The sequence below is a fragment of the Miniopterus schreibersii genome, assembly GCF_964146895.1.
Source record: "Miniopterus schreibersii genome assembly, chromosome: 7".
Classification (NCBI taxonomy): Eukaryota; Metazoa; Chordata; class Mammalia; order Chiroptera; family Miniopteridae; genus Miniopterus; species Miniopterus schreibersii.
In genome coordinates this window covers 39,164,097-39,236,185 of record NC_138108.1, presented here as the reverse complement: position 1 = coordinate 39,236,185, position 72,089 = coordinate 39,164,097, and the positions used below count along the sequence as shown (strand labels likewise).

The window sequence follows — 72,089 nt, the reverse complement described above, 5'->3', positions numbered from 1 at the left end:
AGATCTAACCCCCTTCAGGCCAGGGAATCTCCCTATTTCACTTGGTATCCTAGCACAGTGGCTCTCACAAAGCTCGTCCTCAATGAATATTTGTTGAAATTATCAGAAGATGGTTCATCAGAGACAATGACAGAAAATCACATAAGAATGAACAACACAGCATTTCTAGTAGCTGCAAGAGAAAAGGGAATTTACAGCAAGACAGCAGTGGGGAGCCTTGTGCTTTTGTAAAGAAAGTGATGAAGGAAAATATTTATTTGACAACTGCTCTTCAGTGTGAAAAACCCACAGCTGTAAACTGCAATGAAGCAAAACAAAACAGCAGCAACAACAACAAAAAACAAAACCTAATCAATAAGTCTAAGCATTTTACCATACTAGACTTCAGGACACAAGAGTATTTCTTTTGCTACTTCTGTTGGCCAGGCTGCCCATTTGGCAAAATAAAGATGTCCTTTCTCCAGCCAAGCCTCAGCTGCAGGAGTGAACTAATGACTTCAGAATGGAAGACAGATACTTCCTGCAGGAGGAGTCCCCAGGCAGACAAAGAGCATGTAACCAGCACTGGTTACAGAGTTTGTGAGGTTCAGTGCAAAATGAAAACGTGGAGCCCCTTGTTCAAAAGTCAGGGAAAAAGTGACATAAAAGATACTAAAATAGAAGCTTTTTCCTTTCCTCCAGTTTCTCTCTTGACTTGTCATGGTGTTTTTTCTTATTTAATGCTTCCTTAAGTAAAGAAAAATGAAAAATCCTAAATCACTGGCATGATTTTTATCATTCATTTTTTTATTGTAGAATGCCAATTTTAAATGCAAGTACAAGAACATTTAACTTGTATGCAGAATCACCAAAATTACACAATTTGTATTTTGTAGCTCATGCCATGCATATGTATTTTGTCCTTACCAGAACACTGGAAATGCTGCAAAATCTAACTCCTTGATACATGCACATCCTACCAACATTCATGGGAGCCAATGGCTTCCATGAAATGCTGTCCTTGTATTTGCTTTGTATCCTGCTGAACTCCCATGTTGGGGGCACTGGAATTCCGTGCTAATGCACATCAGGAGTGTTACATGCAAATGGAGTGCCAAGGACCAACGGACACGCAAATATCTGCTCATGCCATTGCCCCTTTGAGCTTCACTTACAAAACACAAGTTCAAAATAAAGATAAATTATGAACTTCCAGACAGTGACAGAAGAGCATCAAACCAAGGGTGGGGCCCTTTTGAATGTAGGGCCTTGTGTGACTACATAGGTCACATACCTTTGAAGCCAGCCCTGCATGTAAACAAAGTAAGAGTTTTCTTGTTTTTTCAGTAATTTGAAAAATCAGTAATCATTGGAAGAGCACAATCAAAATGAGCACATGCCAGTTGGGGCAATATTGAAAAGTAACATAGTAATGGGTAACACATGCTTGAGATGAATCTTGAAATAGTGTAAGCAAGTTAATAGGAAAAAAGAACTTGTGGTCAGTGCTCATTTGAGAGTCATCTTAAATGGGACAATTTCATGGGTGTGAGAAGAACTAGTAGATTAAAAAATTTTAAAGACTGAAACATTTTGGTTTATTAATGCAAACCTTACAACTTTGAAAAAAGGTTAAAAGTTATAGAGATGTAATATAAAAAAAGCTACTCTAGCAATTTGAATATATTTTGAAAAATTTGTTGTATATATATACAACATAACCATTTTTCCTCCTGATTGAGGCAGATGATCCAAGAATAAGCAAAGCTAGCAATCTAGTTCTTTTCTTTTTATGCACTAAAGTTTTGTATTGTTTTGTTGATGAGAGACAGCACCATAATAGCCCCCAAGGAAAATCCATCTAAATATTTTTAATTTGAAAGTTTTTAAAGAAACAGTGATAAATAAACCGTTAATTTGTTTTCATTTTAATGTATCTTCTTTTATATTAGGGTGAAAAATTCAGCTATATTTTTGAATGATCAATAAAAATATAAATGACTATATTAGAATGACATGGGGAATAATAGTGGCTATGATTAAATTGTATGAATAAACAACTTTGTGAATATAAAAGTGTTGCTGCAAAATAAAGATGTATTATATATTCACTAATAATTGTTCATAATAAAATTAACCAAAAGCCAGACCATTCTTGCACTTAATCAAATATTTCCTAAAAATAACTTTTCCAAACACACACTGACACAACATGATTATGTGTTATTGAACATTCTGGAAGGATACTCAAGAGCTTGTTAATTACCTGGTTCCACACCTCTGGGAGTGAGACTGGGTGTTGAGAAAAACTTTTTCACCTTTTCCCCATCTTCTGTACTATTTGGACCTTTTGCCAGGAACATGATTATATTTTAATAATTTAAAAGCTGACTAATTAAAAAGGGTAGTCCTTCAGTGAGCATACCCTACAATACATATTATAGCCTACAGGCACGCATTGTACATATGCTTTTGTACCATGTTTTCAATTTCATTCTTGAGTTGGTTAGAGCCACTCTTTAGCTCAGGGGGATTTTTGCATTAATAATGTCATTGGGGGTCCCCAGAGGAACAAGGGTGTGCAAAGGGAGAAGGGCTTTTGGCAATAGCAGGGCTTGTCAGTCAGGAGGAAGAGTTCTATTTACTAGCCTTTTCCTGTCATGTGTTGTATGTAATTGATATTCTTTCATACTTTTAAAACATTTTTTAAATGGAAAAATTCTAAAATACACAAAAGTATAGAAAATAGTATAGTAAACCCCCATGTATCCATTAACCAGCTTTGGCAAGGATCAATTCACAGCCTTGCTTTGTCTATACCTCCCCCTTCTCCCTGTTCCAATGGAATTATTTTGGAGCAAACCCAAATATCATATCTTTTTATCCATAAATATTTCAGTATGTATTTCTATAAGGACTTTTAAAAAATAACCACAATATCATCTCATCTAAAATAAATCCTTAGAAATGTCTTAATATTATTAAATATCCAAATACTGTTAAAATTCCCCTAATTGTATTATAAATGTGTCTTTTTACAGTTGACTTGTATAGAGAATATAGACTGCCTTTTTACCCCTGCTCTATTTTTTCTTACTCTTTGTTTGTTGAAGAAACCAGGTAATTTGTACCATAAGAGTTTTCCATAGCCTAGATTTTGCTGATTGCATCCCTCTGTTATTGTTTAACATGTTTTCTGTCTCCTGTATTTCTTGTAAATTGGTAGTTAGATCTGGCTGCACAGTCAGAGCAGGTTTTATTGTTTGGGAAAACACTTTATAAGTGCATCACATCAGAAGGCACAGAATGCCTTGTTGTTTCTCTTTTTGTGATGTTAGCGTTGATCAGTAGTTTGGGGGCTGTGAGCACAGCATATTGCAGTAGCCTCCTCGGACTCATCTCCCCACTTTGACCACGCTCCCACACTGTAAGTGATATTTTCCATGGAGGGGCTGAGCTGTGGGGCTATCTAAGCAATTTTGCAGATTTTGGCTGGGCTTGGCTGGGCAGTTTTTCTGGGCTCAGCTGGGACTCACTCACTAGTTGGCCGGCTGTTGTCTGATCTAGGATGGACTCCGATGGGATGGTTCATCTTCTCCTGTGTCTCATCCCGTAGCAGGCTAGCCCAGGCATGCTCTCATGGCAATTACAGGTGTCTAAGAGGCTTACATATTTGAAGTCATTTGACTTAAAAAAAAGATTATTCCCAGCAAAGCAAATTCTTCATTAGACTTCCAATTAGTTTTTAGTATGAGTATTCAATACAGATACAATATATGATAGAGCTGATCTTTCTGAAGCTTTGGCAGTTAATTTTGTCTCTTATTTAATAAGATAAGGTTTATTATTAACAACTTCTAGTCCTTGTACTTAATACAGTTTTATAGACTTTCTGAAGTGATTAAAAGTCTTTATCATTTTGTTCTTGAGCTTGCCAGTTCAATCCACACCAGAATTCTTTATTTCCTTTAATTTGTCTCATTGACTCTTCTACTTCCTGTACAATTCCTCTCTTTCTTTAGACAGCGCAAGCAGATTTACAGACAGTCCTGTTTTAGCCGTGCCAACATATCTCTTCAGTGTATCCCTTGGAGATACAGGAAAAACCTGTTGCAGTTAGTGTTTGAAAGCTTTTGTGATACTCATCTAACAAATGTGGCTTTTAGGAGATCAACGATGGCATTGTCAGAGTAGACAAATAATAGGAATAGAGGGATGACAGACTCAGGCACAGGTAGATGAGAGAGTCACTCTGGAATGATGCTTATATGAGACGGATATTTTTTCCTCGAGGTTAGAAGCAGCTCTGCCAAATCACTTCATTTCTTCATTAATTTACAGCATCTTGGGTCTCTTGAAGTATACAAACTATACTACATATTTTTTCCTTGACTTGACCAAATATGATACCATATATTTTATTTAGTGTCTCACACTCTTCAAACTATTTAAAAATAATAAGTAAATTAGTGAAAACTCAGACCTGTGGCATGCTTCAGTGTGCATTTCAACACTGGCCAACCCAAGTGAGTTCGAAGAATGTTCACTGCACACCCTGGGGGCTCTGGCAGGGCGGAGGGTGCCCACCGCTCGCTCCTGGTGGGCCTCGCTGCGGCCGGGTCAGGGAGGTGTTGCCGTCTCAGCGCAGAAGGAGGTGAACCGGCGCCGCGCGAACCCCGCCTTCCAAGCCCACAGCCCGCGCTTCCGGCACGTGGCGCAGCAGCGGGCCGCGGGCAGCCGCCGGACGCGGACGTCAGGGCCGCTGCTTTTCAGCGGAAGCCGGGCGGGGCGGCGCTGGGCTGAGCAGCGGGCGGAAACAGGAGCCAGCTCCCGAGAGCGGAGCGGGAGAAGCGCGGGCCTCGACTGAGCGCTGCGCAGGGGAGCGCCTGGGCTCGTCAGCCACCTCTCCGAGCGCACACGCACGCGCACACACGCGCACACGCACGCGCACACACACGACACTCACGCACACGCACACACGCGCACACAGGCGCGCGCACGCGCAAGCACGCACACACGCGTGCACACACACGCACACACGCGCACACACGCACGCACGCACACAGGCAATCATTGCTTTCATGGGGCATCGCCTTAACCATAATGCGCAATCAAAACACTACGTGCTCAGAAGTAACATTAGAATTTTATATCTTTCTAAATACGAGTGTTTCATAAATACAAGACGTTGAAATGATTTAGATTCCGCGAAGCAGTCCGGGAACAGGAATGGTGTTCTCAGATGGGTGTGGTACAGCTCGCCGACTGCCCAAGTGACAGTGCCAGAAAGGAATCAGGTGCAGGCCGCTCAGGGAAGCTCCGGATAAAGCCAGCCTGAGCTGCTCTTTCTTTCTGCCCCCTCCCCCAAGCATGCTTTAGAAAATCGATGTATGTATCCTATTGTCTAAAGAACTTCAAAAGACGAAAGTGGACCACTGCAGAAACCTCAGAATACTGTCCTAAGAATACTTCAGATATTTCCAAAACACATCAGTATAAAACATCTGCAGCGTAAATTAAAGATGCCAACTAGGTTGCCAGTACAGGCAAAGTTTAATATTCCCACATGTCATCATACAGTATCTATGATATGTTGGCTGAGTAGGGTATGCACATTTGTATAGCACAGTATTTTTTCAAAATGTAAATCTAGTCCCTGGAGCTATAACAATAGCAAGACTGAATAAATTGTCTGAAAAGTAAAATTCATGTTTCTTTTTTTATTGCTAGATTAAAAGATGGGGGATGGGAAAGAGCTAAAGAGCTAATTCCTCTAGCAAATGCTATTTTTTTCTTATTGAGGCAGTGCCCCCAAGTTCTTAATAAGCCTGGATATGAAATGAATGGTTTTTTATTTTGGCATTGATTACTCCCATTACAGAGCTTTAAGAGGATGCAGTGGAAGCTAAATACGCTCATTTACTTAATGAACTCTCTTTTTGACTGTGTTCTAGCTTACTCCATTTTAAAGCTTCCTATCTTTTAAGATGATTGAATTCTATCTAGAATGTTCAAAACAAAATGAAGCACAATGATTTTACATCATCAAAGAAGCCATACCTACATTATAAAAACGTTTTAGAGGATTTAGGAATTCATAGCATCCCTGCCCTTGGGGGAGTTGGTAGCAAGGACAGAATAGAGGAAGTAGCTTCATTCTGGAAGTTTTCTCCTACTTTACTCCATTTAGAGTTGAGCTTCAGTGGCAATAACTATAAAGACCATCTTTAAGTGTAAAGTTATTTTGGTTAACCCAAAGGACAATTTTTATCCAGTCACTGTCTCGTTCAATTATTCAATAGATTTGGAACTCAAATATTATTATTGAAAGCAGTAAGGGAAAATTGTCAAGTGTGTATGTCTTTTATATCAGTGCTATAACTAAGGTATCAGTCTACAAATACTATGGCATTATGCAAAAACCTTAAGGGTAGGGGTCAGTAACCTGAGTTTCCGGACTCTATCACACTTTATCAGTTGTGCCACCTTGGAAAAATAATTTTGACTCTTTGGAACTACGTTTCTTCATTTTCAAAATAAGCAAGTTGGGTTAGACTAGTTTTTCTGACCTTGATCACCACAGCACCTCATGTTCCCCACTGTCTGAGGACTCCTAGCTGGGAACCTCCAATGAGTTTATGTAGTTAATTTGAAGACAAAAGCACAATGTCTGCTAGATGTTAGGCTGGGATCACAGAATTCCCAGTTTCCTTCCAACTCTAACAGTCTATGGTCCTTTGACTAATTTGGTGCCTATCCTTCGATCATCATCAACAGCAACGAGTTACGGGGTGCCTATTATTTTAGCATTTTACCATTGAGCTAGGCAAGGAATCTCTTACCAATTTAAAGGATTCCTCTTCATTCTGGCTGGGAAGGTAGGTTAAATAGAGAAAAATTGAGGAAACAGGGTAATGTGTACTGGGTGAATATGATAACCCGGGGGTAGAGTGTTTAGGAAGCACTTCGCAAATGGAACTTGAGAGGTTAACAAAAAGGAAGAGTGTGACTTCTGGAAAGGAGTGATACGCTCTTCCAGGTGGGATAAATGGAGTTATCAGAAACATGGGAACAGAAATACTCAATGCCTGTACTGGAATAATGAGTGGGTCAATATGACTGAAAATAATTATATTATTATTTAATAAGTCTTTAATCCTAGATTTAGTATAGCAGCTTAGCTGTTATTTTAGCAAATGTGGTAGCTATTATTGCTATATTTAGCCAGCCTGTGGTACACCAGACTATTCAACTGTTTACAATTACTTTTATTAACCCTAGGGAAATTATTGATGTGTCTCAAAATCTAACATTGTCACAGTGGAACAATAGACAAATTGTTGAATATACAAATATTTATTGACTCCATATAGTGTGCAAGTCTTCACGGGGCATAAAGTTGGATTGGAAAGGATCTTGCCCTAAGGGAGCAGACTAGTTGCTGCTTTAAAATGTCCTCAAGGGAAAACACAAAAACAAAATAAAGAGCTAGATTGTATAGCCTAGCACCTAAAAAACAAACCTTCAAGTAACATATGCTTAAAAAGTGATCTTGTTCACACCCATGATGAGAATGATTCCCTTGGTACATGATGAGTCAAAACCTCTAGCTGTGGTCCAGGCCACTTCTTTAAATTTTTTTTTTATTTTTTATTGATTTAGGGTGAGGAGATTGATTCATTGTTCCACTTATTTATGCATTCATTGGTTGATTCTTGTATATGCCTTGATCGGGGCTTGAGCCCACAACCTTAGCATATTGGGACCATGCCCAGGTCACTTTTTATTCCCATAAGCACTAAGTCTATTTCCTTTATTTTTTCACTCTACAGACCTCAGTCTGGTGTCCCACGAGCATGCCAAACTTTAAGTTCCAATAGAATATAGAATATGTCCCCAGTACACCATCTCTCTCCCAAACAAAATACAAGAAAAGCAGAAACGGTGTCATGGAAAACGCTGTCCCTGGAAAGGGGGTTGGTCCTGTTACCTGGAGTCTTGGGTTTATTACCCCATGCAAGCACACGAGAGGCCTGGGCCCGTGCCGGGTTAGACACCTCTGTAATGCTGGAACCCCTGGAAGGTGTGCCCAGAAGGCAAGCTGGCAAAAATCTGCCTAACACAAGGAGGAAACCAGGATCTTGGTGTTTTTCACCTGTGCTCTGGGTGAACCAAAATAGTCTCCGCTTGAAGTTCTTAACCATAAACCCTCATATGAACTTGTCACATGAACTTATACCATCTGTAGGGGGCCAGGAACTCTCTCACACTGATAAATCAACAACAAAGTGGCCTATGCTAGGCCGGTATTACCTCTGGAGTGCTTGGTAGAAGCTAATGCAAAACTTTTCTGGGGGAATATACATTTAACTTGAGCTGCACATAATTTCCACAGGGAACGCTGCACAGATTAAAATTAGAAATTATACAAGGAAATAACCTACTATGAGTGAAGGTCAGAAAATACATCCAATACAATGATTAGACCCCAAGAACTTCAATTAATGGAAGCATTTGTTTAGATATTTCTAAATATCTGATTTATGCAACTGTAGATTTCAAAGAAGAAATTAAGAACATAAGGAAAAAACAAGTTACTGCCCTGGCCAATGTGGTTCAGCGGTTAGAGCTTCAACCTGCGCACTGAAGGGTCTTGGGTTCCATTCCCGGTCAAAGGCACGTACCTGGGTTGCAGGTTCAATCTTAGGTGCAGGAGGCAACCAACTGATGTGTCTGCTTCACACTGATGTTTTCCTCTCCCTCTCTTTCCCTCCCTCCCTCCCTCCCTCCCTCCCTCCCTTCCACTTTCTTAAAAAAGCAATGGAAAAAATATCCTCAGGTGAGAATTAACAAAAAAATTAATTAATTCATTTTTAAAAAGTGAAATTCTTCACTTCTGTGTGTGACTCTGAGGACAGAGAAGAGGCTAAAGAAAAGGGGTTTGCAGTAGGCTCTAAAATTTCCAAAGTGTCTTCCAAGATACATCTCATCCTAAGAAATCCTTCTGGAAAAAAGATGGGTTAAGAAAACTAAAGGCTAGTTGGTTAAAAGATGTGTAGAAATCTGTATACTATTCTCTTTTACAGAAATTTATAATTCATAGGAACATAGTGATAGCTCTGAGAAGTCCTGCAGTAAAGAAACCTGTTTAGTTTTGATTAATCCAGTGTTTTCCAAACTATTTGATCCCTATAACACTTTTTGAACAATACATATTGTCATCCTGAAGGAACTAGAATGCTGGGGACCAAGCTTTGGAAACCACTAGAAATACCTGCATCTAATGGCATTTGCTCAGGCTCATTGTCTCTGTGCTTGTGCCACAGAGGCCGCTTTTACCCTCTGGACCTTTCTTTCTTGGTCTCTGCGGCTTCCCTTATTTCAGGTTTCTCTTCCTCCTCTGTGTCCCAAACCTGGGGATTCTCCAAGGTTCAGGCCTCAGCTCACAGTTCCTTTTTCTTTTATAACTCTCTTCCTTTGGGATCATACTCCATCTCCTGGTTTCGATCATCACCTATATGTGGATTTAAAAAAATCAGTCCTTAATATCCCTCCTAGCTCTAGGCCTGCCTCTCAAAATACCTCCAGGCACTTTCACTTGCATTTCTGCTGCCATCTGAAACTCATCATGTCTACACTTCTCTTCCCACAACATGTGCCCCTTCCTGTGTATATATACAAACAATAGCCAGTTACAATCCATAAAGTTAGAGAAAACCCCATTCTAACAGCAATAAAGATGATTAAATACTCAGGGATAAACTTAAGAAATGTGTAAAACCTAGATGTGAAACATTTAAAACACTCTTGAAAGCCAAAACTGGAGACTTGAGCAAATGGAAAGGCATCCTCTCTTCTTAGATAGGATGAGTCAACATTATAAGATGTCAGTGCTCCTTAAATTGATTTATAGTTTTAATGCAAATCCTGTAAAAAGACCAGCAAGTCTTTTTTTATGGAGCTGTACAAGTTGATATTAAAGTTTATGTAGAAAAGTAAACATGCAAGGATGTCCAGGATAACATTCAAAATTATGAGAAAAGATTTTGAAGAAGATAAACTACTTCATGTAAAAAGGAAGGAGAGCTTAAGAAAATAAACATTTATCTGTTCATTTGTGCAAAAGAAATGCAGGAAGGATAAATCAGAAGTAGTGAGATTGGAGTGGATGGGAATGAGTAGACCGTGTAGTAGAAATACAGGAGCAGGGACGTTCTCTGTGTACGTCTTTCTACATGGCTTTGACCCTGAGAACCATGATACTGTTTTACATGCTCCCCACCCCACAAATAAATGATTAACATCAGCCAGGACTTGGAGGGAACCTCAAATGGAACATGGAGAGTAATACACAAACCTAAGTGCGTTAAATGAATAACATAATCACATGAAGTGGGTAGGGAAGAAAAGAACTAACCTAACTAACTCTAGAAAATAATTTTTTGACTATAAACTGTAAAGCTAAAGCCAAAAATCCTGCACTCAGAAATATTGTACTCAGAAAATTTGTTTCTCATGGGGATATGGGTTTGCAATTTTGAAACTACTTTAGGCATATAATATGCTATGATTGAACAAATAAGAAAATATATTGTGGATAATGAAAGCCAGGTTTCTCACTGTCAGAGAAAGAAGTTCCAAATAAGGAAACGGGGGGAGGCTAGAATGAATTCTGTAGTGTTGGGTTAAATGGAAGGCATCAGGATAAACTCATGGTTTTATATATATATTATATATGTATACACACACATATACATACACACATACACACAAATGAATCATTTTAGAAATAAATATAGATGTGTGTGCATGTGTTACTATACACACGTTTCCTTCCTTTGTCTACGGACTGGCCTGGAAGCAAGGACATCCTGTAGCATCGGGCATACTTAGCAGCCAGACTTGGTTTCTAAATACCATGCTTCACTAAAAGAAACCAGGGTTTCTTGGAAAAAGGTTGATTGCATGGCTGGAACAGGGAAAATGCAAAATGAGGCTGAAACATCTTCTAGTGCCAGAAAATTAGGAACTGCTCAAACAATAATCGCGGCATTTGAAAAGACAGAGGAACCAAGTTGGAAAATGTACCAATAGCCAAATGTGGGGACATTTGAGCAATAAAATTAACAATAATAGTTTTGGATTATAACCAATAGAATAAAATATCCATGAATTTGTACTGATACAAATAAATAATTGAACAAATAAGTAAATAAATAAATAAAAGTGAGAAGGCACAGCATAGCTCTTCCTTGCAATAGGATTCTAATTAATAAATGTAGAAGGAATGATAAAAATAGAAAATCACCATTAAGAAAAACACAAAAGTAATAATTGTTGCAAGCACGAGCCATCAATGGATACTAAAATTAGTGGACAAAAGTATGATTCGAAAGAGGATTTTGCATAGTCTCAATGTTCCTCCCACAATGTATTTATTAATTACAAAGAAAAAAATTGTAACTGTACAGTGAAGAAAAGTCAGACACTACTTTAAATAAGTGATCAAATTTAACACAACCCATTAGAAGATATATTACTCACATGCTAATGTGATGTACTAAGAGGCATAGTATCACTTCCGCGGCACTCTTGCCAAAAACATATAACCTCGATTTATCTTGGAGAAACTCAAAGTGAGAAACATTCTACAAAATAACTGACCAGTAATTTTCAAAAGTGTCAATGTAGAAATCAAAGAAAAGAAAAACTGAGAAACTGTCACATATTGGAGGAGACATAACAACTCAGTGCAACCTGGGAGCTTGGACAAGCAAAAGGAAGTGAGCAGGGAAACTGGAGAAATGAGCCTAAGGTCTGGGAATTAGTCAATTGTACCACATCAATGTTAATTTCTTTGTGCCAGTAATTTTGCTTTTACATTTACAAATATGCGAACATTTTACAGATACAAAAGCATTACATTTGCAAATACAATTTTGTATTTACATAAAATACAAAATTATATTTTACTATTAGTTATTAACATTAGATAAAACTGAGCTACAATTTTTGCCACTTTTCTATAAGTCTAAGAATCACAACAAAACAAAAGTTAAAAACAAATAAAATAGGACACATCTTTGGCTATCAAGAGTACATATTTTAATACTCAAGAACTTAAATTTAAAAAATACTGGGAAAGCTATGCTATAATTTTAATTTTAACTTTAGGCCTGCTATAGTGTCTTTTTTTTTTAAATATATCTTTATTGATTTCAGAGAGAGGAAGGGAGAGGGAGAGAGAGAGGTAGAAACATCAGTGATGAGAGTCATTGATCGGCTGCCTCCTGCACGCCCCCAACTGGGGATCGAGCCCGCAACCTGGGCATGTGCCCTGACTGGGAATCGAACCATGATCTTCTGGATCATAGATTGAAGCTCAACCACTGAGCCAGGCCTGTAGTGCCTTTTAATCCAACTTACACTTTCCTTAACATGCTTTCTTGCTAAACATGATCTGGCAGGGCTGGTAAGCTTATTTTCTAGTATGACATTCTTTCTCTAAAAGCCTATGTCTTGCTGTAAACATGCACTTCAACATGAAAATGGGCATTAAAAAAGCTGAAAGACATATATTTTTAGGTCATCATAAGAAAAATATATAGGCAACTTATACGACCTTTAAATTATTATTAGATATCAAAGTAAATTTATTGTTATTTTAAAATTTATTCTCTTAGGTATCATCTTTGTTCTTTGTCTTCATCTCATTTTAAGACACTGAGATGTGTTGTTTTTCATATTTGTGTTTATGTATATGTGCAACTACACTTACATAGGTGCATTGTGTAAGCAGGCTCTTTTTTTCTCAGGTGTGGAGGAGTTTAGCTACAAATTCTTTGGAGAAAACTGGGTGAGAGAGTCCTGCGTGGAGAAATTGAATTCCCTTATCCCTTCCTAAGCTAGTGAAAGTCCTTCATATTTGCGTTTTTAGTACTTCAGCCTTAGACTGCAGTTTAATTTTTCTTTTTAATCCTCACCAGAGGATACTTTTTCCATTGCTTTTCAGAGAGAGTGGAAGGGAGGGAGGGGGAAGGGGGAGAGAGAGAGAGAGAGAGAGAGAGAGAGAGAGAGAGAGAGAGAGAGATCAATTGGTTGCCTCTGGCATGAGCCCTGACCAGGGCTGGGGTTGGAGCCTGCAACTGAGGTACTTACGTGCCCTTGGCCAGAATCAAACCCGAGACCCTTCAGTCAGTGGGCCAACACTCTAACCACTGAGCCAAACTGGCTAGAGCTAGACTGCAGTTTAGATGGAGCTGATGTGCAGTGAGTTTTTCCCAGACAATACCTTTTCTTCTGGATTGAAGTAGTAGTAGCCTGAAGACACTGTTAGTATTATAAATACAATTTGAAACAAAGCAAAGGCAGATTTCTTTGTGTGATTTTTATACTTGGAATTAAGTTCTTTGCTGACAGTAAAATACAGACAAAACTAAATAGAAGATCTATATAACACTCACGTGGGTTCATGTGAATGAACTCAGTGAAGAGAGGAATATTTAGTCACTGATTAAAACCTTTCCGGAGGAGAATGGGAATCACTGTTATGACTGGCAAGAGGTGCTGCTCCCAATACTAGTTGTTCCTACTCCTTTTGAGTTCCTGTGTTTTATTTCTAGAGTACTGTTTAAAAAAAACAAAAAACAACAACAAAGGAAGCTGGCAAGATACCAAATATTTCACACTGAAATTTGAACTGAGCAACAACTTAAGATGGTTGCTTTCAGTTTTGACAAGTTATATAGTGAGATTTTTCATTTTATCTAGAAAGGGAAAAAAGAGAATTGTCATGAACAGAAGCATGCTGTGCCTCTAGATTGTGAGGCTCAAAGATGTGACAAAACAAGGCTATTCGTTACCCCTTTGAATGCTAACATATTTGATGAGCTGTTGGGTTACTGAAGGTGAACTTTATACCAGTTCAAGGAGTTATTTTTCATACATCTAAATTTTGGAAAGGCATTTGGTATCCTGACAAGGGCATGTTGCTTACATTGAACAGTTGTAACTATGGCAACAGCAACTTAAAACATTTCTTAGGTAAGATTGCCTATGACTTTAAGTATGTTTGGACACTCATAGCTCTTATTACCTTGTGTTGAAATGGCTTGTTTACTTGTCTAACTTCTCAACTGAATCCATCTTCTCAGATGGACTATAATTCAGAGCAGACACTGAATTTTGTTCGCAAAAGTATCTCCATGATCTAGTTGAGGGCTCGGCATTACAATTTGGGGTTCAATAATTATCTGATGACTGACTTACTGAATAAATCTCATGCTCTAACATAGATTCTAATTTGGAAAGAAGGCAAAGGAAAATAAATAGTGGTGGCCATGTCTTTGGCATACGCTTCTAGATGCGACTTTACATCAGAGGTTCCCGTTTCCCCATCATGGGGACTTTTTTCTCAAAACTGCTTCAAGTGGTCAGGAGTCCTTCCAAATTTCTGCTTAGGCTCATCTCTTTACCAGTTGCTTGTGTGGCACATGTTGTAGACACTCTTGCTTCAGGGTCCTTAATCACCATCACCAACTCTTCAGCTTTGTGTAAGGGGTTATAAGGTAAAACATGAGATACAGTTTAAAACCAATGCCAGACCATTATCAAAAGCAAGAGTGTCTACAATCGGTCTGCAAAGCTTGCCGGTTTCCCCGTTCGACACATCATTCTGTGTTAAACAGAAGTCGCCCAATGAGAGGTGTCTTGCCCATCTGGATACAGCCTTAAGTAGGACATACAATCACAAAGTAATTGTTTTGGATGTTTTTCTGTCTACATATGTTCTTCTTTCATTTTACTGTAGGAGTGAGTCTCTGCTATGGAACATGAAGCTGACTTAAGACAGATTCTCAGCAGTATAATTAAAGGTTAATGAGACCGATATTATACAAGGCCTGGATGTAGACAAGTCAGAGCACTTCCCATAATTGTCATCCTTTATTTATTTATTTATTTACTCATTCATTCATTCGTTCTTAGAGAGAAAGAGGAAGGGACACACACACACACACACACACACACAGAGACAGAGAGAATTTGTTGTTCCAGCTATTGGGGAGTTCATTGGTTGATTTTTGTTGATTTTCGTATGTGCCCTGACCACAGGATCGAACAGCAACCTTGGCCGATTGGAACGATGCTCTAACCAGCTGAGCTACCCAGCCAGGGCCAAGTCACCTATAAAGAAATTCTTCCCAGTATGATCAAAAACCTTTTTTTTCTAAATGATAGAAGTGTCATAAAAATATTACAGAAAGTTTAGAAGACAGCAAAAAGAAAAAAAAGTTCCTCTCCCTTGATAAAACACATTTGAGAAACCCACCCAGTTTTTTTCATTTACCTGTTTTTACATAGTTGTATTCAAAATAAAATACATTTTGTTTTCTACTGTTTTTATTTAACATTGTATCATTCATATTTTCCATGTTGTTATATTCACAGGTATTATTTATAGCTTCAGAGAATGTATGTACTTGTTAGTCAGCTCTGGAAGGCTAATATATACCCCAAGATACAACTGTGTGTGGGTTTTTGTTTTGTTTTGAAAACCTGTAAGTTTATTGCTATAATGATTTAGGGTTGAGTTAGCTCATTACATTTATGTGAAGTAGTTACTTTCACATAAATATAATATCATAAATATATATAAATAATAAATATAATAATTCTGTTGAAGGCATTGTCAGCTCTTCCTTTCAGTTAACACAATTGTCTGAATTTCTCTCTCCCTCCTCCATCCAGGGGCTGTTTTATTACTCTCTTTATGAAGTAAAATGAAAAATATTAAAGAGCTTAAATGACTTTTCTAGTTTTAAAACAAGTGGTAGCCACAGTATAGCACTCTGGAGGCTATGGTTTTGGCTGCCTAGCATCTTTTCTCCCATTTTTCTTCTTGTAACAGGTTTCATTCCTCCTGGTCTGGTCAATCATTGACCCCATTCACTCGGACAAAGTATTAAATCTGGAGGTGAGAATATCCAAACAATTATAATTCTTCCCTGGGATTAACATATGGAAGGGGTTGCCAAACTAAAAAGATGTAAAGGTTGGTGCTGCTGGCAGCTATTTTTCCTGCCACCTGGGAGAAGGTGTGTCTTCAATTGAAAAGAGTAAAGCTGAATGGAGAAGTGAGGTGGAGAGACAGGGAGCTGAAACAGTAAGGTCCTGCTTCCCAAAGCTCTTCATTCAGTTCTGTGAATTACCCTGGTGTCTTTTCTGCCACAGTGAGGCAATAAACTTAAATTTGCTTAAGCTAGGTTTGTTTTTATAACTTGCAACCAGAAAAGTCTTAACTGATTCAGTTCCTGTAAGACATTTATCAACCACCAGTGAAGAGCACCCTTAGTAGATACAGTTAAAAGACTCAGCTCCCAATAATAACACAAAGCTATGAAAGTGAGACAACATACATCTTCTGCCCAGTTTGGCAGAATAATTTGGAAATTTAGCATTTTCTTTTGAGAAACAGTTAATATTTGAAGAATCTTGGCCCACTATAATCAATAATGTAGATATTTCCCAAAGCGTAGTCCAATATGCCTGCAGTTCATGTGAGGGTGTGCTAAAATACAAAGAATGGGATCAGAAAGTGACAAAAAGGTAAGAACTTAGCCCTGGATTGGTCAGGATTCCTTAGGAATTAAACAAAATGGAAGAAAGAGGACTTGCGAGATAGGACAAATGGCTACCACATTCCTGTACTCTTTAAAAAATATCTTTGTAAACCCCATGTATTAGAATGCTTGTAGTTGTCTGCAGTTCCATTGTTTTTAAAGAAGTAAAAACTGTTAACAGATGAACAGAAAAGCTCTGGGGAATAACATGGTTACCTTAGTGTTTTCAAATGTATCAATATTCTTAGACTGGTTGAATTAACCATAATTAATTCTGTTGATAAGCATTGGGGGGTGGGGTGGACTAACTTCATAAAAAGGCCTGAATTTATTATATCATTGTTAAATAATTAGTATAATTTTGAAAGAATCTTGGCCCAAATTTTTCTCCTGTAGGCATTAAAAAGAAAAGAAAATATTTATGTTTAAATAAATGCAGATAAAATGCCTTAGCATTTTAATCTTTATAAAGTACATATTCATCATAGCTGAATATTTTATATTTAATATAGTAATATAAAACTCTAGATTACAGACATGAAAATATTCTTATGACACAGTTTTGCAAGAAAAGCGATTTTATTAGGGCAAACACTAAAGCTCTTAATGTCATGCATTAATATTTTATTTCAAATAATTGTGTGATTATCTTTTTAGAAACATATGGATTCCCTAACACTTCTGTTTTATAACCTCATTCTTAAAAATTCCAGTGGCTTGTTTTCTTGTATTTTCCTTAATTGTGGTGATCTTAAACAGATCTTCAGCTTTAAAGCTGCCAGTTGTTCTAATACAGATGCATAAATATATTTTCTCCAGTTGGCTGTTTATTACAAAGACAGTTTGTTTGTGGGTACCATCAGGACATCTGCATTTTATTGGATTTAATTTTTAGTAATAAAGACCTCCCACATTATAGATTCTTTCCAGCCTAAATTAGCCTGTGTGGGAAGCAAAGGAACTGTCAGTCAGGGAGAAAAAGTGAATCCATATGGCACTAATGCTTCTGTTTCTCCGGCTACAATGAAGAAAGGTTTGAGCATAGACAGTGCCCCCAGCAGATCCCTGTTTCTTTCTCAAAAGCCTGCTGGAACAGGGTTGGTGTCAGTCCCAACCCAGTATCTTTGAGCCAGCCCAGTTCATCCACGTGCAATGCATGAAGCCATAGATGGGTACTGACAGTTCAAGGGCACATTCTCCTTTGCCTCTCATCTTGTTGTTTCTCTTGCCTGAATGCCCAAGTCCTTGGCTCTTGCCATTCTCTCCCACTTGGGGCTCACCTCTGCCCTTTGGACTTGTTAGATTTGGTTCAATTCTAAGTACTCTCTAAGAACTTTGGTTCAGGTTTATGATATAGAAATATTAAAAACCCTGCATGTGTCAAAAAGAAGTCAAAATATTTTATCTTCAGCTTTTTAATGGTGACCTACCAAACCTGGTAATAGAACTTGAATAGTTGATAATCTTCACTTTTACAGGTTATAGAAAATTCTCCACTGTGCAGAGAACAGATGGGAACTGAAAGCCTTTTTTTTGCTTGACACCAAAATACTTGTAACAGTTCATTTCTCTTGGTCAGTGCCACCCATTGGATGATGATGAGGAAACTGGGCATAGCATACTCTTTACTATCAGTGTTACTTTCCTCAGCACAAACAAACAAATCTCTATTATTTCAGCCTCTTGTCAACTCTGAAGGTCAGCCACTGAGAAGACTCTGCTTCTTAACTGCGTTTGTGTTCATGTAAGTTTTTGGGTAAATTTATATTTAATTCAACCAGTTTTCTAGTTGCAGAGGGTGATATAAATCTGGATAAGATTAAAAAAATATATCTACTGTCTACTGTAGTGAGTAGAATCCATTCCATACCTGCAAATAAATAAATAAATAAATAAATAAAAAGATATGTTCAAAGAGTCTTTGCACATGAAATTAAGATGAGGTCATATTGTATTCGTGTGGGCCCTAGTTCAATGACTGGTACCCTTATGATAAAAGGGAACTTTGGATGCAGTCACACAGGGATAATACCATGTGATGATGGAGACAGAGATCTGAGTGATATACCTAAAGCCAAGGAAGGCCAAACATTTCTGGTAATCCCCAGAAGCTACAAAGAGGCAGGGAAGGATTCCTCCCTAGAGCCTTGAGAGAAAGCATGGCCCTGTGGACATCTTGACTTTGGACATCTAGCCTCCAGAACATTTGTTCTTTCAAGCCACTTAGTTTGTGGCAATCTATTATGAAACTAATACACTAGTTAAGGAGCCAGAAATATGAACAGTAAACTGTAATAGAGATTTAGAGAGTTATGGAAGCACGAAGAAAGGAGACATAGCTTTCTAGGTGTCATATGTCATCGACAGTAATTCTTAAAACACCAGGTTTCCTTTGCAAAAACTAGGAAGCTATCTGACTTTTTGATTTACTGTGTGATTTAAAATGAGTCACTTCACCTCCTTGAGCCTGTTTCTCATCAGTGAGAGAGGGCTTTGGCCTACCAGATCATCTCTGAAACCTGCTCTTCTTATAATATTTTATGCCTCTAAATCTAAACACATTCTGGTTTTTCTTTAATTATATATGTATAATTTCAGAAGTAATTAGGTTAAGGGGTTAAAAAGTCACTGAGATTTAGCGTCTTCTCTTTCTGCCCCTCACCCCAGAAGGGGGAAGGGCGTGAGATTAGAGCCTTCTTACTCCCCAAGATGAGCTTCATCCGGGCGCAGAGAGTTGAAGGGCAAACAATCTCCCAGCTTAGGTGCCGCCCAAGTCTCCTGCTCTCTGGCAAGCATCTCTAAATAAAGGACTAATTAAACACCGATATCTATCTATGGGCTAAACCACCTAGCAGTGCAGTAGAACAGGGGAGATTACCGTGGAGGTGAGCGTGGGCCTGCGCCGACGGCCCGAGCCCGCGTTTGAACTCTCTCAGCCTCTTTTCTTATCAGTAAAATGGCGCGAACAGCACCGTCTGGCCGGGGGCGGAGCGGACGGACTGAAAGGAGCGCTGGCTGTATTTTAAAAAGTGCCGGGCATCTCGTCTGCGCTTAAAAATGCGACCTGCTTTTACAAGAGTCCCGCTACAGAAAGGAACTAAACGCCTCCAAGGTCCCCCTGCCCACGCCCCAGGCTGGCGGCCAGGGTCTCCGGGAGCCCCGCGCCCCCGCCGCGCCTCCCTCCACGCGCCCGGCAGCGGCCGGGGCCCAGCACACGCGGCCCCGCGCGCCCGGCGGAGCAGGGAGGGGGCGGGGCCGGCGGAAGCGCCCGGGCGCCGCTGTCAGCTGCGCCGGAAGTTCCCGGCCGGACCCGGCGGTAACCTTGGGGACCTCGCCGCCGCGGCCGCCGTGGTGGTGGGCTTGGCGAGTCCCAGTCTCAGCCGGGCCAGGCCTCTGAGCGGCCAGCAGCCGCCGGGGTTGCGGAGGAGCGCGCTGAGGGCCGCGGGCGCAGGAACCGCGGGCGCGGGGCCGCCCAGCCGACATGTCTCTGGTGGCGGAAGCCTTCGTCTCGCAGATCGCAGGTAGCGCGCGTGGCCGCGGACCCCGGAGCCGGCGGGGGCTGGCGCGGGACAGTTGCGGGGCGCAGCGTGGGGTTTAGGGCTTCCGCTTCCCCCCGGCCTTGAGGCCTGGGATGCGGAACCCAGGCCTGAGGAAGGAGGCGGGCACGGAGCACCAGCCTCATATCACGGATGAGAAAACTGAGGGGGAGACACTCGGTCAAGGTCACCCCACAGTGGTAGCAGTCGTCTGCTTCCCCTGGGCGGTGCTTTGTCCAGCTCCCCAATGGGGCGGGAGGGGCGTGGGTGTGTGGAGGAGGCGGCGAGTTGGGATGGAGGTGGGGGGCGTGGCCACAGGGGCCTGGCATCCCAGGGCTTCAGTGTAAAGCAGTCTTGGTGGTGGGACCTGAAGTTTAAGGTGATTGTCACTATTGAGTCACCCTTGTGACCTTCTGTCATTGAGGGGCCATCGAAGGTTTGTTTCATCTCCAAGCTACACAATAGGGCCAATAGGTCTCTAGGATTCACTAAAACGTCTTTAAATCTACATGCACGTTAAAAAAATTCATGTATTTACTTTTAAATCTTTTTTTTTTTTAAATCCTCACCTAGGGATCTATGTTCTCTTTTATTGATTTTTAGAGAGAGAGGAAGGGGGAGAGAGAAAGAGAGAAACATCTATGTGAGAGAGAAACATCCATTGGTTGCCTCCCATACGCACCCCCCACTGGGGATGGAACCCAAAACCTTTTTGGTGTTGGGGAGGAGCTCTTACTAACCAAGCCACCCGGCCAGGGCTACATGTACTTTTTAGAAACACCTTTGATTTGATGGACTGAACATAAGTGACCCAGAAATTCTTCTTCAGGGATTTATCTGATAGAAATATAAGGACCAGTATTTAAAGAAATATACAGAAAAAGAAAAGAAATATACAGTGATAATAATTGTAGCATTATTTGTAATAGCAAAAACCCAGATGTGTCCTAATTATATATCAAATGGTATGCTCACATTATTGCAGATACTAAAAATGAAAAGGTACACCTGTTAAATATATTCGCTTGAGTTATGATTATCTTAAGTAAAAACAAGTTATAGAATAATATAGATTGTATCAACCCATTATTGTTAAATAAGTAAACAAACACTACATAAACATATGTTTATGTAAGCAAAAAACCCCAGAAGAATATTCAACTAATTTTAAGTAGTAATTTCAGGGTAATCAGGGTATGGCATTGGGGGAAGGTGGAGGAACTACATTTCTGAATTGTTTGAATTGTTACAGTGAGAATATTTTACTTTTGTAATTTAAGCAATTCTAAATTAAAGATTTAAAAGATTTTAGTTTGGCAAGCAGTGAAAAAAGGGCAGATGAAATAATAATTTATATGAAACCCTGCATTTGACTTGAAGTGATTTCTAAGTATGACTCAAATCCAACAACTGTTCAGAATATTCTATTTCTGGCAGTAATATGGTTTTGTTGGAAGAGCTTAAACCTCAGGAGGTTTGAGATGTATACATACATAGTTCTATTATAACTTCATAAGTAATTGTGAGTCTGTTTTTGTAGTTAAGAGCTTTAATTTTTAATGTATTTAACACTTTGCTTATTATTCTTCCTTTCAATGGGCGTGAGCCAACACACTGTTTGATATTTCTTTTGGAAACATTTAAAGACTTCTTGCCTGAAAGGCTGTCTGTGCTATCCTTGAGAGCCTTATTCGTAAGGATATCTTTTTGGAAGACTTCTCTGAACTCCATAGTTTAAGCAAACCACTTCTGTCTCTGCACTACCAGTGTATCCCCCAGGAAGTTCCCTCAGTTCTTACTCCTTACTACGACTCAAAGACTTACTTTCTCCATCTCCACTGCTTTTCTTGCCTGGGTTATTGTGGTAGTCTCTGAATTGGTTTCCCTGCTTCCAGTCTGTTCTCCTTCCAGTACAGTCTACACTGCAGGCCTGAGTGGGGTTTTGTTTGTGTTGTTTGATCTTTATTTTGCTAAAGTAGAAATGTACTCTTGTTTTAACACCTTCATTAGTTCCCCATTGTCAGTAGGTGGAGTGAGGAGGCATATAAGTTAGGTAAGACTCTCTGTAAGTTAGTTCAGGTCTGTCTGTCTACCCTCATCTCTTGTCACTCCTTTCCTTGAACATTCTCCTTTCTAAACTACATGTAGTGTCCACCTTTGGCACATGTTGCCCTCTGCCTGAAATGTCCTCTTTGCTTGGATAACTCCTGTTTGTCTTTTAAGGCTCTTGGCATATTTTAACCTGTAAGTCGGTCTGACATTTTTTCCTCTCAAATGAGAAAGGTTCCCTCTCATTTTTCTTTTCTGAAAAATAATGATACATGGCCATTGTAGAAAATAACCCCCCCAAATAAATAAATAAAGAATAAAGTAAGGATCACCTAAAATCATAACACTCAGATTAAGACTTTAAAATCCCATCCTCATCATTAAAACTTTGGTGAGCAAAGCTATTTCTTTCTCTCTCCCTAAAATTGAGAAAAATTGACATAAATATGAAATATGCATACTTTTTTTGGTAACCCGTTTTTGTAGCCTGTTGTTCCTAAGAGACTGAAGATCTGCGCTCCTTGGCCACGGCAGCACTTCAGGAGCTCCTTAGTAAAGGACTTATTAAACTAGTTTCAAAACACAGAGCTCAAGTAATTTACACCAGAAACACCAAAGGTGGGGATGCCCTCACTGTTGGAGAAGATGCATGAACAACAGGTTCCACTAGCTGTACATTTTGAAAAATAAAACTTTATTAAATAAGAAAGATATAAAATGCTTAGCATTGTGTCTGGCATATTGTAAGCATGCAATAATTGTACATTAATATTATTTTTAGCTATTTACCTATCAGTTTTTCTCTTCTACTGGGTTTTGCTTCTAAGTTTCTGTGTGAAGATATGTTTGGTCAAGCTTTTAAAAGTTATTTATAAATAGAACACAAAATTTATTTCAATAATATAAAACATCTACAGTTATTACAATTATTAAATTACTCCTACAACAAATTATTCTAAGATACTTGTTTTAAGACTATCCATTTGATAAACCCCAGCAATGTTTATCTTTATTATAAAATAGAATTTTTGGCATAGGTCATAGGTGTATATATATATATATATATATATATTTTTGAATCTTTTTCAATAGAAGCCTGTTTATTAGTGCCAAAAAGTTGTAGCCTTAAAAATCTTAGCTGATAATTATCTGATTACTGATATTAAGAGTAAGCTTCCATTTTTGAGCCACTGTACTAGATGATTTATATACATAATTGCTAATAACTATTTGATCATGTTAGATAGGTGTTGTTATTGTTTTATATATGAAGAAATTGAAGCTCCCTTAGGTAAGAAAGCATAAAGGTTAGGAACAAGGCCATTGAAGCAAGACAGAAGAACTGAGTTCTAACCTCAGCTCTGCCTCTTACTTGTGTTATGATCTTGGGCATACCCTTCTGGGCCACAGTTTCCTTATTTGTAAAAGGGGGATAATGTATTTTATAATATATATTAAACATCTAGTACAGGGTGCTACATGATGAACGTTCAATACACGATAGCTTCTATTGTTACTTTTATTACCTAAGAGCCTTTGAGGATGTTATCCCTTTACCATTTTGGACAGCAGAAAATGTCCAAAGTGTCTTTATTTTTGTTAACTCATATACCATCTTTTCTGAATGATCTTATTACTTCCCAGTGCCTTGCTATATTTTAAGCATATCAGTTAATTTTGTCATACTGTAATTATTAATCTTTTGAAATCAGGACAATATCTGTCTGTTCTTTATTTAGAAGCTCAAAACTATATAAAGGATGAAAAAAGAAGACTTGGAATATTTCATTTATCTCATTGTGGGCATGAGGGTACTTAATTATTTAAATTTATTAATAACTTCATTTTGGCAGTGGCGTTATATTGTAGAATGATCTGGGAAAGTAGTTTTACAGGTTCCATGGAACCCATATGTAAGCATCTTGAAAGTAAGTGTAATGAAAACAGGCATGTTTAAAAATTTTTGTTGCCCAGCCAGGCGTGGCTCAGCGGTTGAGCATCGACCTAGGATCCAGGCGATCGGGGTTCGATTCCCGGTCAGGGCACATGCCCGGGTTGCGGGCTCAACCAGTGACTCTCTCATCACTGATGTTTCTATCTCTATCTCCCTCTCCCTTCCTCTCTCTGAAACCAATAAAGATGTATTTAAAAAAATAAAAAAAAAAAAAATTTTTGTTTTTATATCAGTAATAAAGTTTTTCTGTTTTATCCCCTTCTACGTGAGTACTGGGAAATCTGGACTTGAAAAGCATTCAGAAGGGTTCCAGAGGTGCAAAGAAGTGGAAAACATAGCTTAAAAGTCCTTTTTAAATAGAAGTGATACTATTGTTTACAGGGTTTATTAAAAATGAAGAACATGATAGTCAAGGCTCTTACATCTGCATGTCTGAATATCTAAGGATGATAATTGCAACAGAGAATTGAAAAAGTACAATGAGTTTAATTCTTTTGTTCTTGAAAAGAAAGATATTTTGTTATTTATACTCAGTATTCTGAGGATCCTCCAGTATTGAGGAAGGCACTGAGGAATTATTGAGAAGTTATTGAACTGGCTGTCACATTTCTGAGAATCTTCTTTGATTCATATTAGTTATATGAACAGTCTCATACTGTAGTGCTTATCACCTTGGCACATGTGAAGTAGATATTGAAGGGACAGATGGAGAAGCAAAACAAAGATAAAATGGTTATACTTCAGATTAGAGGCAAAGTACAATTTATTGACAGCACTGTGGCCTATTTTAATTTATTGTACTTGTATTCATGAATAGGTTGGAAGTCAAATTCTTAGAGATGGTGTTTGTTGCCTTTTAGAAAACTTTGATACGATGTTAAGATCACTTGAAAGGCTTGTGTCTGATCTTGAAATAGTCCATAGTTAAACATAATGTGAGTTTTAATTTCCTTTTATGCTTTATTAACATTTTATACTCTGAAATTAAATGACTTCGTTTTTAACGTAAAAGATTTTGGTGATGGGTGGGTGCCCCATAAAATGTGTCACTCTTATTTCTGTGAAGACATTTGAGTTATTATTGTTAGCTCAAGCCTTCCATATTTGAGTGAAAATTGAAAGAAAACATCATCAAACTTCTTAACATTTTTCAAACATTTTAAAAATTTCTTGATAAGCAGTTATTAGATGGACCGAGATATCAAATGGAGATGAGATATTAAATTCAGGCTTCTCACTTTTTGTTCAAAGATGTTATAATATTCAGCAAATTCAGCTACAGACATTTGTGTAGAAGCATTTGCCTTGCCAGTAAGAGAAATGCATGTTTTAATTTTTTATTGCTTTGTAAATGATCCTCTAGTCTATTCTTGAACACTTTTCTTATTTTTGTACTCTCTATAAATGAATCATGGTTTTGAACTTTTCTACATCAGTAAAAAAAAAGGAATTTGGTTAGTAATACAGAAGGTTCTTTTCATAAAAACAATAATTTTGCAATTGCAATTCCCATTAACTGTAACTGTGTTGCAAAATAGAAACCATAAAAAACATTTCACTGTTCTTATACACTTAGTTATGTTTTTGTGCTGATTATATATTTTTCTATCTAAGAACTCTTATAAGCCAAAGAAGCTTCTCCATAACTTAACCTGCCTTTAGATTTTTAGAAAAGACTTTTGCTGTATATAGTTGTGTATATTTATCCCAGTGAATACAGTATCCTTAGATATTTTTCCCTTCATGTCATATTTCATTACCTGGTCAAACTAGAGCACTGACTAGAACTTCATACAAATAAATGGTGTCATTTGTTAGCCATGAAGAGGCCATCATTACTCCAGCATTTATTTCTGTAAGGTAATACTGACAGATGATGCTTTAGTGATCTGGCCTCTTACTGACCTCGTTTTCTTTTGATTAGTCTTTATGTTATAGGAAAATATTTTGGCATCATGAATTATAAATAATGTTCCTAATTTTCTTATAAATTCAAAATATACATCAATGAGAAATAGTGTAAAAATAAAAGTTACTGTATCTTTTCATTAGACATTATCTTAAGATTTTTATTATTCATCAATTTAACCTTCTGGTTTGGCTCATGGATGAGAACTAGTTATGTAAAGTTAACTAAATGGTAATTGATATTTGTTCTTTAGTTGAGGTTGTGAATTACTTTTGATGTATTTTCTCCTAAAACAGATTTCTCCTTCTTGCCATATACTTTTATTGGTTTTCCCATAGTGTAACATTTGGTGGCGGTTTGGAGAAGATAAAATAATTTTAATATTAATGTTAAAATAAATATTTAGAAAGGGAAATATGCTTTATAAATTATGAAGTATAGTTTAAAGACATATAAAGTATTATTCTTTACTGTTTTGTAGTATCTTTGTATCATAGGTAAATGACTTTATCAATCTTTTATAAAAAGATTGGGGTAAAATTTGAATTTAGCTAGTATAATTAGGTTATTTTTCTCTTGGATTCTCTTTTTTTTCTCATTTCCTGAATAATGTAGCAACTGCCATTAGACCAGAGTTTATGATGGTGGTAAGCCATGTGTCCACTGGTTCCAAATCTTGGGGACTAGAAGCCAGAGAGTTGTTTTGTGGTAAGGAAGTTGGAAAGTAAAATTTCAGAAAGATAAAGTTTCAAGGTAATGGGTTAATAAAATGGAACTGATTGGTGGGTAGGTGGAAATGTCAAAATCTATGCCTGAAGCAGTAAAGTGGAATTTATAAATGTGACATGGTCGGCAATCAGTTTGATAACTGATTTAGATGTACAGAAGGAATTCTGAGGCTTCGGATAAATCAGCACTTAATTCTGTCTTTAATGCTTTATCTGTGACTAGTAGTAATTATTAAAATATAACTGTTCAGTTATTGTAGTGTTAAACCACACCACAAATTACTGCTGTAATACATCCATTTTATTACCTTCATGGATCCTGTGGGTATGTCAGATAGGCTACAGGAGGGATGGCTTGTGTCTACGTCACAATGTCTGGATCCTCAGCTGGAAAGACTCAAAGGCTAGAGATGATCCAACAGTTGAGGGCTGGAAAAATCTTCACTTACATGTCTGATAATTGGTGCTGGCTACGAACTCAGCTGGGGTGGTGTTCTGGAATTCTTACACATGGCCCCTCCATGTGACCTGGGCTTCCTCAGAACCTGTGGCCTCAGGGTAGTGAGACTTTTTACTCAGTTCTCCAAAGGCACGTGTCCAAGCTAACAGGGGAGAAGCTGCATCACCTTTTATGGCCTTGCCTTGGAAGTCTCGAACCATCCCTTCTACCATGTTTTATTGGTCACAAGAGAGTTACAAGGAACTCAAGGGGAGGGGAATTAGACTTCACTTCTTGATGGAGGTGGGGGAGTTTGGGGGCTCTAGAAGAGCTTGTGGGACAGGAGATATTGTGTGGCCATATTTAAGAAATATAATCTGCTACAATAACCAAGGTGGTGATATACTGGTGCAGAGGGCTCAACTGAGTCTTACTTAGAGCTGGGAACTGACTAGTCCCATTCATGACCTAACAGAAGTTCTAAAATTGGATGGGGGTAGATGGGAGGTGGGGGTGGGCAGAATAGTGTGTGAGGGTGGTAGGGGGTGGTATTGCACATTGTAGTCAGTTGTCTGTGGCGCTCTCTAAAACAAGCCATGCTGGCCTTGCATTATACCTGCTACCCTTGCATTGTACTTCCTACCCTCATTCATGCACTGGCACACACATTCTTTTTCCTCACCAAAGGCCTAGTATATATGAAGGGTGAGGGTAGCTCTAAGGCAAGTATGTTTTAAAACTTTTTAAAAATTGATTTTAGAGAGAGGGGAAGGGAGAAGGATAGAGAGAAAGAAACATCGATGAGAGAGAAACATCCATCAGCTGCCCCCTGCACTCCCCCTACTGAGGATAGAGTCTGCAACCTGGGCATGTGCTCTGACCAGGAATCGAACTGGGTACCTCTTGCTTCATCGGTGGATGCTCAACCACTGAGCCACACTGGCTGGGCAAAAGCAAGTATTTTTTTTAAACATTTCATAGATGATTGGGCTGTGTACCTCTGGTTAGGAACGTTGAACAATTTGGAGAGAAAGTGAGTTCATGAGTTCATCCTGTTGAATTTAGTATGCATTATTGAAATGTTATGCCTTAATTTGGCTTGATAGTTTTATTCCCAGAGTTATGGCAATTTTTTGCTGTCAGATATCTTTCAGGCTTTAGATAGTGAAAGACTTACTTATATTTTGTATGGAATACATTTATTTGTTGAGATGAGTACTTTCTCCGGCTGGGTGGCTCAGTTGGTTGGAGCATCGTCCCATACACCAAAAAAGTTGTAGGTTTGATTACTGGTTGGGGCACATACCTAGGTTTTGAGTTGGATCCCTGTTTCAGGGTGTGTACAGGAGGCAACGGGTCAATGTTTCTCTCTCTTACTCTAAAATCAATAAACATCCTCGGGTGAGGATTAAAAAAAACAAACAAAAGTGAATTCCTAATTTATGTGCTCTGCTAGGTGCTGGGGTATAAAAATTAATAACAGTTCTTGCCTTTGATAAACTTAAATTCTTGTGTGAGACACATCCATTGAAACACATAATTTCAATATAAAGTGGTAAATCCTATAATAGAAATGCTAACTTAGGATGCCTTTACTAAGCATTTTGCCTTCCTTCTCTCAAACTGTATTAGGGGTGTTAGATTTTTAGTGAACATCTCAACTCCTCTCCCTGCCCCTCCACCTTCTGTCTGTTACACTTGTTATTTTTTGTACCCAGTTCAGATTTCATCTCCTCTTGTGAATTCTTTCCTGTTTTCCTCAGGCAGATTTAGTTATTTCTTCAAGAGGATTCCAATAGTGCTTTAAACATAATTCTGGTCTAATGCTTATATTAACAATTATTGAATACATTCTGTGAGCTAGAGACTGTATATGGCATTTACATAATTTATTTTATTTTTCCAACAACCTTATGAGGTAGGTAATAGTTCCCCTTTTTATAGATGAGACAATTGAGGCTAGAAGAGGTTAAGCAGCTTGGCCAAGGTGACTCAGACAATAAGTTGTAGACTTGGGAGGGGAGCCCAGGAATGCCTGACTTGAGACCTATGTTTTTTTCCCTATACCACCTGCATTCACTTATTGTAAATGATTATGTAACTCAGTCCTTCTCTTCACCCACCCCACCCCTGGGCCCCTGACCCACTCAACAAAATTAGATTCTAGAGAGCAATGACAATTTTATATTCATCTTTACCTTTTTATTACAGTCTCTCATACATTTTGGAAGTTTAATAACTTGTTAAATGTATGTATTTTTTCTATGTTTCTGAGGATTTTCTACCCCTGAACTCATACATAAAGGGGTTCTGTGATGATTACACTATGTTATCTTCTTGTTTTTGGGGTATCTTGCAGTTCTGCCAGGATTTCAGGAGGTGCAGATCCAACCCACTGTAGGGGATTATGTGTTTCATGGCTAGCTAGGGGGAGTGAGGAAAGAGGAATGGAGAGTTTTTGGTTACCTAGCTTGATGTGAGAGAATGAATATATGCAAAGTACTCAGAATAGTGGGTAAATAGTAGATACTTAAAAAATAAATAGGTGCTGTTATTATAATGATTGTGTTTGTCTTAGAGTAGTGGAGAGAATTGCTCCTTAGTTTGAGGGAAATCTAGTTTCCATTTCCTAGGATTAGATTTAGAGAACCATTAAACCTTGAAGGTTAACATTGTTGAGGTCTGATACCTATGCAGGGCTGTTTGTCTTCTGTTTTTTGGGCAGAAATTGCACTTTTAATCTTAACCAGTTGTTTTCGTATAGTTCTGCTGTTGATCTCAAATGCATCTGTTTCTGAGAAAAGCTCAGACATGGTATTACGGTTTCCTCTTTTGTGAATTTCAGATTACCATTTAAAAAAAAAAGAATTCAAATTTTGAGTCCTAGCTACAAGGTTCATATCTATTCATAATCACATGTAGTTGGCCTGCTTCTTATTGGAAGCTAATGAAAAATGGTTGTTCACTTTATAATGGGACAAAGTCTGAATTAAACATAACTATTTGAGATGACTCATGCATACTTATGAAGAAAGAATGGAAGGTTTTAAATTTAACTTGTATTCACTTTAGTGTGAGTTATTAGCTTGTTGATGATGTGAATTTGTTTTCTTGACCCTTGTTAACCTCCAGAGATTTGTCAGTTTTATGAAATTGATCTCTAGTTTCACATAGATAGATTTAGATGGCTCATGTTCAGGTCTCATAATTACTAACTTAATTTTACTTTCCTTATTGATTACATTTAATGGAAAAACTATCATTTAGCCACTTTGGTTCCAAAATTAGTGAGGCTTCAGTTCATTAATCTTAAAGACTTATTCTGGAACACTATAAAATTGCAACATGTTGTAAAGGCATGTTGTAAAACATGGCTTTAAGCCATATCCACAAATACTTGAGTAAAGTAAGATGGGCAAAAATATTCTTGAATAAAATTAATCTACATAGATCTTCAGTACCACCTTCTTTGAGGCAAATGAATGAAGGAGGTGAAAAGAACTCAGTCTTATTTCACACGCATTCTTTGTCCCGGGGATGGTCTTTTTTTGCGGTGCTCACATACTGTCTTCATCAGACTTACTGGGAGTCTTTGTGGCATCATCTCTACAGTATTAGAATGTCTGAGTTTTGGGTTTGGTGGAAGTACACAATTTTATGAAGTTCCTCAGGTGATTCTTATATGCTAAGGGTTGAGAACAACTGTTGTAGGCTGATTATAATTGCTTTAATTCTAATAATTAACTCTCAAGAATGGTTATTGTGGGCTCTGTAAGATGTTAGCTAATGTAGTTGTGTGTTCCCTGACTCTGGAGTCAGACTACTTGGGTTCAAACCCTGGCTCTTGTCACTTTCTAACAGTGTGACTTTGCAAGTTACTTATGCTTGTGCCTCAATTTTCTTAGTGTAAAATAGGGGTAATAATAATAATGTCAATCTCATAAAGTTGTGAGATAGTAAATACGTCAAGCATTTAAGTGCATAATAAATGCAATAAGAGTCTTTTAAAATTTTCTCTTTACCTCAGCTTTACTGTGATATAATATAAATATTCTTTTTAAGTGTACAATTTAAGGAATTTTTTAGTATATTTACAGAGTTGTGATTGTTACTACAATTTAATTGGAGAACATTTCCATCATTCCAAAAAGAAATCCCTTGCTTATTTACAGTCACTTCCCATCCCCATTCTGAGTCAATCACTAATCTACTTTCTGTCTCTGTAGATTTGCCTATTCTGAACATTTCATATAAATGGAATCACACAATATGTTTTCTTTAGTGTCTGGCTTTTTTCATTGGGTATAATGCTTTTGAAGCTCATCCATGTTGTAGCATATATCAGTACTTGGTTCCATTTTATTGCTAAACAGTATTGTATTGGTGGGAATGCAGACTGGTGCAGCCACTAAGGAAAGCAGTATAGAGTTTCTTCAAAAGATTAACAATTGACCTGCCATTTGACCCAGTGATCTCACTTCTAGGAATATATCCTAAGGAACCCCAACCACCAATCACAAAGAACTTATGCACCCCTATGTTCATAGCAGCACAATTCACAATAGCTAAGATTTGGAAACAGTGCAAGTGCCCATTAGTGGGTGAGTGGATAAAAAAGCTGTGGCGCATTTCCACCATGGAGTACTATGTGGCTGTGAAGAGGAAGGACCTTTGGCCTGGCGCACAGCATGGAGGGTACTAGAAAGTATTATGCTAAGTGAAATGAGCCAATCAGAGAAGGACAAGTACCAGATGATCTCACTTATATGTGGAATATAATAAACAAAATAAACTGATGGACAAAGTGGATCCAGAGACATTGAAGCTTGGAACAAACTGAGGGATCTCAGAGGGAAGGCGGGGAGGGTGTTGTGGGTGGGAAGAGATTAATCAGGGAACTTGTATGTTTATGGGCATGGCCCATGGACGTGGGCATTGGTGTGGGGAGGGCCTAGGGGTGGGATGGATCTGGGGTGGAGGGGATCAGTGGAGTTAAAAGGGGGACATCTGTTAAAATTTATTTATAAAAAATAAAGAAAAAAAATAGTATTGTATTGTATGGATATACCACATTTTATTTATCCATTTTCCACTTGATGGTCATTTGTTTCCACTTTTTGACTCTTGTGAATAATGCTGCTGTGAACATTCACGTACAGGTTGGTCTTTGTGTGGGCATATGTTTTTTTCATTTCTCCTGAGGGAATACCTAGGAGTAAAATTAGTGGGTCATACTGTAATCCTGTGTAACATTTTGAGAAATTGCCAACTTTTTATATTTCCATCAGCAATGTGTGTGCAAGTTACAAATTTTACACATCCTCTAAACATTTGTTATTTTCTCTGTCTTACTGATAAATAGCCATTCTAGTGAGTGTGAAATGGTATGTTGTGATTTTGATTTGTATTTCCCTAATGACTAGTGATAACTGAGTATTTTTTTATCTGCTTGTTGTCCATCATCTCCTTTAATGTCTATTCACATCCTATGCCCATAAAAAGTTTTGGGGTTATTTGTGTTTTTTATTATTGAATTGTAAAAGTTCTTTGTATATCCTGGATATAAGCTTTATGAGTCTTGGGGAATTTTAACTGCTATCACCGTCATCATCATCAACATCATCATCATCATCATCATCATCTGCCTAGATAGAAGTCTAGGTAGTGTTTGACCAGAAGAAGATAGATTCTCATTATTCTCTCGTTTCATTTGGGCCCCAGCGTTGGGTTGTGAGGGAGAAGTTCTCCCCTCTACTAGTTTTCCTGAATTTTCAATCTGTTTTGCTTTCTATTTTCTGCTTCATGAATGGCAGGGTATTAGAATCCATTTGCCTTGGATTTTAATTCTATATCATTCATTCATGTGCCCTCACTTTGGATCATTTTAATTTTTTGTTTACCACTTTGTTACAAATGAATGGGGGAGCATTGGAGGTATTGATGAGGGATTTGTGGGATATGATTTATTTGCCGTGGACTCAGTAAATGGGCATTCATTTTGCATTATGGATATTATGCACTGTTGTATGTAATTTTTTCTTAGTTTTATGAAGCATGTAGACCAAACAGAATTAAGCCTTGTTATGGGTAGATTAGAGAATCTTTAATTGTCATAGTCAGATAGACTCCAGTATTTGTCAGAGTTTTAGATTTGAAACATTATAAAGGTAACAGATATGAAGATAAGCCACATGGTACCACTGAAGTCTAAGTGCCTTAATTTTCTTTATAATTTTGTTTTTGGTGCTTAGAATGGTGCCCGGCATATCTGTGTGTGGGGGGTGGTGGTGGTAGTGGTGGTGGTGGAGGAATACATACATATTCTGTGAATATTTATTGAATGAGTGATAAAACAGATTTGTAGAATGTGGCTAAACTTACTTTCTAAAATGAGAGCTATATACAATTTATGACACACACACACATATATATACACAACAAGCAATAAAGAATATACAGTGGATTCTGATGTTAGTCAACAAATTTCTTCTTTGTAAGGACTGATGATAACTTGTAGTCAAGGGAATAATTCTGGGGTGAATCTTCTTCCAGAATCTGGGAATCCCTCTGTATATATCTTATACTTCTCCAGTCTGTCCTTGAATGTCTGCTTCTTGCTTCAGGACCCTTATTTCAATCTAAGGTAGTCTTTAATCTTTGTATCTGCACTTGCTTGCAGTATATTCTTTGTTTCTTTCTTTTTGTTGTTGTTAATAATCACCTGAGGATATTTTTTTCATTGCTTTTCCAGAGCAAGTGGAAGGGAGGGAGGGAGAAAGAGAAAAACATCAATGTGAGAGAGCAACATTGACTGGTTGCCTCCCACACCTGCCCCAACGGGTGGTGGGGGTCATGGGGTGTGAACCTGCAACCCAGGTATGTGCCCTTGACCAGGAATCAAACCCAGGACCCTTCAGTGTGTGGGCCGACACCGGCCAGGGCACTTGCAATATATTCTTTAAGTAACTGCTATGATTTGAATTTTTGTGTCCTCCCCCAAATTCACATATGAAATCCTGTTCCCCAAGGTAATGGTATTAGAAGGTAGGGCCATTGGGAAGTGATTAGGTCATAAAGGCAGAGCCCTTATGTTTGGGATTCGTGCCCTTATAAAAGAGCTCTTAGAGAGCTCCCTCACTCCTTCCACCATGTGAGGATACAGCAAGAAGTCAGCAGCAATCAGCGACCTAGAGGACCTTCATCAGTACCTGACCATGCTGATCTTGGACTTCCAGCCTCCAGAACTGTGAGAGATAAATTTCTTTTGTTTATAAGTCACCCAGTGTGTGGTATTTTGTTATAAGCAGCCCAAATGGACTAAGATAGTAGACTTACCACTAATGATACAGAATGCTACCTGCCAGTTCTTTAGGTTTATGGAAATGACAGGGTTACACTGTGTTTCTCCATTTTTCAACATGAGCCACTTTCTGGCACGAACATTGATCTCTGATTGTTAGAAGTGATGGGAGATTGGTTTTAAACTCCTTTTGTGGGAAGAGTCACTTCCTGCTTACATATCCTATGTAATATCATTAAACATCCCCTATGAAACAATAGCTCAGGGGCTTCACTATTTAATCATTTCATTATCAATGTTATATGAGATATAGTGTTATCTTTGAGTTGTACTATAGTTTTCAGGTTGAATCTGATATATAGCTCTTAAAATTCCAGTTTTGATAAAGTCACATGTCATCATATTTTAAGTCTAAACATCTTTAAAATCTACTTTAAACGAGGCCTTCATATCATAATGGCCTAAAACTTGTTAGGTTTTGAAATTAATGTCTGTGTTGATATCACTGAGATCATCAGAATAATATTTATGTCAAACTAGTAAATTTATTTCCTTTTGTGTGTGTGTCTTGCAGTAACTTGTTCATGTTTAAGAGCTGTCAAATGCTCTTTGATCATTTTGTTATATTAGTAGTGTTTGTATTTATACCTTTGGCAGAAAGCCATTCAAATTTGGAGATAGGCTGCACATGTTTCTTACTCCTTTTGTATGCCACTGCCTACGTTGTCTTTGGAAGCTGAAGAGATGACATCTATGAGCTTTTGGAATCCAATTGCCTAAGGATAAACAGGATTTTACTTCATTAGTGCACAAATGATAGGTTTGTGTAGAGTTATTATAACATTAATCAATTTGATGGATTGGAAATATGACAGCGTTGAAGCAGCATGTGATATTAGTGCCTATTATTTTACAAATTATGTTTTCACCTACATTCATGTGCCAGAGGAGTCATGTTGTACATTAAGAATGCAGAACTTAAAAACCAACAACAACACAGGGCACTTCTTTTCATGGCCTTTCTCTTGTCTTCTTAGGTTAGATCATCAAGAGATGGACTTGGGAATTAGACTTGTTTATTAGGTCATAGCACTTTCATACTGACATACCCTGAATTGAATGGAATAGATAGATCATCTGCTACTACAATGACTTATCACCCAACTTGATACTTGAGAGAATGCCTAAGGTAAAATATAGAGTCTTTAAGAGATCTAGGGATATACATATCCCTGGAATTTATTGGCCATTAGTCATTTTTCTAAAAATTATAATGGGATAGTAGTGAAGAATATTGATTTTCTTGTTATATTGTATTGGTTGATAAAGCTTAAAAATACTAGGTACTCTAAAGATAGTTAAATGAGAAGCAAGTATTTATTTTTTTGGGCTGTGGATGTTTCTTTACCATGTGTGCATTTTTAACGTTAATTTATTTATATATGCATTAAGTTTGTCTTATGACTTTCAAAAGTCCAAGCATATAGATCCTCTCTCTCTTTTTTTAAAACTTTATTCTCCAACATAAATACTGTTAGGAATGAAGAAAATTTCTTTGAAAAATTTAAAAACACTCGTTTGGATGGAAAAAAACTCTATTCCACTGAAGGCTGAAACCTAAGAGGCATCTCCTTTGCTCCTGGTAAAAAAGATGCTAAATGTAAAATAATCACTTTGCCTGGGCAGAATTGGAAAGTAAGTAAAGGACTAAGCAGGTAAAAAACTGTTGTTTTTTTAATCCTCACCTGAGGATATTTTTTTCCATTGATTTTTAGAAAGAGTGGAAGGGAAGGGGAGGGGGTGGGGGAGAGAGAGCGCGAGAGATTGATGTGGGAGAGATACATCGGTGGGTTGCCTCCTGCACCAGCCCCCACTGCAGAGCTGTGGATCCAGCAACCCAGGTACAGGCCCTTAACCAGGAATCAAACCCAATACCCTTTGGTGCTCGGGTGGACACTCTAACCACTGAGCAACACTGACCAGAGCATAAAAACTTTTAATGATGTTAATTAGATAGAAACTTTGTTATGCAGTATTCTGATATTTGCCTTTCTTTCTTTCTTTCTTTCTTTCTTTCTTTCTTTCTTTCTTTCTTTCTTTCTTTCTTTCTTTCTTTCTTTCTTTCTTTCTTTCTTTCTTTCTTCTTTCTTTCTTTCTCTCTCTCTCTCTCTCTCTTTCTTTCTTTTTCTTTCTCTCTCTTCTCTCCCTCTCTCTCTCTTCTCTCTCTCTTTCTTTCTTTCTTTCTTTCTTTCTTTCTTTCTTTCTTTCCTTTCTTTCTTTCTTTCTTTCTTTCTTTCTTTCTTTTTCTTCTTTCCTCTCTCTCTCTCTCTCTCTCTCTCTCTCTCTCTCTCCTCTCTTTCTTTCTTTCTTTCTTTCTTTCTTTCTTTCTTTCTTTCTTTCTTTCTTTCTTCTTTCTTTCTTTCCCTCTCTCTCTCTCTCTCTCTCTCTCTCTCTCTCTCTCCCCTTTCTTTCTTTCTTTCTTTCTTTCTTTCTTTCTTCTTCTTCTTTCTTTCTTTCTTTCTTTCTTTCTTTCTTTTCTTTCTTTCCTCTCTCTCTCTCTCTCTCTCTCTCTCTCTCTCTCTCTCTCTCTTTCTTTCTTTCTTTCTTTCTTTCTTTCTTTCTTTCTTTCTTTCTTTTCTTTCTTTCTTTCTTTCTTTCTTTCTTTCTTTCTTTCTTTCTTTCTTTCTTCTTTCCCCCCTCTCTCTCTCTCTCTCTCTCTTTCTTTTTTTTTCTTTCTCTCTCTCTCTTTCTCTTTCTTTTCTTTCTTTCTTTCTTTCTTTCTTCTTTCTTTCTTTCTTTCTTTCTTTCTTTCTTTCTTTCTTTCTTTCTTTCTTTCTTTCTTTCTTTCTTCTTTCTTTTTTAATATATCTTTATTGATTTCAGAGAGAGGAAGGGAGAGGGAGAGAGAAAATTGAAACATCAGTGATGAGAGAGCCATCATTCACTGGCTGCCTCTTGCATGCCCCAACAGGGAATCAAGCCCACAACCTGGGCATGTGCCCTGACCAGGAATCAAACCAAGATCTCCTGGATCCTAGGTCAATGCTCAACTACTGAGCCATGCCCAGCCGGGCTGCCTTACTTTTAGATGTTCTTTATAGCTATAAAATAGGAATCTATTTCTTTATAAAAATGATAAAAATTTTCACGGGTCTTTTGCTAGGGAATAAGAAGTCATTCTAATTTTAAAGAATGAATTAATGTAGGTCACTAAGAGTACCTTAGTGTAAATTATTGCTTTAGTGTGAAAATGATATAGTAGTTTCTTATTGTGAAAGAATAAATTTCTGAAAAGCAGGTAGTTTTACTTTGGAACTCTTGTAATATAGATATTAGCTCTAAATGATACTTAGAGCAAACAATTTAAATTTTGCGTAATTTGAATTTAATATTTTTTGTATATATTATTATAAATGCCACATTCAGTTTGGAGCAATTGAGAAGCCAGGTCTTTAATAAATAATCTCAGGACCATAGGAATTTTTCACAGTCTAGGAACTTACTGCCTGGAAAGAGAGATAAGATATTGACATAATAATAGAATAGAGTAGAAAGTAATATATGATGTAAGACAAGTACAAACTGCTACAGACAGTACAGATAAAGGAGAAATTAGATTTGTTTAGTTACAAAAGCCTTCTTGATAGAGGTAGCATTTTAACTTGGTTTTGAGAAAGGTGTAGGATTTAAATTTGTACTGCTGAAGGAGTATTCTGGACAGAGGGGAATAATTTGAGCAAAGTCACGAATGTGGCAAAGTATGAAATGTATGGGGGAAATTTTAACTGCTCTTATAGGGTACGAGGTTCCCGTTGTTAGGTAGATAAGGTAGGCCGATATCCCTTCTTCTTCCCATTAATTTGTGTGTGTTCTTTCCAAGCTTTTTTCATGGTCAAAAAATGATTTTAATAAAGTAGAGGACTCTTCTTTGTTCAAGGGTACATGAGTGGCTGGGTTCCCTGCTAAAATTTCGAAAAGGTAGTTATTTAACTGGAACAGTGTTTTCCAAAGTGGGGTGGGGTAAATGCACCCGGTGTTGTGCAAGACAATCCTTTAAAGTACAGGAACTTGGATTTCAGTTTTTTAAAAACTTTATTTTTCACTGTATGTTTTATAATGCATGTTATTTACAAGCTCAGAAATAGCAACCCTATGATTTCTAAATTTATTTGGGCCTGCATGCTGAAATATTTTATTGATGGGGACACGAGATTTAAAAAGTAGTGATCCCTGGGCTGGTTATAAAATGTGGAAAGGGGATTAATGAGGTTACTTATCAGTGGTTGAGGGCCTTATGTTAGTTTTAGGAGTGTTACAACAATAATATCATGAAAACTATATATTTGATATAAAATATAGAAACATTTCCAGTGTTAGGGTCAGTGTATAGGTAAGTTTATAGAATTAAATTCTGCCAACTATTTCAGGCAGCTGTTTAATATTTTTACAGTTGGGTTATTGGTTGTAGTATTGAAGTTTTCTGGGTAAAGTTTCCTTTTTGGGGGGCCTGTTTTGTAGTTTCCTAATCTTCCCTGCTGCATTCTTAGCCTAAATGATCCAGAATGATAATGATGATAGTGGTAATAATAAAAAACATTTACTCAGCCAACATCTAATGATTGCCTGTTAGGTGCTAGGTTCTAGGGATGACGTGTTAACAAAAATCAGACATGAACACTAGATTTATGGTGTTTTTATGTTCTACTGGGGGAGATAAATAATCCAATAGTCTTCTGTGGTGAAAATGTTGACTGTGGTAAGTGGTACAGGAGAGTGTGCCTGCTATTCAAGCTTGTAGAGAAAGGGATTGAACTATTCAGGGAGCTCAAAGACGACTTCCTGAAGACAAGACTGGCTGTGGGGCCTAGTGCAAAACGAAAACTAGAGGCCCCTTCTTCAGAAGAATTCAGGACTGAGAGCAGAATATTAAATCAAACGTGGAGCCTTTCTAAGTGCAGGCCTGTGCAACTGCTCTGGTTGCATGCCCATGAAATTGGCCCAACCCCAGCAAGTGATGTTTAATCAGAGATGTGAGTACACAATAGGATAGGAAGATTCCTCCAGGCAGAGGAAACAGCCCCAATGAATCTCTAGGGCAGGAAGGAATGGGGTGCATTCAGGAACTAGGTGAAGGCCATTGTGGCTGGAGTACAGAATGGGTGCAGTGGAGGTGTGATGAGGCCAGAGAGGTAGAGAGAGTGATGTGTAAGGCCAAATTGATGATACTGATCTTTATTTCAAGAGCCACACAAACTGATATATGTTAAGCATAGAGTTTACTTTTGATGTCTAATAATACTAGTAACTTGCACCTTCACAGCATTCTCTCTCAGTCCCCATTTCCTACCAGCCTTCTTTTTAGAAACTTTTAGCTACACTTTCTATATTTACTCTAAGTCTGCCCTTCCCTAATGCAGGTCTAAAAAGGCATTTCATATCAGTGAGTACTTTTGATGGTAGAAATTGAAAATAAGGTGGATGAATTGTGAAATTTGATTCACTACTGAATTAGACATCAGTATGATGGTTACCAGAGGTGGGGGTGGGTGGGAGATAGTAAAGGGTAAAGGGAGCCAAATATATGGTGACTGGAGATGATTTGGCTTTGTGTTGTGGGTGCACAATGCAATATATAGATCATGTATCATAGAAATCTACACTTGAAACCTATATAATCTTATTAACCAATGTCACCCCAATACATTTAATAAAAATAAAAAGAATTAGTCTGTAGTCTAAAACATTTTAGGTCGACTGAAGTAAAACTTGTATGAGATGGAATTATTTTATTATTGTTTTAAAAATATTTTTCTTTTTAAATACTACAGATTTTTAAGGTCTCTTGTCAGCACAATAATTTTAAGTTCTTAATCTCTCTTACATATGGTGAGAAGGGGTGGATATTGACTTGCCTAACCTTGGGAAAGAGGAGTGGGGAAGAAGTATTTTTGAACTTTGTCTTTCACATAATAGGCATTCTCAATAAAAAGGCTTTAATTAATATTACCCAAACCAAGAAATAGGCTTTGTACTTTGTTATGTGTGGATAATAATGTGCATGATTCATGGACTTACTTATGAAGGCAGTTATAGAGCTCATTTCCTAGATAAAAATCTGCCTGGTTGATTTGTAGATCCACACAACTTAGGATTTTCACTTTGGGCACTCTATTGAATGACACTCTAGCCATTTCATGTCCCATTTCATGTTTAAAATGTAATTATTTGAGCTGGTTTATGTAGGTGACACATTTAAATCAGTGATGTTTGTATACTCTGAGCTGCTCATGGGTGAGACAGGCAGCTGATCATTCCCTGCCTCCTCTACCATTTCTTGCCTCCTAGTCTGTGGATGCACTAGAATTCCAGACTGTTGAAATAACATGACTATATATGGTTCTAAGCCTTCTTGCCTTCTCTTTTTAAATGGTAGATTCTGTTTGTGAAGATAGCATCAGATGTTTTGGCAGTTACTTTTTGAAAATTTATTTTCAATAATAATGTCTGAGTTGGAACATATTTTGCATTGGATCAAGAAAAGGATAGCACTTTCACCCCCATTTTCAGCTTTAGGTTCTTAATAGAGTTTTTGTATTTTTAGGAAGCTTCTTTAATCTTATTTACAGTCAGGTAATATGTCGCAAGATTTCTTTTACTTTCACATATTGTCTGTTTTAATAGATCTGCAGAATTCATGGGGGTGATGATAAATTAACTCTTAACTGGAATTACTGGACACATAAATTACTGTTTATATGAGAACTCTTGATACGTCACAGTAGTGAAATAGTTTCTGATTTATCAAAGAACACTTAAATTATATTCAGGATGTACTTAATGCTAAGGGAATGTTATTCCATTGTTTTAAAAAATTTTAATACATGTCTCGTATATGTACAAAACAGCTAACCCAACAGTTAAAATGACCAGAATATCTAATTAGAACACCTATTACTTTAACATAGTTGATAATATTAAGTTCAGTAAAATTTTTATTAGCCTAGACAAAATATTTAGGGAATAGAGTGGTAGGTTTAGCTGAAATATCCCTTTTCTTTCTTTCCACACCCAATTAATGAACGCCAGCTATATGCACAACATGGTACACAAGATGCATACAACACATCTGTGTCTTCAAGGAACTTAGTTTCAATCTTTGAAATTTTTGTAAATTTTATTTCTATGCTTTAATATTAATATAGTACATACAATTGAATCTTTGATGATGTAGGATCTTATAATGAATGAACCTCATTGTATTGTTTCGCGTACAGATGTAAACAGTGTGGGAGTGCTAACTATGCAATTTATCGTAAAAGGTTATTTTTGAGTAATTTGCTGATGTCAGCTTGTTTTTGTTTCCCTGACTTTTATAAAACTATGTTACACAGGTTAATTGGCTTCTTACTGAAATTTTACTTTGTTAAAAAGTTTACAGTAACATGATAAATATTTAGTTTCACTGCCTTTTTTGTATGTGAGTTGAAACTCAGTAGCCTTTATGTATATGTAAAATATTGTGGGTAATAGCATATAAGACTATGCTTGATGATTTCATATTACCCTTAAGTATGAGTTTAATTTTGTGTAGCCCAAACCAAAACAAAAATAGAATTTATAATTTATACTACTATTAGTATGTTTTCCTTTTCATTCTAAAGTATAAATATAAGCAAATTAAGGAGTCCCCTTATCCCTGGGACTGTTTTAATGCATCTTAAGTGATCATTCATAAGGAAAAAATGCTTCACATACATACATTTCTTTAAAAAGTCAACTATAGTTATGTATTAAAAAAATAATTTGTTGCTATATCACAGAGACTGCATTAAACAGAATAAGAAAATACTAATTGTTATCAAATTTCATATATATAATTTACTTTTTTCCTAAGAGCAAATGTAGTTACTATGCTAGAATTGATGATTCTGATGTTTTATGGCTTTTACAAAGAAGAATTCAACAAATAATATCCTATATATTCTATCAGTGGAGACATTGCTTCTTAAGTGTAATTGATTAGACAAAATTTAAATCTAGAGCTTTTTCTAAGCACTGGTAGATTGCTGATATTCTCTTCGTAGCTAGCTAGATGGAGTCTTCTGTAGGTGAACGGTTAAGAGTCAAGGTCAAGCCTGACTTTAGGCCTAAAATTAGCTTTACCAGCTTTATTTGACATTGTAGGAACTCACTGCTTCATCATGCTCCTCTCCTTTGATTTTGTGGGGTGGTGGTGGTAGTGGGGTCAAGGCAATGAAATGTTCTAGAGTACTACAGGATTCCACTGTATGTTTAAATACTACCAGCTTATAAGGCCAATGCATGTGCTTATTTACTTTGGTGGGTTCATATGTTTTTGCCCTATGTCCCTAACTATCACTGCCTTGTTTCCACAGCTGCAGAACCTTGGCCTGAAAATGCTACATTATATCAGCAACTGAAAGGTAGGAACTTGTTCACAATTAAAAATGGCTTTGTATCAAAATATATTTATTACCCTCCCCCCCCCCAAATATTCCCTCAGTAATATAATTTACTGCAAGGAGAACATAAAATATAAAGAAAAGGGATTCCCTTGTGTAGTTCGTCTAGAAGATTTTGCCTAAACTTGTATCTGCCAGTGTAAACCAACTATTCATGGCCTATAAGGTCCTTAGTTTATTATTGACTCATTATATTGGCTGCTGTAGGCAGTGTAAAATGATGTGGTTGCAGGAACAGTTGGCAGATTTACTGCACCAATAGCTGACACAGCAGATTTTTGAAGTTCTGTGGTAAAGTGGGCTTTCAGTAAAAAGGAACTGTTAAAATGTATAGGCTAGGATGGTTCAGGCTCCCTTTAGCAGCTCTTCATATATCATCAGATCACATTATGGACCCCATTTGGGGCTCAGCAGCCTGCTACAGTTGTCAGAAGACTGCAAAGTAATGAAGACTAATAGGCAGCAGCCCTAGTCTTCTAAGCATGGAATTTTTATTGCAGCGAACTTGTCATCTTTCTTTTGTGTGACAGTCCTAGACACACTGTGCAATATTAACTGCAAGCTGGTTTTATACGATTTCAAATGGTTTTACTTTTATCTAGAGAGGTTTGAGTAGATACAAATAGTATTAATTTTAAAATATACCCAATTTTAATGAAAAGAAGAGGAATATATTTTGAAAACTTGAAAAATGAATTTGTTTTTAAGTGAGTGATTTTAATTACATATTGCCCATAAAATGTGATAAATGATCAGTTTTAGAGGAAATGTTCTTGTTTTATCATTGTTTACATATGATGATAATATAATCAAAATTATAATTACACAGTAGCATTGATACAGAACTTCATAATTATGTTAGTGAAAGGCTATCTCTTTTAAAAAATAGGAATAATTTTTAAAAATAAAAATGTAAGTTTATCTTACTTATTTAGCAATCATACTTTTAACTGAAAACTTTAATTGTGTTTCCACAGGGGAGCAAATTTTGCTTTCTGACAATGCAGCTTCTCTTGCTGTGCAGGTAAATATATAAATAATGTAAAATTTTTTCACTTTGAGTTGCAGTTCCTCCCCCCTAGATAATTTGATATGGTTCATTTAAGACTTTTCTGTGTGATCTACAATGATCAATATAACATCTCTTCTGTGAAGGGTAATTTTATTATGCAATATTATTCCGTTAATTGTTGTCACTATATAAAATAAACATAAACATTTTCATTATTTATTCTTTTAATAAAAAAATCCCTTCTGTTTCTTAGTGGTTTTGCTCTTGGCTAGATATGATGATGTTGATTTTTTGGGGGCGATATGTTCATTTACATACACGGAATTGTTTTCATACTTATTTGTAAAGATTTATTCACCACATATTTTAAAACATCATTTCCTCATTGTACTCATTCTAGCATTAATCCATTTGGTAATCTTGAAGCAGACATATTCTTCTCTATATTTTTTACATATGTATTGATTACGTTAGTGTCTGTTATGCCCAAACCACTTCTTGAATGCAGTAGCTCTTTAAGTTGTATGTCACAGTTGTATAATCCAAAAAATGTTAGTGGCCCTGTAAACTTTAAACTGCACTATAGGAAGAATAGGTTACTTGGAAATGTTTATGTAGATTATAGAATTATAATTATTTAAACATATTACATACTTAGCTGCTCTTTATTCAGTTAGCTTACATAGTTTGAATCACAAAGAGGATTTTTTTTTGTCCAGCATCTAAAGGACAACTTAAAAGAGAAATGTAAGACATCTGATATTTATTGGAGATGAGACTGTGAGCATCTTGAGGACTGAAAGGGAAGAAAAGGAACTGTGAACTTTCGCTGTGTTCTAGGCATGATGTTAGGCACTTAGTTATCTCATTATATTTTTTTATTCAACTTTATATCCTCTGGGCATAATAACTATGTTTGATACATAGTATATCATTCAGTACATTTGTGTTTTGTTTGAGGCAGGGAAAGAAGGAGAGGTAGAAAGAAATGTCTTGGACAGTAATTTATTCCTATGAGTCTGAGTATCTTTAAATTTCTTTATTTAGAAGATTTATATCTTTTTACCAAGAATATAAATTATGTTTATTTTATTTATTTTCCTTTAATTTATCTTTGGGCACTAGTATTATAACTAGTTATTTTCTTATGTTAACTTTTGAGAAGCAGAAATTTTAGTTGGTTATAGGCAATAAATATGGATTTTATACTGCTATTTAATTTTTTAAGATTATGTATTTGTTTTTGGTGAGGGAGATGAAATTTAAGTTTAGCTTTCAAATACTGGTAACATAGTGCCTAGAATATAGAATGTACTCAGTAAATGTTTGTTGAATGAAGGGTTTATAAGTGTGGTAAAAGCAATCTTGCCTGATAATTGATAGCACCAATAAATTATTTGCTCTGTATAAACTAGTATTTTTAGTTTTTATAGCCTGAAAAGATGGCTCAGGGACCAGTGAATACTTTAGTTGAAGCATTAATTCTTAATCTTTTTTAATTGCCATTTTTGGGATAACTCTTTCAGGATCTGATGAAACACATTCCAGTGCACACACACAAATAAAAACATACCCAGACTATTCTGCACATGGTTTCAGGAAGTTTATTGATCTCTCTGCTGAAACTGCCTGGGAATCTGCTATGAAGAGTAGTGTAGGAAAATACTGAAGTAATTTTTACCAAGTAGGAAGGTATTTGGGGTAGGAATAGACCAATGGTTCTTAACTAAGGAGATTTCTACCCCACAGAGAACATTTAACCATATTTGGACATTTTTGGCTGTCTCAACTGTTGTGGCGGGGGTGCTGTTGGCATTTATTGGGTAGATGCCAGGGATGCCCTTAAGCATCTTAGAATGCGTAGGAAAGCCTCTCCACAATAAAGAATTAACCAGCCCCAAGTGTAAATAGTGTAAATGTTGAGAAACCCTGGAATAGATGGTTTAACTAGTTTTCATTACAAACTAAAATATTGGTATATTTCTGATAAAAAATTAATGCTTTAAAAAATCTGTGACAAGGCAAAAGAAATCTTAGCATGTACTTTCTTTAGCAACTCTATTTTTATGATTTCTGTTAATTTGCTTTCTCACCATGGCTTCTCAAATCATAGTTGCAATTAAAAATAAAACCAGAAAAAAAGAACCTTTCAAAATGCAGAATTTTGCTTAACCATTTTCAATTTTTTTGTTATCCTACATATGTCACTTAGATGATAAATTAACCAGCATATATTAAAAATTCTTGTTTTTTTTCAATATTCTTTGGCTTGACAGCTGATAGTAGCCATGACTATAAATGTGACTTTTCCAGATATCTGATGTAAACTTTATGGAGTAATTTTCATCTATATAGTGGACCAATATCTATTTAGAAGAACCAGTTAAATGTATAAAATTGATCAAAACAATGTGACAGGTATCCATAAACTGGATATTTTCTAGAAGATACCAGATATCAAACATCAGATATTTTAATAGTCTGCTAGTCAATCCATCAGGAAATTTAAATTTTACTTACCACATAGACTTGGCATTTATCATACCCCTGAAACTAAGTGGTTAGATCTTTTTTGATTAAGGGAACCTTTATGATTTCAGTGTAAAAGGAAATAAATTTTTTCTCATGGCCGTTATTTCCTCTTAGATTTTCTTTCCTTTCCTCATCCACAAAGTATTGGTATTACCGCAAGTGTTTGCCTAGTCGTAAAATAATCTTATGTGTTGAATATAGTGAAGTATTAGTGTAGTGTGTGTTCCCCGGTTTTCACGATATATGCATGTATATATATTCATACATGCACATGCATGTAGCTAGGTATGTATACATATATATGGCACAACACACATACACACACACAGAGAAACCTTCCATTTCGTAATACTTCTTCTTTGAAGGACTTAAGCTTGTATTGATAAAAGAACTTTGATAATAATTTTCTGTTACTACTCTCACCCCTAAACCTAAACCAACTATTTATAATGTATATATAATGTATATAATGTGGGTCACATATGTAGTTTAAAATTTTGTATTAGCCTCATTAAAAAAGTAAAAAGAAACAGATGAGATTAATTTCAATAATATATTTTATTTCATTTAACCCAGTGTATCCAGATATTATTATTTTAACATGTATTCAATACAGAATTTATTAATGGGATGTTTTAAATTTTTTATATTAAGTTCAAAACCTGATGTGTATTTTACACTTATAGGACATTGCAGTTTGTGCTAGTTACGTTTCAAGTGCTCAGTAGCTACATGTAGCTGGAATCTCTTGTGTTGACAACACATGTCTAGAAATACAGTATGAACAAACATGACCTCTACTTACAAGTTTTCTGCCAAAAAAAAAAAGTTTTATTTTCTTTTCTTCAAATACTGTTTTTTTTATAGCAGATTCCACAAATGAAATGGGCAGTTGGTCTCTGTTCCAAATATAGTATACCTTAAACAGTACTCTTTGTTTCAAGTTTCCTCATCTATAAGATATGATAAGTGATGAGGAGATATAATAGAAGCTATCCTCTTGGCTGTTGTGAGGATTGAATGTGTTAATGTATATAAAGTACTTAGAAAAAGTACCTGGCATATTGTAAATATGCACTGCACGTTGGTTATTATTTTCTTCTCTCCTGATTCTTTGAGAGAAGTACACATAATCAATGTCAGCAGGAGGATTGGAAGCTTGCAGGCTTTATAATGCCTTAAAAATACTGAAGTAGTTAAAATAACTGTTAAGACATATTTGAATTTGTGTGAACATTAATTCTTGTAATCATACTTTCATTCCATACCCCAAAAATGTTAATATTGAATGCTTTCAATCAAATAAAATACTATTTTAATAATTCTGAATAAGATTTGTTTTAAAATTGAATATTTATTGAATGCTTCTACTGTGAAAGACATTTTACTGAGAGCTTTTATGTAAAGTATCTCAGTCAGTCCTTACCATAACGCTGCTGTAACGTACCCTCATTTTAAAGATGTGGAAACTGAAGCTTAGAAAAGCTCTACTCGAGGTCACAGAGCCCAGAAATTGTGGAGGTAAACAGACAGCAGTATTGCTTGAGTACCTACCATGTGCTCATCACTGTGCTGAGCACTTAGTTCTTATTAACTCATTTAATCCTTATAACAACTGTATGAGGTATGTGCTATTATAATTCCCATTCTGTAGATGTTAGTAAGAACAATAATAATAATGTAGCTAGAATTTACACAGCACTTATTCTGTATGCCAGGTCTTGTTATGTGTACTTGTCATATAGATAATTCTCACACACAGCAGCCCTATGAGGTAGGTAATATTATTATTCTCATTTTACAGATTAGGAAGCTGAGGCAGAGAAGTTAGGCAACTGGCTCAAAGTCATATAATTAGTACTGGACAGAGCTGGAATACAGACCCAGAGAGTCTGAGTCAAGAATTCACACTGCTACAAATCAGTTCAGTCCAGTGATACCGATCTTTAATTTTTACCCCAAAATAAGTGGGGCCCAGCCGGCATGGCTCAGCGGTTGAGTGTCGACCTATGAACCAGGAGGTCACTGTTTGATTGCTGGTCAGGGCACATGCTCTGGTTTTGGGCTCCTTCCCCAGTAGGGGTCATGCAGGAGGCAGCTGATCAATGACTGTCTCATCATTGACATTTCTATCTTTCTCTCCCTCTCCCTTCCTCTCTCTGAAATCAATAAAAACATATTAAAATATTTTAAAAAAGTAGGCATTTAATTCAAAAATTGTTTCTGACATTTCCTAGCAAATTATATGTTATACTTGTAGATTACATTAAGATGTGAAAGATAAATGTCTAAGTTTTGGATCTTTGATATGTGATAAAGGCAGTCTTACCTATATTATGAGTTATTGTAAAGTTTAAGTTTGGTAATAAATGGGAAATTTTCTTGAAAAAAGTAAAAACAATAGAAACGTATTATACTAAATGCTGAATTAGTGCCCATTTCAACTTAAAAAGTTTACATACATATTTTTAAATTTCTTTATATAATAAAATGTTACTTTCTAGTCAGTTTTAGAGATGTATTTGTTTAGTATATATGAAGTTAATTTAAAAAGACCTGTTTTGGGGGGTTTTTTTTTTGGTATGGGTTAATCTAAACATTGTAAAAGTCTGAATTTATTTTTAGAGAGTGTGTCAAGCTGAGGATTCTTATGAGAATGTTGCATGAAAGAGTATGTTAGTTTTTCCTTATGCAGTTTTTACTTCAAGAACAACACTTAAGATCAGATTAAGGGAAATATTCCTATTCCATTTAATATTCTCATTTTTTCCCTTTCCTTTGTGAATAGGTACTTTATCTCTAAAAATGAAAGGGAAGACAACAGAAAAAAACAGTATTTTTTCTGTTGAATATGTTGCATCATTAAAAAAGCCAGCATTTTTATAGGCCCTATTAATGCTAGGCCATGAACACTAACATGTCAGATCTGCTGATAGTTAGCTGACCCTTGCTTTTTCCTTTTAGCAAATGATGCTTTTTAGGTAGACATATTAATTAGTGGTTAAATAGTAATATCCTAATGTAGTGATTGGGGAAGAGCAGAGGGAGGAGTAGTTCTCTCTCCTTTGGGACTGCATGTCAGTTGTTGCATTGTGATTATGAAAATGCCATATAGCAGATGGCCATAGTAGACAGCCTACCTGCAGAATTTTGGAGGAAATGATTTTGAATTTTCAGTTTAATTGGATACATTTTTGCTTTAAATAAGTTGTTTATGGTTGTATGCAAGTTTTTGTCTCAGTTTAATTTAAACCCAATGTAAATACAAGTAGGATGATACCAGTAGATATATTTTAATAATTAATAGAATACCATTTTATGGAAAACATTTAAAAATTGATATCTTTCTTAAAATTTCATAAAGTGAACATTTTAGTTTATTTTTTATGTATTGATTTTAGAGAGAAAGGAAGGGAGAGAGAAAGGGAGAGGGAGAAATAGAGAGAGAAAAACAGAAACATTGACTTGTTGTTCCACTTATTTCTGCATTCACTGGTTGCTTCTTGTATGTGCCCTGACTGGAGATAGAACCCTCAACCTTTGCGTATGGGAACGACACACTAACTAGCTGAGCTACCCTGCCAGGGCCTAATTTTAGTTTTTTAATGCTTCTTCATCCCTCCCACTTTGCTCATTCACTTTCAGGATTAGGAGAAGGAAAGAAAGCTAAGGGGTAGAGAGAATTTAGTGAACATTGATTACATAAGGGAACTTGTGAAATCCTTTTAAGTATTTTAAAATGAGCAAAATGGAGGCTGCAGATGTTTCCCTGATATCACTGAGTGGAAATTTTTCAGACTGAATATTTTATCCCCATCACGTTTTATATACCAGAAGTATAAAAGCACTTTTGTGATGCATGCTTACAATAACCTGGAATGATTTAAATGTATAAAACTTAAATTGCAAACAGAATTTAGCAGATTAAAAATGATTCATTATTAATATTAATCTGTCAACATGTAAATGGTATGGGTATATGAAATATTTAAATTAGTCTTACCAGATTTGTGAAAATAAAGAATATTGAAAGTAGAATTAGGTGGCTATTAGAGTTGTCATTTTTAGTAATTAGTGAAATAATGCAAAATGGTTATGTAGAGTAATGGTTTGTTAATATAAACATTTATTTAACTTAGCAAAAATTCATACTCCTATAGTTCTGAGACATTGCAAGTTAGAATATCAGTTGTATACTTTTCTGTTTAAAAAGTAAATAGCAAGCAGGATTTTAAAATGTGTTGCTGTTAAACAGAGCAATAAAGACATGGCAGTAAGATGAAAAAAATGACAGTCTATTTTTTAAAGAGAAAAAGACTAGAATTCTTCATTATTAGATATACAGTATCAACATAATCGATCTAGCAGCATTATATTTGAGCTGAAAATACACTTAAATTTGAGGCCATACACTACCCTGTGTGAGCGAAACATCTTTCATATAGTTCTAAGATGAAATTACCCTTGAATGAATAGCATCTTCATTTATCTTCAAACCTCTTCTGCGCTTTTAGTGAATCTACTCTTTCAACATTCTACAACAAGAATTACATTATACCATTATACCAAAGTACTTCTGCAGTGTGAAATAGATTGGTTTGGAAAATGAACCTGGCTTTGCTATAAATTACATTCCCAGGTACAAAGGAGTTTGTTATTTTGTTTAAAATAGTCACAAATATAATTAAGGTCTTAATTTATGTTAAACTACAAATATGGCTATTACTTTAACTGAATTAGGTACTTAATCTGTCACTTCAAGAATGATACCTAACACTTTTCATTTGTAACCTTAGATACATTATTTCAATTACAGGGTCTGCAGCTGTTTGATATAAAAATGAATTATTTTGTAGATAGATTTGTTCATGGTTTTTAATTTTAAAACATGCTTCTTCAGTAAGGTGGGAAATAATTCTTCAGTTGTCATCACAGTTTTCCTTTGTGTCCTAGTAAAATAAAATATGAATTAAAATTCATAAACATTTTCATTTTGTGTCCTGAAAATGGCATTGCATGCTTTAGAATGATCCTTGGTAAATCTTTACATAAAATATTTCAGATTTAATTATGAAATGAATATAGAAGCTTTGTCCTAAAGAAGAAAACCTGAGGTTTGCTGTCTAAGGATAGATTTACCTGGTTGGACTGAAATGGATTGATTGTTTGCTATCTAGAATTTGGATAACTTTGTTAATGTGATTTACATACATTTTAGAAGCTATGTTTATAATTCCTTAAATTCCCCCAAATTAATCAGTATTAAGCACCTAATCTTTTAAAAACTTATTAAAGACAATTCTTTAAAATTTTGAATTATTTTTGTATCTTTATTGGGAAGCAATGTTGAATTTCTTGCTTAAGTGCAATTAAGGAGTATTGTTAATTATGTATTTTACTTGGAAGACCAATGTACATTCTATTTTTGGAATAAAGAAGAGGAAAGAAGATAGTTGTTACTGCTCATTGGTATAGATGATTCGATATTGAGTTACCATTATTTTATTAAAATAAAAGGAATACATTTTATATACTTACCATTTACTATTTAGCTTATCCTAAGAATTAAAAAAATTTTGTTATTATTATTATTATTTTTCTCAGTTGGAAATATTCACTTTATCTGTAAATAACAAAACTTTAAAACATTCATTACAGGACCTGAGAGAAAAAAAAAGTAGTTTCTTTTCTTTACTCCTGGATTGTTCATTGAGTGCCAGCCATGCAACTGGTATTGCATTAGGTTCTTGGGTTACAAGAATTATTCTTTCTTTTCCTTTGTCTGTGTTATAAGTCTTTTGCTTAATTTCCACCAGACAACTTTTTATTTATATTTATTCTAGCAGGAAAAGCTTGTATCTTTTCCTATTCTGGTTATCATTTTTGTTGCTTTCTTTCTGAATTTGATTTTTTTCCTACAGCTGTCAGATGTTGATGTATCTAAAACTGAGTCAAATATTCCAGGAGTAGTTTTCAGGTGAGAGTTGTATTAAGGAAGGTCCTCTGATGTGACCTGTCTTCATATGTGGTCTCAATAGCATTTCATGTTTTTGGTAATAAATTTTCTCTCTTTAAAACTTGTTTATGCTTACTGAATTGTGGTTTCTGATGATTTCTGTGCAGCTTTTTTTTTTTTAAGTTGAATTCCTGTTACCATTTTCTAAAACACTATCTGCTTATTGATATTTGTAATTTTATTGAATTTTAAAAATACCTCTGAATTTAACAGGAGTTACATCTAATTTTTTAAAACAGTGAGCTTTGTTGTAGATTACTAGTTTTCTATGAAGTTATGTTTGCATTTATTATTATGAATATCAATATCTTATTCATTAAGCAAATGTTTTTTGAGGACCTATTGTATGCCAAAGATAAAGTAGTGAAAAGGTGTAGACAAGGTCAGTGTGTACCCATGGAGCTTGTGTTCTGGAGGTGGAGGCCTTTTATCAGTTCATTTATCAGTTTCACCGGTGTGTATTACTTTGAAAAATTATTTGTAAAGTAAAAGTTTATGTCAGTATCTTTATTCACTTGTTTTTGCCTTGTTAGAAAAGATTTTATATGAGAGACATACTGAAAGCAGAAATCATATATTGCTCATTGCATTATTCTTTTAAAAGTGCTTTTGGTTATTATGTTCCCTTATTTTTTCCTTTTAATATCTATTTAGAGATTTTATCTTGGTGTACAATTTGCTATTTTGATTATAAATGGTATTTTACATATAGCACCTCAATTAATCTGCTTAATAAATTGTTTTCATTTTAGAAATCAGAAAGCTTATGAGGTAAAGGAACTCTCTCAAGCTAACACAGTCAGTCGCCAAGATTCCACTGAGAGACATCTCACTGGGAGGCTCTGCTCTATTAACTCTTTTTTGTTCTATACTGACTCTTAAGACTGATGCACAGGATTCCCGTTTTTCAAAAAATACTCTGGTCTTCCATTTAAACAACTTGCTTCTTAAATCTATATTCTATTAAAATCCATTAAGTTCTACTAAGGCACTTAACACGTGACAATTAAGGAGTGGGATGTGCTAATGGTTTACCCAGTCTTAAGAGTGGTATGGCTTGTGAGTCAGCAACGGGAAGTCAGGTGCTCTAAGTGATGGTAAGGATAGCATCTCAATGAGGCAGCATCTTCCCTGTGCAAATGTGGTGACCGGGGCAGGCCTGCTGTTGGCTGGCTGTTTCCTTTCAACTGGGATTACGTCCTCTTCACCACTTTCTGAACTGAGTGTTTTTAGTTACCTTTTTGAAAAGACATAATACAATTAAAGAATATTTGGCATTTTAAGGTTTTAATGTTGTAGATTCTATTTCCTTGCTTCTGTCAGGACCTATCATATTTATTGTTTTCTGTAAAAGAAATGAGTGACTTTTTGGCTTTAAATTCAATTTCACTGATTTCCTCTCCAAATTTCTTTCTGGAATATTATTAGTATATTTCTCTGTGAATAAAAACTTGAAGAAACTAGATATGTATAATACTTGAGGTTTTTTTCTTGTTTGACTTGCTCATTGATGTTATTCTACTTTCCTACTTATATTAATTATAAGAGACCTGCATACTTATTTTTAATCTCCTAAAGATGGAGCCATAGTTGTTGAGATTTTAAAGGACTCCTGCTGTCAGTGACTCTTTCACATCTCAGTAAATTTTCAGAAGATAATACTGCTCTAATTGGATGGCTTTCTTGGCTTCTTAAAGCTTCTTATTTTAACTATTTAGTTAAATTGACTTTTCACTTGGTGGGCTGTAGATGCAGGAGATAGAAATGACCAAAAATAAAAACTATCCTTGATTGTATTTTTATTCTGTATAATATCTCTAGCCCTACCAATTTAACACCTTGATGTTACAGACCTGCAGGAAAGTGTTGACAAAGATGATATTGATCTGTACATATTTCTGCCATCTGTGTCCACAGAAGAGATGGGGTGGCCCTCAGGATTGGGCTTCTCAATGTTTCAGTGGAAACTGCTTGTCTGGTTTCAAAAAATATAGGTGTACCTTACCAACTCCAGGCCTTTGAAAAGAGAGCAGAGTTGTCTGCTGTTCATTTCCTCTCTTGCTAAGATGTTTTATGCACTGATTTCCATTGTTATAGACACACACTGTGCAATAGAACTTTCTGAGATGATGTAAATGCTCTGTTTTTTGTGTGCTGTCCAATAAATACGGTATCCACTAACCACCTGTGACTTTTGAGCACTTGAAATGTGGCTAGTGTGACTGGGGAACTGAATTTAAAATTTTATTCAACTTGAATTCATTTAAATTTAAGTTAAATAGCCACAGATGACTAGTGGCTACCATATTGAACAGTAAAGTTTATAGATCATTATTCTGATAAAATGTGCTAAGTTTTTGATTCAAATATTTTATATTGTCAATCACTTGATTTAGTTTGGAATACAATATCCAACTGAGGAATAGGACTTAGGTGAGTTATCCTGAGTTTTCTTACTATAATTAGAACTACATTTTCCTTTAGATTTACATAAGAATAAAAACATGCAGATTGTGATTTCAGAATTGAAAGTAAAATGTGTTTTAGGTTGTTGTATCATGCCTGTTTTATTTGGAGTATTTGGGGTTCTAGTAAGAGATTGAAAATGAAAATGAAAGGTGAAAATACTATTTTGGAACCTTTCAGGGATTTTCTTCCATCCTACAAGAGAAAAGGGAAATACTGTTTGAATCAAAGCCTGGTTTGGTTTCAGAATTTTTATATTCTTGAAGACAGCCATAGTAATGTTTTGTTTTGTATTTTTAAAGTTTGGGTGAAAATACTGTGTTTATGACATCAGACTTCTTTGTGAAGTACAGATTAATTCAGACAATTTCTTTTGGAATCAGGGATGAAGAGTAATTATAATTAGTGCTGTAAAATTAATCTTTGACTAACCAGAGTTATGCCATCAGTTGAGGTCTGTGGTAAGTTTAGTGTTGTTAAATTGGACAAAATTAAGTCAGTTGTTTATAGTAAAGGAGTAAAAAATTCACAGGACGGGAAGTATGGCTTAGATTACAGAACATTATAATTTTGCTTAAATCTTTTTTAGAGAAATACAGCTTTTTGGAAAATTGATTAGTACAGTTGCCATTATGCATGTAGTTTAGCAAAATACAGTATACCATATTTACTGTTTTTTATAGTATTATGATTGTTAACTAACAACTGAATATTATTCATACCTTTGAGAAGGTATATTAAGCAATTCTTTGAAATTCTTTTTGTTCTTCTGAGGACCTCAGTCACTTTAGTCCCTCATTCTTCGCAGATGGTTTCTCCTCTCGTTCCTCACAGAACGTGAGCACACCCCCATTTTCTTACTCTTCTACAGTCATCAGCACTGATTCCAACCACCCCTTACATTACAGTGCAAAGTGTCCTGTTTCCTGAAAACACAGAACTTTCCATCTGTGCTTTTATCCATTCCTTTTTACCTTCTCACGGATCATGCATATCAATTTTGCTACTTGTTTCTTGTAATTTCTGCCTATTTTTACTGTTTGTTTTTTTCTATTTGTTTTGACGAGCTCAACCTTTCTCCATAATCAGTACAGTTACACATATAACAGAAGGGATTTCACCTTTCTAATCCTTCCTTCTTTCCTTCTCACCTAGTCTTCTTGAAAGAGCTGTTTAAATTTATTTTCTCTAATTCTTCTCTTCCTGGCATACTGTATTTTAATATGCCTTCCACATGATTTTGATGCATGCCGAACTAAAGTTGGAGAACCACTTCCCTAGTCTATACTTACAGGTCAATCAAGGAGCTCATTATTATTATAAATTAGGAGTACAGTTTATAGTATTTAGAATGTTAATGTACACTTACACTGGCACAGAGGAATCAGCTTTTGGTTGGGTGAGGTGGTGCTTAAACTTAGGAACAGTAATTGTTGGTGAATTAGATAGGATTAAGTTGGTCTGCGAGTGACAAAAAACCCAAATGGAATTTTTTTCCCTTATAAACAGGTAATTCAGGTTTGGTGAGTACATGGTTATCAAAGACCTAGGCTTCTTTACTGTTGTTGCTCTACCATGTCCAACACTGAACTTGTATTTCATGATTTAGTTTGGCTGCTGTGGCTATAGTCATCCCTTTCACATTCTAGTCAACAGGAAAGAAAAAAGGGCTCCTGTTTAAGAAACTTGCCAGCAGTTGCTCAGAACTTTAAGTCCCATTGACCAGAATTTAGACATTGGCCACACCCAGTTATGAGGGATCCTGGGAAATAAAGTTCTTATTTTAGGCAGCCACGTGTGAAGATATAATACAGTGGGTTCACTGTAGAGAAAGTGGGGAACATATATGGAGGAAAATTAAGGGCCTCTCCCACAATAAATTCTGGGAGCTTTGGTTGGCACAGTCACTAAGCATTGAATGTTTATTAAGTAATGCATTATCTTATGGTAGCTGTAGGAAAAGGAGGGAGATTGGAAGGTAGGGGGACAGAATTACAAAAAATTCAAATCTATTCCTTAGCTCTCTAAGATATTACATTTACTTGGTGCCATCAGACATGTAGTCGTAAGTTATAGAACAATGCAGGAATCAGGGTGTAAGTAGAGAGGGAACATACACTTAAGGTTTATTTTTAGAGAGGAGCATTCCTAGAAGACTGGAATTTTGGGAAAACAGATTTGAAGAAGAGGATTGACATACTTTTAGGTAAATAGAGCACTTCATGCAAGATGATAATCACTGTTGAACACTCTTACTACTTTTGCAAGAGTCTTGAGACTGAGGAAGGAATTGTAATAGACAACCCCTATGATAAATCTTTATTGGCTAGGATAGTCTGGTCTGTTATTAATCTTAATATATGATAAGTAATAGCCTTGTTATTTATTAATTTATCTCAACTGACATTGACTGCTATTTATAGTAGTTCCCTCAGTTTTGAAAAAGATAAAAGTTTGTTTTCTAATTTGTATGTGGTAATTAAAACCATTATAACCTATGACTGCCCCAATTGAATAATTTTATAGAAAGAAAGTAGGTAAATTTAGTGAGTGGAGAAAAAGAAACCTAGATGCCATAGAAGAGAGAAGGAGGGGAGTAAGCTTTGAGGGTTACAAAAACAGTGGAGAGAATCAGTCAGGAAACATAGAGGTTTGGCAAAGAGTTTACTGATGTCTTAAAAACATTTAAAAAGGAATTAATGTATATTTTTAATACAATTTTGTATTTTTTCACTTAGTATTGTAGTGTGGACATTTTTCTTGTCATAAAAAATTTATTATTTAAAAATGTGATTTTAAAAATTGCATAATATTCCATGGTTTGGATTTACCATAAATGATTTACCCATTTCCTATTGTAATATATTTAAGTTGCTCATAAAATTTTTGTTACTCTAAACAAAGTGAAAATAAACTATATATTTAATAAGTGATTAGTGAACATAAAAACTACATGTTAGGATATTTAGTATTATAGGAGAGAACTTTGAAGTAGCAGAAATAACATTTTGAGAGTTTTTTCCTAAGAAAAGAAAGAATAATGGAATCAAGTAATACCTTATAAAATTTGGGCTTTTGTCATCTGTCAAAGAAAGTTAAAGCAATATACAATATTGTTGACTTACGCAAACTAATACAGTAGGATAAATATGGATAATTTACATTTCCTTTCTTAAATGTATAAATGCTCTAAGCTTCAGACATTTACTGGTATCTACATCATATTGATTTTTGAGCAGTGAAATAACATTTTATTTTTATTTGGAACACATCTTTCACTTTCAGTAGATTTATTCTTTTCTAATAAAGTATTAACGTATAAGTGATTATGTTTAGAAAACAAGTTTTTAAAAAGTTGTGTTCAAATATGCACATAATTTCACTAGGCTTACTATTCTCTTGATTTGCAGGCCTTTTTGCAAATGTGTAATCTGCCTATCAAAGTAGTTTGTAAGGCAAATGCAGAATATATGTCTCCATCTGGTAAGTTTTTTTTCTTTTCTGCCATTATAATTGATAAACCTGCAGTGCTAGTCCAGCTTTTACCTAGTTTTTTTAAATGCCTATATTTTTAGTTTACCTTTTGAAGAATTTCCCCATGGTTTTATAAAGTAAAATTGCAAACTTGACAATATTGTGGTGGGCATGTCTATGCGTTTCAGCTCTATGGTCAGAGAGGGTTACTGGAAAGTTAAGGAATTGTTTTAAATATTAAGAAAATACAAAGTCTCATATTTTGCCTGTCTTTTTTACATGGGACTGTTTCCTCTTCACAAAAAAAATTTTAATATTAATGAATCCATCTATTATTAAACAAACTTTTCTACATTATATTCTCCCATTGTAAAGATGGAAGAAGAGAGATTGTGAAATAATTAACTTGTCATAGATCTTAATGTCATCTCTGAATGTTTTTGGTTTTTAATTCTTTTTGTTTTAACAGATTTTAAGATACTTTTTATTAAAGTTTTAGCCTTTCTGCTATTTTTCATAATCAGTATTGCCTTTCTGTGTGTCATGTATTAGTAAAGTACAGTTTTAAATAAATAGATTCAGATAATTTTTAATATAAAATATAATGCCACAAAGCTGGTAAGTAAATGTTAAATAGAATTGATATGGATTATTATAACTATGGTTATAGACTTTTTTTAATCTTCACCTGAGAACATGTTTTTAGAGAGAGGAAGGGGGTAGGGGAGGAGAGAGAAACATCTATATGAGAGAGAAACATCAATTGGTTGCCTCTTGTACATGCTGCAACCAAGGATCTAACACAAAACCTAGGTATGTGCTCTGACCAGGAATCAAATCCGCAGTCTTTTGGTGTATGGGATGGGCTCCAACCAGCTGAACCAACCCCGACCAGGGCTGTTGTGAAAGATTTTTAAAGCAGAGAGTATCATGAAATAGTCAGAGGACCACTTGGCTAAGTGTTAGGAAATTTTTAGTTTAATATATCTTTACTGATTTCAGAGAGAGGAAGGGAGAGGGAGAGAGAGAGATAGAAACATCAGTGATGAGAGAGTCATTGATCGGCTGCAGCCCACAACCCGGGCATGTACCCTGACCGGGAATCGAACCCCGATCGCCTGGATCCTAGGTCGACGCTCAACCGCTGAGCCACGCCCGGCTGGGCGGAAATTTTTAGTTTAATCTTTCTGTGACTTTGTCACACAGTAACAGTGTCTTTGGGAAATTTGACATCTCTTTTTTGAGCCCTGGTGACCTCATCTGTAATATGAGATGATTGGAATAGATGATATCCAAGGTCTTTTCTTTTTCTAATATTCTCTAAATCTACATACTTGCTTGGCAACATCTTCTTGTTTTCTTTAGAAATAAAAGTTCTAAAAATGATTATTCTGCCTAAAGTGAGAAAAGGTACCCTTAGTTTTCTTTTATAACCTTTTTTTGGTTCCAGAGGATAACTTTCTTACTGTGCTTTTGCCTAATAAGGATATAATAGGGATGTAACATTGGCTCTACTTTAAGTCAGGCAAGTAACAAAAAACATTGTTCACTTCTAATTTGTTGCCTTTTATATGTCGCTTTATATTTAGAGGTATATAACTACTCAATTTACTACCTACACTGCTTCCCTGTTTCAGAATCTATATCCCTGAAAGTATTTTTAAGAAAAGAAATAAAATGAAATCTCTTCCAAGAACTCCAGACTGGTTATTAAAAATGAGAATATACTTGGCTCTCAGAATGTTACACCCCAGAAATACCCTTTAGTCTAGGCATTCATTAATAAATAGTTTTCATCCTAAGATTATTTTATCTCAGAGGACCTGCCCTAAAATACAATATGACCAAATGCTTATCCAGATAAGAAATTTTTTTTTTTTATTGCAAGATTTATAAAGCAGTAGAAGAACAGGAATTCATTGTTTCTATATTGGTAACATGGATATGTCTTCTAAATACATGTATTGAGTTGTTGTGTTCCAAAAGGCCTGGCTTTCCTTTGTAATGTGTTACCCTATGGATGCAGATGAAGCTTTTGTTGGTGCCACGCACCTCATCCATTACCCTCAGGCTGACTGAGCCAGAGAGGAGTGAATCTATTGAAAAGGACCGTGAAGAAGCCTGCTGTTAATGTGAACTCTGTTTGAACTAGGCCTGACAGCAAGGCTTATTCTCTAGTTTTTGGGGTAAACTTTATTGCTGTTTTGTTCTCATCATCTCTGATAATCTCATCAACTATTTGTATTTATAAGAATTAAATAATTTGTCAATGTGACATTTATTTAGAGAAACCAGTTTTTGTAAATATCCTACTTGTTCTTTTCTCCCATATGTGTTGGGAACATACTTTCTATTATAATTCATAAACTAACATACCTTCAAGGATTGTTAATTCTTTTAATTCCTGATATTTCTGATTCAAAGACATTTATTAATATACCATTATGTAATTAAAATAATTGACCTTAATGAGTATCTGAGACTTGAAAATAGAAGATACAAAAGGAAGACTTCTTAAATGTAGTTTAAAATATGGATTAATTCATTGTAACCTGAAGAGAAGGCCCAGTTGAATTTCTTTGAAATCTGTCAGTGGTCATGAACTGGTATCTGGGCTTGATTCATGTAATTTGAATAATTAATATTTACAACTATAGAGTGATTTATTAGTGTTACCTCTGAAAAGGGAATATTGTGATCTGTTATTACATATGTGAGAACTCTAGAAATGAATAATTTGAATAGTTCTTTTGTCTTTTGTTTTAAAATTAGCAAATCAGTTTAAAATTTCATAGAATTTAACTAATTTTCAAAAGTTATAGTTTTATGAAATTCTGTATTAATAAAATATATCCCACTTTTGTGTTACTTTTCTATGTTTATTAGGATAAATTTTAACATACCCAAAGTGTTTTCATACATTTTTTTTTCCTCAACAGGTAAAGTACCTTTTATTCATGTAGGAAATCAAGTAGTATCAGAACTTGGTCCAATAGTCCAATTCGTTAAAGCCAAGGTAATAAAAAAAGATATTAAATGCATTTGATCACAGCCACTCTTAAGTCATTCATCATTTTTTAGCATGTCTTAACATTTACATTGATTTTAACCTAGTTTTATAAAATGCCAATATAAACTACTGGAGAAATATTTCTAAAGTGTAAGGCTTTTTTTTAATCATGCAAATCAATGGCAAACAAGGTAATTTGATCTTTACAAAATAGACAATATTCTAACTTACGCTTATGAGAATTTTGGTCGTAAATGAAAACTGTTAGGTTGTTAAAAATGTCAAGTTAACCTTTGAGAAGGGAGATTAGGATCTGTTTAGAAGTTGAATGTATTAATTTATCCATTCGAATTATTTAGCTTATATTTTAATAGTTATTAAAGGACAACCTCCATTAACATTTTGGCAAAAATCCCTCCAGACTTTTCTCTTTGTATATATAGAAAAACATAGTTCATAGTATTATTAGTTATTTTGCAAATCATCAATAGCTTTGGAAATTCTTCCATGTTAATGACTATATGTGTGTGTGTGTGTGTGTGTGTGTATGTGTATATATATTACCCTTTTAAATTTATAATATTCTATTATATGGATATTTATAATTTTTAAGTCTTTACTGATGGACACTTAACTTGTTGCCAATTTTTTGCTGTTATTGAGTACTAAGATAAATATTCTTGTACTTACACCTTTGTACATTTGTCATACTATTTCCTTAGGATACATTCCTAAGAGTGATATTGCAATGTTATAGGATATGCATTTTTAAGATCTTAAAACAGATTGCCAGATGGAACTAAAGGTTATATAATTTTATGCATTCACTCATTACTATAGTGTATTAGAATTTAAAAATTAGTATCTATTTCCCTATACCTTTATTTATCTTTGACCACTTTATAAGCAATGCATGTCAACCTTTTAGCATTTATTTTATAATAAGGTTTACTGACCATTCTTGTTTTCTTCTTTTGCGAAATAGTTGATAATGTAATTTTATCCATTGAAAGAATCATTTTTATAATGACAAATACTACTTATTAACATTTTGTAGCAATAGAATATTACCTATTTTTTAATATAAAATAAGTTTTTTCAGAAGCATATTGGAAATTAATCCATTGGACATTTGCTGTAAAAAGATTGATGTTATGTTACTTGGTAGTAGCATAACTGAAAGTTTTTGTATATTTAATATGATGCTCTTAAATTTTTTTAAATTCCCTTTAGGGCCATTCTCTTAGTGATGGGTTGGATGAAGTCCAGAAAGCAGAAATGAAAGCCTACATGGAATTAGTCAACAATATGCTGTTGACTGCAGAGGTATAATAGAAAATAATAGGTCTTAAAAATGAGCTTTTTCTCTCATAAAAGATACTCTTTTCTTATGGTTATTTTAAAGTTATTGAGAAACTGGAAAACAGGCAATTGTAGGGTGAGGATGCTGACTCAGATTGTTTGATCGTTATCTTCGAACAAACTGCCTGACGTTTTCAGTTCTAATTTTTCTGTGTGTAAAAAGGAGTGATTCTTGCTCACTTATTATTTTACTTTGGCCTTGTAAAGTGTACTTAAATAATATCTATAAAATTCTTTAATGGTATTTAGAGATGTGCTAAATGAATAAGAAATATTTTTATTAAGTACCACCATTAAATTTAATAATTATATATAGCAACATTAGTGAAGGAGAAAACCTCTCACATGTGACTTTTATAAAGTTGGCTTATAAAAAATTACCATGGCAAGAAATAACTTTATTTTTATCCATTTTCTCTTTGGTATTCTAAAGTTTTAGTGATTGTTTCTTTTGTTCCTAGTTGTATCTTCAGTGGTGTGATGAAGCTACAGTAGGGGAGGTGAGTGGTTCTGCAGCATTTATCTTAATTAAAATTTAATGAGAAAACACTTTTGCTCAGAATTGTAAGTCCCTGCTCATGAATGAAACATTGTGGTTTATACCATTAGTGATACAGTTTTTCACTTACTTTAATTTTGCTTGCACATACATTTTAGGGAAGCTATGTGTCATTGTTTGATATAACTGGTTGCAAAGTACATAAAAGTTTATATATATTTTAAAGGGAATGTTTTAAAATTTTAATTTTTAAGATTGCATGCTCTGTATTTTTTTCAGATTGCTCTGTTTGTGTTCTCCGACAGTATATTTCCCTTAGAATTCTATTTGTAAAAAGAGGCTTTGTTTTTAGAAAGAATCATGTTTTTAACAAAATCTTTTGCTTTAGATCACACTTGCTAGGTATGGGTCTCCTTACCCTTGGCCCCTGAATCATATTTTGGCCTATCAGAAACAGTGGGAAGTCAAACGTAAGATGAAAGCTATTGGATGGGGTAACAAGACTCTGGACCAGGTAAGTTCATATTAAAGTTCACAAAACCCTAATTCACTTAAGATAAACCTCTAAAGTATTAAAATATTCATTTTTTTATGTTGATAGCCCTTTAAAAAATTCCAGCATAATAAAAAAACTAACAAAACATTTATTCTTATTTTCTTTGACATGAAGTAGTTTTATAAAAATCACATGCTTATTGTAAAACAAATTATATAATGTAGAAAAGTTCAAAAAGGAAATAAAAGTGGCTTGAAATGCCCCTGTTAACTATTTGGAGAACATTTTTCTAGATGTGTCTTGATAACATTTTCCTTAAATTGGATCATATTATACCTACCATTCTATAACCTGATGTTTTTTCCATTCAACAATACATTGTGGGCATCTTTGATGCCGATAAATATTGATCTGCAACATCAGGGCTTAAAAAAAGAAAATCTGTTAAATACAGTGCTTAATATGTCTCTTTTTAAATTTTGGTTTTAAATTTATTGAAGTAGCAAGATTAAAAAATATAAATTTTGTCAAGGTCATGAGTTTGAATATCATTACACTAATTAACGTCTCTTTTACAAGGCTGCCCCTAGTCCTGGCCAGCCAGCTCACTTCCGTGTGCCGCTGGCCATGTGTGGGACTGGATTGGGTGGATGGGCAGGGGTGGAGCAAATGAAATCCATCTCCACTAGTGGAAGAACCGCTGAAATGCTTTGGCTCATGGTGGGTCAGCAGTGCCATTTTTATGAAGCAGATTTTTAAATATATAAAAAACCATTTCAATATATAGATTCAGGAAAACAATTTTTGTAGGGAGTGCAGTTTGGAAGTAAAAACTTTCTTGTTAGTAATCCTTATAAGTAACTTAATTGTACTTGTATTTAAAGGAAATAAGCTCTCAAATTTTCTTTGTATTTCTCATATAGAAAGTATTATTTATATTTTATATGTGACCTATATCCAATTTAAATGTATTACAAGATTACCTAAATTTATATTTTTGTTATAAACTGTAATATAAATTGTTTTAGACACATTTTATGGTTTTGCTAATATTTTTCTTTGGGGTCTATTGCCTGTATTAGGTCTTAGAAGATGTTGACCAGTGCTGTCAAGCTCTTTCTCAAAGGCTGGGAACACAACCATATTTCTTCAATAAGCAGTAAGAAATTTTTAATTTTTTTAAGTTAGTTTCTTTTCTATATTGTTAGGTTACAAACTTATCATAGAGGAATTGTTTTTTCACGAAATATTTGTGAAAAGATTTAGCTGTATTTTCTCCTTTTTATAATATTGTGCTAGTAATTATTTTAATATAATGTAGATTGGTGATGCCCCATTTATAGACCATTAGTAGTGAGGTAGATAAATTTCATTTTTTTGTTATATAAATTAAAGGGGGGAAAAACCCCTAGAAAAATTTTTGTTGAAGCCATCTTCATGATTATGTCTCTTTTAGAAGCTAAGTTACTTTAACAGTGGTCAAATTAAAATGAAGTCATAATGTTAATATATGATTGGGTAAACAGGTATCATATTGTTGTCCTGGCACCACAGTGAAGTCCTCTGTGCTTTGACAGCATTCTGTTTATGCATCTATTAAAAAGCCCTTACTAAATTGTATTGTGGTAATTTGCGTTTTGTGTCCATGCCTTAGAATATCTTTCTTGTTTTTATATCTGTAACATCTGGCACAGGTCTGGCACATTGGAGACCTGCTATATTTATGTAGTGAACAAATTAATTAATAAAATGAATATGATCAATCACACGTATATTATTTTAACACCTTTTAATAATACTACTTCAAAAAACAAGTCACACATTTAGCAAATCATAGTTTAAAATATTTATTTTCAGATCTTATAATGAACTCTTAAAACAATAAATTCTATCAAGTTGGGGTAGGATTTCTTTCTTTCTGTGACTTTTTTCTTTTAAGTAGATGAATAAAATGTTTTTAAAATAGTATATATCCTACCATACAAGTTAAACACTATTTAAGTTACTCTCATTTCTACTTTTGTTTTAGGCCTACTGAACTAGATGCACTGGTATTTGGCCATCTGTACACCATTCTCACCACACAGTTGACCAATGATGAACTTTCTGAGAAGGTGAAAAACTATAGCAACCTTCTTGCTTTTTGTAGAAGAATTGAACAGCACTATTTCGAAGATGGTGGTAAAGGCAGCTCATCTATCAGATTGTCTTAGAGTTATGTGTTAATTTAGTTATTGTTAAAAAAAATTTAACTTTTGAAATATGTGTTACTTGAATGATATGATAATGGTATCAGAATTTTAAAACCAAAACACTGCTTTTTGAAACCTCAAAACAAATTGTATAATTTATCTTATACATGTACTTTATACTGTTGTTTATGTATACATTGAAATCATTCTGAGTGACTTCATTTGATATGTTATACCGTATATCTTGAAATTTTTGTTGTCTTGAAACTTGTATGCATATAAAAATAAACCTTAAACAACTGGATGGCTGGTGTTCTTACTTGATCTTTCTGAAAGCTACTCTCTGAGCTTTATACATGGAGTAAACTGTGTCTTTTCTCAGGCAAGTAATGTGTGTCCCTACTCCCAAGGTTATTTTGCTGGATACATGGTAAACCTGGTCACAGGAAAATGTTCTTAATAGGTATGTGCTTGGCAAATGTGAATGATTACAAGGTGATTAAATCCTGAAACAGATTCCATTCTTCATATCTAAGCGTAATAGACTTTGGGTGGTGAACACACAATACAGTGTACAGATGATGTGTTGTAGGATTGTGCACCTGAAACCTGTATCATTTTGTTAACCAGTGTCACCCCAATAAATTCAATAAAAAGGAAAAAATTTTTTAAAAGTTAATTGAATTTAAAAACATTTCACCAGAGCAGCTATAATTTGTATTTGATAAAGGGATAGTTTCAAGGACTTTAGTTTTTGAAACTTTTTATTTTGAGACAAGAATATTTTAATAATGCTGTTTTATTCCTTTTATGGGGAAGGGAGGATAGTTTTCACAGAAGTCTCAACAAGAGTTTATATGTAAGCACTAAGGATTATATGTCCCTTTCAAATTTTCTAATATTTTACATAAAACCAGGGGTGTTATAAAGAGTCAGATGTAAAAATCATTTCTTGAAAATTTGTAGAATAATAGTACTTTCATATTTTCTTTTTAGGTACCAAGCATTTTTAACTCAGTTAATCCTTACAAAAACACTGCAAAGGTTATTATCCCCAGTTCACAGAAGAGGCAATGGAGACAGAAAGGGTAATACCTTGCCCAAGCTCCTAGAGTTGTAAGTGGTAGAGTTGGAATTCAAACCCAGGCAGTCTGGCATCTGTTTGGCTTTTAAGGAACACTATACTTTTTTTTAAGATTATAAATTTATACCATATAAGGGGCATTTTATAGTCTTCTTAGTCTAAATCCCACATAAACTTTGGGTACTCTCTTTGGATTACAATGTTATTTATTATAGCTTTCCTGAACTAATTTTGTAATGTGTATTATTATTAAAATAAAAATGCCAAGTTACCTGTTTTTGCACAATTTTTATGACAGGTATGTATATACTTAATCCTCACCTAAGGATATATTTTTTCATTGATTTTTAGATAGAGGAAGGGAGAAACAGAGAAACATCGACCAGTTGCCTCCCATTCACGCCCTGACTAGGGATCCAACCAGCAACATAGGTATGTGCCCTGACCAGGAATCAGACCAGCAACTCATACATTAAAATTAATTCAATATGGACCATACACTTAAATGATATAAGAACTAAATAACACTTCTAAAAAAAATAGAAGAAAATCTTTAGAATTTTGGATTAGGCAAAGATTTTTTAGATACTACAACAAAAGCATAATCCATAAAAGAAAGACTTAATATACTGGACTTCATCAAAATTAAAAATTTCTGCTCTTCCAAAGACACCACTGAGAAATGAAAAGACGCCATAAACTGGGAGTAAAGTAGTATCTATTATTTGAACATAGGCTCTGATTAAATATACATATTATTAAATTTTATACATATTATAAAATTTTTTAAAGGTATAAATAATAAGCCAATAGTAGAGATAAAATGACCTCATTAAAATACCTCGATTCGAAAGAAGGAAGAGTTAAAAGAAATTAGAACAAGTATAATAGATGATACCTGGCAAAATGTTTTAATTCATGTGAAAGGGGAGAAGGGATCAGGTGGGGGCTTAGTAAGTCTTTCTTGCAGCTGATGCTGGTCTCCAAGGGACCTCAAAGGAAACTTTCTCAGATTCCCATGTCTCCAGTTTTTTGTGTGTGTGAATTTCCTGTCCTTGGAGAAGAGCCTGTGAGTGAGGGTGAATTCTTTTTGTCTGTGGCCCCCAGAGTTTTAATAGTCTTCTATTAGCCCACACTCAACTTTTACCCATTAGTTAATTTTAGCCAAGTTCTCCTTACCATTGTCATTTAGCATGTTTTAGGTAAACAAGTGCTCATGTTCCTTCTCTCAGACTTTGGGTTAGTTGGCCCTGTAACCTCTGGTTTCAAGAACTGGGGTGAATTTGCAGATTGGTGTTCATTATTATTGTAAGGGTGGAAGCAATACTCTTTTTAGCTTTCTACATTATTATTATTATTTAGTGGTTAAAACAACACCCACTTATCTCTTAGTCTGTAGGTAAGAAGCCCAGGCATGGCGTAGCTGATTCCTTTCTCAGGGTCTTCTAAGGTTGAGATCTAAGTGCCAGCTATACTGAGTTCTTTTCTGGAGCCAGGAGAAAAGAATCTGCTTCCAAGACCACTTAGGTTGCTGGCATAATTCAGTTCCTTGCGTCTGTAAGACAGGTTTCATTACCTTGCTGGCTCTCAGCTGGACACAGCTCCAAGTTCTTAGGGAAGGCCCACATTCCTGCTCTGTGGCCCCACCCATTTCAAAACAGAGGGGCTCCCCCATAATCACTCTCAGGCTCTGAGTCTCTCACTGGCAAGTCAGCTTTCTACATTTTAAAGTGGGAAATCTGAAAATCTAGGTTGCTTCTTATTCTTGAGATAACTGTTCATTTAGAATGAAAAATGCTGACTTTTTAAACAGGTTTTATTATGAAAAGTTTCAAACAGAAGAAGAGAAAACGAAAAGAACTCTATGTACTTAGGACCCACTACCTGACTTCAACAGTCACCAATTCAGGACAGTCTATACTTCCATTCTTTTTTATATGATTGCTTTATTTAATAATACATGTTACAATAAATTCATGTAAGTCTGCTTTTAAGATGTAATATGCGCTGGTGAGGGTGTGGAGAAAGGGGGACCCTAGTACACTGCTGTTGGGGATGCAGACTGGTGTAGCCACTACGGAAAACAGTATGGAGGTTCCTCAAAAAATTAAAAATAGAGCCGCCTTTTGACGCAGTGATTCCACTCCTAGGAATGTATCCTAAGAATCCTGAAACATTCATCAGAAAGAATATATGTATCCCGATGTTCATAGCAGCACAGTTTACAATAGCTAAGATCTGGAAACAGCCCAAGTGCCCTCAGTAGATGAGTGGATAAAAAAGCCGTGGGACATTCACACCATGGAATACTACGCAGCTGTAAAGAAGGATCTCGTACCCTTTGGGACAGTATGGATGGACCTGGAGAGTATTATGCTAAGTGAAATAAGCCAGGCAGCGAAGGACAAACATCACATGATCTCACTTATACGTGGAATCTAAAGAACTTAATAAACTGATGAACAGAATAGATTCAATGACATGGAAGCATAGATCAGACTGACGAATGTCAGAGGGATGGAGGAGGGTGGGTGGGTGGAGGGGGAGAGAGTAACCAAAGAATTTATATGCATATATGCACAACCCAAGGACACGGACAATGGTGGGGAGAGGGGATGGGACGGGGTGGAACAGGTCATTGGGGAGAAAATTTTAATATTTTAAACAAAAATAAAATTAAAAAATTAAAAAGTAATATGTGAACATTTTCTTTTTTCTTAATATTTTGTTATGTAGGTCATATCCACCACACCTAGGTTAAAAAATAGAACATTACTAGTATCTTAAAGACCTCTATGTGACATTTAACCATTTATAATTATATATATAATTATTGTTTGGCTATTTCCTTCTTTTTGTGTGAAATGACTATTACTAAATGCTTTGCCTATTTCTTGTTGGGTTGTTCGTCTATTCTTAGTGACTTGTGGGGGTCCTATTTGTATTATAGATACTAATGCCTACTTGGTTATAAATGTTAGAAATATCTCCTACTTTGTGGTTTGTCTTTTCACTGCCTTGATGGCGTGTTCTAATGTACAGACTTTCTTAATTTTTCTGTAGTCAAAGTGATGATCAGTCTTTTCCTTAATCATTTGAGCTTTGTGTGCCTTGTTTAGGACATCCTTCCCAATCCTGATAAGTCAGGGTCCAGTTTTAGAGTTCCTTTGTTCACGGGATTCCAAAATAAGAAGGCCTTATTGTTGTCCATGAAAATGACTCCTAAGCCCTTGAGGCTGGTTACTTCCCTGTATTTTAACCCATAAGATGGATACAGTCTTAGGACCTAATATGGTTATGGTAGATCTCAGAGTCATAGAGTAGGTGACTGGAAACTAAACCTGTTCTGTGATCTTAATCAAAATATTTTTGTGTATTTTAGTGTCCCCTTGTACATTTTTGCCTACTTTGCCAACTGAAGGGAGACTTTAAAAACTGTATGTGAAAAGTAATACCAACAAAGAAAACTGTGAAATTCTTAGGGACATTCAATTTAATTTTTCTTGAAATATGTGGAAATTTTGACAAAAATGGGAAATCGACATCAAATATGTTGAGAGAGGCATGATTTTCAACTGCAGAGGACCCCTCTATAAAAGTTCAGGAAAAAAGGTCAGGTCCTCCAAGTACTTCAAGCATGAAGAATTGTCCTACAAAGGGCTAAACTTCGCTCACCTTGCTCTCGTGTTCTATACAGAGTAGAGGACAATTTATGATAACCCTTTTAATAAGCAAATCTAAAATATTAAAAAACCCAAACAAAATCCCACTAGAATTTACTCTAGATAGTTTAAGCAGGAAGGAACTTATAAGGTTAACTGGCTAGCAGAGTCTTTGAGAGTCCTGAAGAAACCCTGTAGGTTGTGCTTTTAGGAATGACTCCACGGAACTTCATCACGCGTGGAATGTCTGCCTTACTGCTGTGACAGAAAGCACCAAAATGGGACGCTCCGCCACTGCCTCGGCACTCTGCCAAGAACCAGACGACACCTGCTGTAATGTGCACTCGCAAAGTGGGTGCCCAGCCCTGCTGCTTATCATCACCAAGCTAGTGACTAGATACTCGGACCTCTCTGCTGCTGCTGCTGCTGCAGAAAAAACAGAGCCTTTGTCATAATGTTGCTAGAGAAACAGTAGAATTGTATCTTCCACCTCACTTTTGCTTTTCAAGTCTTTCACAAGTGCATCTGATTGGCTGAACTTAAATAACATCAAGAGCCCTGTTTGTAAAGGAGTCTGGAAAATGTAGGTTTTCATTTTCTAGCTTCTGCAGCGAGAAAGTCTCCCTAAAAGGACGATACAATAGATGTTGAACATCAACCCACCTTATTCGTCACACTGGAAGTTATAAAGCTATTCCCCAACAGCTTCTTATACAAGTTTTCCCTCTCATATTAAAGTTCTTAATGTATCTTGAATATCTTTTAATGGTGTGAGATAGATATTTAATTTCATTTTCTCAAATGGATAACTAATTTTTCCAGCACTGTTTATTGACCTTATTGACTTGTCTGACTTTTTTTGCTGATAAACAATCTCGGTTGTACTTCCAATCAGGCTGCACAGGATTGCTTCTTGGCTATTGTATAGCATTGGTCTGTTACATTGGCTATCCTATTTTGCATCAAACTCAAATCTTCTTAATTATTATAGTTTGTATCAAGTTTTGATATCTGATAAGGCAAAGCTCCCATTTTATTCTTTCAGGAATTGAAGTTAGTCCCTTGTACTTCTATGTAAATTTTAGAATTCCACCCAAAACTAGGATTTTGATTGGCTTAGCACTGAATCTCTGAATTATTTGGGGAAGAATCACTACCTTTACAAAATTGAGTCTTTATATTTATAAATGTGTGATGCTTTCATATGTTTCTTTAATGTCCTTCAATAAACTTTTTCCTCCGTAGAGATCTTCAACATCTTTTTGTGGGTTTTGTTCTTATTTACTGA

General features: G+C 35.5%; 1 protein-coding gene across 4 annotated transcripts; it reads left to right on the top strand.

The window, feature by feature from the left end:
* The first annotated feature begins 19,885 nt into the window (after window positions 1-19,885).
* Window positions 19,886-67,124, top strand: MTX2 (metaxin 2). 4 transcript variants are annotated; one of them, XM_081143339.1, is made up of 11 exons: window positions 19,886-20,119; window positions 42,910-42,957; window positions 43,974-44,020; window positions 52,462-52,517; window positions 58,433-58,505; window positions 61,436-61,512; window positions 62,740-62,832; window positions 63,330-63,368; window positions 63,756-63,881; window positions 64,946-65,022; window positions 65,893-67,124. In XM_081143339.1, the coding sequence occupies exons 5-11, from the start codon at window positions 58,445-58,447 to the stop codon at window positions 66,074-66,076; spliced, it is 657 nt and encodes a 218-aa protein (XP_080999465.1). In that variant the 5' UTR covers window positions 19,886-20,119; window positions 42,910-42,957; window positions 43,974-44,020; window positions 52,462-52,517; window positions 58,433-58,444; the 3' UTR covers window positions 66,077-67,124. The 4 variants fall into 4 exon arrangements, with proteins under 4 accessions (XP_080999465.1, XP_080999462.1, XP_080999464.1 ...); XM_081143336.1 differs by lacking the exon at window positions 52,462-52,517; XM_081143337.1 differs by lacking the exons at window positions 19,886-20,119; window positions 42,910-42,957; window positions 52,462-52,517 and adding an exon at window positions 54,953-54,989 and having other exon boundaries at window positions 43,990-44,020.
* The last annotated feature ends 4,965 nt before the right edge of the window (window positions 67,125-72,089 follow it).

Excerpts from the sequence above, each read along its gene's own strand:
- MTX2 (XM_081143336.1), top strand. The coding sequence starts at position 20,080 with ATGTCTCTGGTGGCGGAAGCCTTCGTCTCGCAGATCGCAG. Across the intron at positions 61,513-62,739 it reads TCCAATTCGTTAAAGCCAAG|GGCCATTCTCTTAGTGATGG; the intron begins GTAATAAAAAAA and ends AATTCCCTTTAG. Across the intron at positions 63,369-63,755 it reads ATGAAGCTACAGTAGGGGAG|ATCACACTTGCTAGGTATGG; the intron begins GTGAGTGGTTCT and ends CTTTTGCTTTAG.